Consider the following 72089-nt stretch of genomic DNA (forward strand, 5'->3'; position numbering starts at 1 on the left):
GATAACAATTATCATATCTGTGCATTGGTCAATGCTGTGGTAAGAACAAGTGGAGACACTCACAGAAAACTTCTTGTACTGCTGGTAATTCAGGAGAGGATTGGGCAGATTTTGGAAGTAGAATTTACAGTGGGCACAAAAACAGTGACTCTCCTGGATATAGACTTCTATAGTTAGATTTTAAATCCCCTCCTCAAATATCAAACCCCAGAAATAACAACCCTCACACTAACGGGACTACACTGTACCTGGTAGTGCACTGTACAGAGGGCTTCTATTGGTTTTTATACAGCCAGCTGTCACTGCCAGCATGCAGAGCTGCACTGTCTGCTCCTCTAGGTATCAGCAACATCGGCTATTTCCGAGGCAGCAGTGTGAGACTGACAGGTGATCACAGGGAGTTGGGACTCTGCTGTCCACTGTACTCCACCGTGCATTTGATTGCTCACAAAGCTCGGGGGGCTGTATGCACATAGTAAAAAGTGGTCTGAGGCATTTGGTCGAATACGATTACCTTGCGGGATGTATTTTGCCCACATCTGCTGCAGACAGACACACACGCAGGTTATGGGGGGGAGAGAGGTGATGATTAATAGATTGCGCTCTATGCAGACAAGAGGAGTAGTTCCTAATATTGCCAGGGCCACATTATACTTACATTACATATAGTATATTCAGTCTGATTTCACAAAATACACTTTAGTACCACGTTTCTGCACAGGTTGAAAGTAATTGCAATAACTGTAAATAGGAGCTTTCACATTCGGCTACAAAAAAAGAAATCCACACAAAAAAATGATGTTTTTTTATTACCAAAAAAAATGTTTATTAGATGGAGATGCAAGTATGGTCTCTGCTATATAAATATGGTTTTCTGGGTATTTATTATGGTCTTACTCTATGTATGTGGGTGATCATGAAAGTGCACACAAATGTAATGCTAATGACCAAACATTGCCAACGATTATAGTATATGTGTCAGCCCCATTCATGAGACTTATGGGAAATTAACAGTCTTATGTAGTAATGCATGGCTACATTATGTGTGGGGGCAACATGGGAGGGAGCATGACCAGCTGTACATATGACCCCTGGCTTGCTTGGTCTTTTCTAGCCCTTTTCATAGTGTTGTGACAATGACTATTACATACACACATCAAACTACCAAAAAAAAAATATATATATATATATATATATATATATATATAATCACCAGTATAGCATTACTCATGGATCCTTCTAATTTGTGCAAATCACATGGTTTTTAATGCATTTCCCAGTATTGTTAGATCAAAAGCATCCACGTGGTTTATTTAATCCACAGTACTTGTCAGGGCAAGGTTTTTGGCATTGTGTTTCTTCTAGTCCACCTAAGAGTGGCATTGGCGAGGATAAACCTTAGCAGTGTTGGGGCACTGTGCACAAACCATAACCTGGGGTCTTTCCTAATAGTCTGCTACAGCAAGTGGCTATTACCTACCGGTCTCCCTCATCCTGAACAAATACATGACTGACACCTTATAGGCCTTGTGTAACGGCCAAGGTTGCTCATCCAAAAGCCCCGCGAGTATGCACATTATTCCATTTAGGTAATGTAGGTTATTGTGCTCTAGTAACATAATCCAGTTACGTTAATCAGAAAAGTGGATCTAACGAGAAAAGACGATTAGTGAGATGATCTCCGAGACCAGGTTTCCGTTTACCCCAAAGTCAAGTAGCTTTACCTCTTTGTTTGTGCAGCAACATGTATGTCTATTAGTGCTAACTTGCTGCATGCACTACCAGTGTAGCCTCATGCCATAACGCATGCATATGCAGAAAATATAGATAAATAGGTTTTTCCAACAAATTCCCACCAGCATCATATGCTGCAGTGTTTCCTCTCATGACCGTTTCTATACATTATAACTTTGTCATCTTAAAGTAATGGATGAAACTGAAATCAGAGTATGGAAAAAAAACTGAATTAATCAGTGATCTAAAAATGCTTTGAAAAAAGAAAGAATATAAACAATCCTTCATTTCTAACAAATAAAAAATGTGGCACAGACTCAGGTAATGATCTAATATAGAAAACTAAATCGCTTTAGATTTGTAGTGACAGAAACACAAGTCACAAGCTCAGTTCACTAATCAACTGCACAAATTCACTGCCATAAATGTACTGTTGTGTAATATGGAACGTACCAAATCACAGCTTAATTAAAAAAATGTAAACAAATTATTTCCTTGTGTTACAAAGCAAGTGTCAAACCCTTATTGTTGTGCTTCTCTGCAAGTATAACATATGGCTCACCCTATTCTGGCAACCTGGCAAAACCTTATACATCCTGTACGAGCAGTGCAGGGTAAGCTATTTATACATGATCTGTACACTTAACTACATGCTTACAGGGTGCCTAAGACTGGGAAGCAACAAACCGTTGTTGCCAGACTCCTCTACAATCATTATACTCAACATATACTGTAAGCCAAAATATTTCACAAAAATCAAAGTACGCCTCTACAATCCATAGAATGGTCAGGGGCAGCGGGCATGATGAGAGTCGTCTCCTTAGTCAGGTCCCGGGCACATAAGTCCAGTTCATGTCCTGCCATTAGACAGAAGGGCTGCACTAGGCAACCTCAAACATCTTTTAGGTTCAGTTTACACAGGAAAGGGGACCGGAAGGATCCCAAGTACAAGTAGCCATCATGTTCATGTGCCTCGCTGATGTAAGTTGCCACCTCTCCATTAGGATCATGAAAGCTTCTCTTGTAAGAGCCTTTCTCGCCAAGTTCCATGACCATGCTGTACCTTGGGACAAACTTCATAACAGTATCTTGGCTAAGCATCTACAAAAAAAAAAAAAAAAACACAACTAAAATAAACAACCTAGGATTAAGAGTAATGAAAAGACCATGGAAGATGTTACAAAGTTTTGGGACAATCACAGTGTCAGCTTCTTGTGACAATATGGAGAAAGGTCTGCGTCCTGTATCTTAGATTGCACAATCTAGATACCAGAGTACAGCAATACGTGGATTATTGAACAAAGCTAACAGGGGTGGCTCAAAGATGATTACATAATTAAAAAAAGTTATTACAAAAGCACAGAGATCTCTGTTGGGAAATCACAATGTGACAGTCATTCCTATTACAGGGTGTCACCTATTATGTAACATGCAAGTGGATTCATCTCATGATAAACCCTGGGCAGGGTTATTGGTTTCTTGGCTGTTTTACTTGTAGCTTTATGTGAAGTGCTTTATATTTTTTGTACTTAAATATCAGTTGAACGTGTTCTTTATTGAGTCTAAAATGTTCAATTATTTTCAGTAAACTAAGAATTATTAACATACCTTGAAAATAATTTTTTTAATCCACGGTTTGTCTGCTAGGAAATCCATCATGGAAAACCCAGGGTTCAGTCTCACGGCAGACATGGCCACCCAGTATCCACCTGAGCTACTACCACGAATGTTATCGGGAAATCCTGGCATGTTATCCACAAACATGTCTACACCTCCTTTAGTGAGACCGGACACATAGTATCTAAAGACATAATAAAAATAAAAAGATTACAAAAGATTATATCAATTGGAAGCACAGCTACCTCTAATGGCATAGATTACTAATTTAGTTACACAAGTACACAACTTTCAACATGCCAAGTCTTAAGTAAAGTTTTGCAACAGAATGATGGTAAAGCATTCTAGTTATGTAATAAATATGGGGTATTTCACTAGGTATCACCTTCTGTAAATTAGAATAACACATTCTTCTATAAGAACATGTAGAATCATTGCATGAATTTTAACGTTGATATTAAGCATAATCAATATAATTATTGTCATTTTCAAATTCTCTCCTTGGAGCCATTGTTGGGACTTCTTGCTCCCACAACTTCCCATTTAGCGATCTTTGCGTTTTAGGGAGCAATTATTACAAACTATGTGAAATGCAAGTATAAGCTATTGATAAAATGGGACAAAAATCCTAATTAGTGTAAAGTTTAATGCGAATCCCACAATTTGCTGTTGGAAACAATTGTAATGGCGACACACTGAAGGCACAACATTGCACCTTTTACCTTGCATCCCCATAAAAGGTTTCCTCCACAAACCAAAAAAAACATACCGGTAGGTTAATTGGCTTGACAAAAATATAAAAGTGTGTCTGCGTCCGTCCGTCCATGTAGTAGGGATTATAGATTGTAAATACAACAATATGTCGTTTCCAGGCAAATTGGAACAATATTTGTGCATATCGCGCAGTGTGTATGCACAAATGCGCACTCCCGTGGCTTCTATACAATATCTTTTGGTTGGCCATGCCACACAGCCAACCAGAAAATTTTGTGTACGAGGTGGTGCAGTTTAAAGAGACACTGTCCTACACTGTGCATTTTAATGGACAACGGAACAAACACGGATGGTCTGGGAGGAAGGGAATTAGGCCCTGATTCAGACCCACTCGCGAGCGGCTGTCCGCTCGCAAGTGGGTCGATGTTCTGCACTGAGCATGCGCACGACGGCGGGAGCTCCGTCGTGCGCATGCGCCAGACGCGACGAGCGAAGGAAAGTCCTTCGCTCGTTGTGTCTGATCAAAGGGGGCGTGCTGTCGATGTTGATGGACAGCACACCCCCTTTGGTGGGCGTGCCTCCCTGACGGGGGCGTTCCCACGGGAACGCCTCCCATCAGAAGCCGGCCCACTGACATCACTAGTGATGTCAGTGGGAGTGATTTTGGCTCTGATAGAGCCAAAATCACTCCGGAGCTTGCGGTTGAAAACCTCAACCGCAGGCTCCGGCTCGCAGTTTCGATGGTCGCGATGGTCAAGACCATCGCGGCCATCAAACTGCACGCTCGTATAGGCTGTGGGTGGTGACCCACAGCTATACGAGCGTCCAGGAGGATGCTCCATTTTTATGGAGGGCGGCCCTCATTCAGAGCGTGCGCTCTGCTCAGAGCGTACGGCTCTGAATGAGGGCCTTAGTCCCGTATGCCCGTCGTTGTAGTGCGTATCCGGACTTAGGTTAGGTACACATCAGACCAACGTACAAAAGACGCAATAGTTGACCCAATTTCCCAGGTCGTACCTTTCATCCCAGAACAAACGATTTGGAGCATACACACTATGCGATCCTCCAAACGAGGGCTCGATATATAATGTCAGAGCATTGTATCCAATTATTCTATTCTCCTGTACAAATTATGCAATCATCGTGTAGATCGCTGGCAGTTCAAGTGATGTCTTCAGAGGAAGATTAGACCAATATATCTTGTGGTCTTCCTGCTGAGCATACACACTGCACAATGTGCTCCACATCGTTACTGACATCTCCCCATGTGATCGGGAGATGTCATGAACGACAGGTGATCAGAAGTGAAGATGAGAGGAAAGACGCACGTGAACACGCGATTGTGTGTACACACTATGTGTTGTGGACGATATATCGACATATGCTCTGTGCAGTGTAATACATATTTGATTTCTAACAATACTCTGAAACATGATAGGCCCCCTGTAGGGCCTCAACCATTGTGTTTTTTCCATCTGCCGGATAGAACTGCTGTGCCCCTAATCAAACTGTAATGTGCAATTTTTAAATGGTCAAAAAAAGCTTTCATAGAAAAATGAACAATCAGGAAATTAGAGGCCAGTGACGTACTGTAGACCAGTGTTTCCCAAACTCATTCCTCAGGGAGCACTAGCAGTGCATGTGTTCCAGGTCTCCTCATAGAATCACAAGTGAAATAATTATCTCCACCTGTGGATCTTTTAAAATGTGACAGCCAGTAATTAATACACCTGTGCACCAACTAGGAAAAATGGAAACCTGGTACTGGTAGTGCTCCCTTTAAATTGCCTGCCCAGTTGAACTGCCAATCACCGCCGGGTCCCTGCAGCATTTGTACGGGCGATCGGCGGGTCGCCCGTACACACCAGCAGATGGCCATCTGCTGTGCTGCACAGCAGATCAGATATGTCTGAACAACGTCATACACAGACAAATCTATTGCACGTTCATTGGAACAGGCGATATAGCTATCAGTGTGTACCCAGCTTTACAGGAATCTCCAGCAATCTGTGCAAGACTACCCATAAAAGGGCAGATCACTGGATGGCCAAGTAATACAGTCAGCCAATGCCCGCACACACACTGGCAGATTACTACCAATGATTTTCAGACAGTCATTTGGGCTTGATTGTTCTAAAACAAATGATCTGTTCTAAAATGCTGTATGTGGGCAGCATCACTGTGCTATGACAGTAAGAAGGTAAATACACACACACAGAATCTTACACAATTTACTCTTAACATAAGGGTCAATAAATGATGGGCCTGTAACAATAACCTGTAACAGGGCTTTTCATACAGAGGTGTTAATTGGAAGACAAAAGAGGCTTTGTGCCCACATAGGCTGCATGCCAGCTACATAAATAAATAAAGCTCTAGGTTTCATTGTGTGAATGCTTTGGCACAGGACAAGTCATGTAAGAGTACGCGTAGCAAGCACCACGCAGTCCGCACTCACCTCCTTACACGTGCCATTGTGGTTTCTGCAACAAGCAGGAAGTCTTCGGCAGGTGAAAGCTGAACGCCATTGGGAAAGCGCAGTCCTCCCATTAACACCTTCACTTCCTTCGTCAGAGTGTCATACTCCAGCAAGCTACAAAGTAACACACAATTACAGAATTAGTCTAATCCCTTCACTGTCACGTAGCTAAATAGACAAGGCTTCATTATGCAGGCTTCATCAGTGTCAGAAAGACACCTTTCATTTTACCAAACACAATCCTGCATAATCTGTGCTGTAGCTACGGACATGACTTAAACAATTTATTATGTAGCTTCTAAAAGGTTACTATACATCAGCCAGTGCTATGCAGGTTGTCATACGTTGCACTCCATGACTAGCATACACGTCCGTCTAAAACTGGTGTACCTATGGCAACTAGGGATAAACTGTTTTGACATCTGTAGCATGTTATCTATCTCTATAAAATATAGGGTGTGCTGTGTGTAGAGTGGAGAAGTGGACATGTTGCCCATAGCAACCGATCAGCTTCGAGGTAGCATTTATCAAGAACATTCTGTGAAATGATAGGTAGAAGCTGATTGGTTGCAATGTGTAACTTCCCCACTCTTTAACCACTTATACCCCTTTCAGACAGAAATCCAAATTACCAGGTTAAACATTTCAACCTGATAATTTGGTGATTTACACGGGACCTTTTTCTGTCTGAAAGGGTCTTCCCGGGTCTAAATTCCCAGGACTTCGACCCAGAAATTTACCAGGATCCTCGGAGACATGGCAATTTAGTCCCGGGTTGACCCTTTCAGACAGAAGAAATACCCGTGTAAATCAGCAAATTACCGGGTTGAATTTTTTGACCCGGTAATTTGCTCTTCTGTCTGAAGAGGGGTACAGACAGAGAATGGCAAAACATCCCGGTACGCAAAAGTCGGGAAAAATCCGGGTTTTTTGGTATTAGACAATTTTTTTTAATTTATTTTTTTCGGCAAAACCGAACAGAAATTGCCCTATAGTTTAAAAAGTGTTTTATGTAAAAAAAATATATAATATACACACACACACACACACACACACACACACACACACACACACATATATACAATAATAGTCCCCCGTTTCAGTTTCTCTCTGCAATGCAGTGATCAGCATATTTCTTTAGGCACATGTGCCCCAGAGTACCATTTGCACTACATTCTGGGGCGCTATTCCGGCAGTGATGTCGGGGGGCACAGACCATCACAACACTTATGAGTGGCCAGGGAGTCAGAGGGGATCCATTCTGCACTGGTGATCTCCTCTACAGAAGCCACGGACAGAGCGGGATAGCATGGTCGTATGTGATGCGACCTTGTCAGATGAAGCACTTCTGGCTCCGGTCGCATCAGATGCAACCACACCAGTTAAGTGGCTCAATTCATCTCCCACATAATTCAAATCCTACCTGCAGATAGTGATCTAGATACCTGCTAGTGTTGGAGGGGAGTAGTTATATATTATTAATTACATCATTATTCTTATTAATTATTTTCATCTATTTATGCTGTCCTACAATCACTGTGGTACATTGTTTATTCCGGTCACTAACGTGTCTGTATATTCTTTCAGTATGTAACCTTGAAGCAAGTGGTTTTCATATGATCTGTGGTCAGTAAAACTTCTAATATACCATCTGCATTAAAGACCTGTTACTAGAAGCACTACTTGCCGGCCATCGTCTGTGCCCTCCATTACAAGATAGGCATAATCCCGTCTCTGCCATTTACTGCTGGAGTCTGTAAAGTAGATCTTTCGCCCATCGCTGGTCACTGCAAGATCATTGACAAAAGACATCGTCCTCCCCTGAACTGGTGTCTGGGAAGACACTAGCAACTCCGCCGCACCTGTATGGACAAGCAGACTGTTAATATAGTATACAACACATTTATAATATCACCACAGTTTTTACACACCACACACTGTAGTATCACATATACAGTACCTGTCACAGGATTCACTTCAAATATTCCTTGGTAGGCATCTGCAACGAAGAGTGTACCATTAGGGCCTACTCTGAGACCCAGCGGTCTCCCACAGTTTGGTTCATTTTCCCTTGTTCCTGTTAAAAAGAGAATGAGATGAGGGGTGAAAAATCTATGAAAGAACTGAACATAAATTAAGAAACAAAACTGAAACTGCTTTTAAGATTTTCATTGCATATTGTAATAAACAAAACATCACACATATCAAAATAACACAAAAAATATTACGTGAGTAAAGGGGCCTATGTATTAGACGACTCTTTGAACGATCAGACCAAACCTAGGAGGTTTTGGTCGGAACGTTCAGAAAGTCTTCTAATGGATAGCCGGCAAGGACCAGCAATGCGCGTGCCAACGCCAACTATCTGTGTAACATGATCGTCAATCTGACAACGATCGTCAGGTTACACATGTTCACAGATAGGAGGACGGTCTCCGGCACTGAATGACGTTCAGTGAACGCTGTTCAGTGCGGGCACAGCACCCAGCGACCTGAAGGACTGAACGCTAGACGTTCAGTTTTTCAGGTCGCCTAATGTAGCGTTACCACTAGGCTGTTTTAGCGGGGCGCAGTGCCCTGCCCTCCTTCTGGAGGGCAAAAAGCGCCCTGCCCTCACCGCGCACCGCTAAGACAGCCTGCAGGTGTCGTCTTCAGCCACGGGTCGCAGTGTCCCGCGGGTGGGGAAATGTGCGGTGACCCGGTCACCGCCGGTGAATAGACGCTGGGCGCATGCGCCCGGCATCTATTCTACCTGCCAGCAGCGCTTGGGGGCTGCCCGGCGTGTCCGTAAGTGCCGGGCACACCCCCCAAGAGTAACAGAAAGGTGATGCGTCTTATAGACACGCCCCCTTTTCAATGGTCACGCCTCTTTTTGGGAGCGCACACGGAAGTGCCCTCTCTAGCTCCGGCGCCCTGCCTGCCGCCGGAGCTAGAGTGAACAATACTAATGGATAGGCCCCTTTAGGCATTTGCATGCTTCACGCCCCATAAAGAAGGCAAACCTAAGCATGAGGGAGGAACCATAGATTAGTGATTTCGCATACTGCTGAGGTGCCATAAGGGGTTGGGTACAGGATGCAGGCGCTCAGGATCCCGACTCTAGCATTCCAACTAGGTCATAATGCCGACAGATGAAGGTAATATACTTATATCTTACCCCGACCTTCCCTGCAGCCTAAACCCCCCCTCCCCGCAGCCTAAACCTAACCCTCCCTAGTGCCTAACCCTAACCCCACCTCCCCTAGTGCCTAAACATAACCCTCCCTAGTGCCTAAACCTAACCCCACCTAGTGCCTAACCCTCCATTTAATGATTAACCCGAACTCCTAACCCTAATACTGTCCGGATGCTGGCGCTGGCATTGAGAGCACCATCATCCTGACAGCTGGTATAAGGACTACATCCGGATCTAAGGTACTCTAGCACTGAGGAGCAGGAGAAAATTAAAAAATTATTTGGGGCTGGTGTAAATGAAATTCATTAGAATGATAAATTGGCTTAGGATGTACCACACTAATGGGAACCAAGGAATGGTCTCTAAAGCTGGCCACACACTAGACCAACTTTCATCCAACCATCCAACTAATTGATTGGTTGGAATGAAAATCTGGTAACATATGGGAGCAACTGATGATCAGCAATTTGCTCCTAAATGCCAGAAAACAGATGAAAATGGTCGTCAGACAAGTTTGTTAAATGTTTGATCTAAACAATTTGTTCAAACAACAGTTTTTGTCCATTTTCCAGCGTTTGGGAGCAAATTGCTGATTGTTATTTGCTTTCATACCTTACCAGATTTTTATTCCAACCAATCAACTAGTTGGCTGGTTGGATGTAAGTTGGTCTAGTGTGTGGCCAGCTTAAGTGTGGGAGACAGTATCCAAACTGTCTGGAAAAGATGCACCAAAGTCAACCTATAAAAATTGTTATGGCCGTTTATAAAGGTACTAGGTGTTTTATTTTTTTACTAACCATGATCCAAAAAATAATATTACTTGAGAAAGAGAATATTTACAGGCCTTCACAATGGTCAGTTAAGCCACTTAAAAATAATAAAATATTATAATTTTTTTGTATACAGGTATTTGGTCACTTCCATGAGTTGCTTTTTTTTTTTCTTTTAAACAAATTTTTTTTATTGAAGCATCAAGTGTCATATATACAAACATTGTAATGATCATAAGAGCAAGTGGTCATGGCAGACATAGGATGGCAATTACCATGCCATTACCCTGTAACATCTGTACACCATAACTTTTACACCTCATAGTCTGACGACACTAATCCCATTTAGGAACTAGATTTGGTTAATTCCAGGATTATGAGAACATGACAGTAACAGCAGACAGAAACTGTACTGGAGCCTTTAAATGCCTATTATGTTGTTGGGATCATTTAACAAATGATAGCAATTTACCACACTAAAGTATTTTTTGCTAAATGTTTTCCTGACTTCAATCATCTATCAAAACAACTGCTTCACCCTCAGAGCAGCCGATATTACAAGATAACCTCAGGCGATATCTTGTCTAAACATGCCTGGCATGCACAATGGGGATACATTGCAGAAACCAATCCTGTCCTTTACGCCTTGTGCTGCACACTGAAACCTACACCTAAACTAATTCACTTAATATATAGATTTTCCTCTCAGATTATCTGTTATGTGCACAACCAAAGCTAGAGAGATCAGTTATATGAACTGTATCCAATACCTGACAAGCAATATCCCAATAGATGCTAAATGACATGAACTAGTCCCATTTTCTTGGAACACTGCAGAGTTTACCAGGAGCTTTAATCATACCTGCTAACATTGGGGAGAAGGGAAGCAGGACACAAAAATGGGCACTGCCTCGCTGTACAGGGTGTGGCTGTGCGCCATGCTCCTTTTTTTGGTCAAGTTGGAAGCATGCCAAGGGCTTTGGATGCAGCACTCAAGTGCATGCCATCCAGCTACCACTGCTCTGCTATGCCCACGGGTTGGATGGCGGATCAATGCCTGAAAAGAGGGACTGTCCTGCCAAAATCAGGACGGTTGGCACGTCTGCATTAACTAATGTAAGTCTTATTACAACATCAGAAAAGTGCAAATGTTAATTGTATAAGAATGAAGGCAGAAGACATTTTATATCTATAACATTTTGGTTGCCTGTTTTCGATAAACAAAAAGTTACTGACAAAATTTGTCATTTATCTTAATAGTTTCCACTGCATATACAGAATGCAATCTTTTGCAAATACATAATAGCACCTATTATATTTCTATATTTTGACAAATATATTAGATAAACAGCTTAATGCCGTCTAGCGCAGACTCAGTAGAAAGCTGCAGGGAACCCCAGTCACCCACAACTCTCTCTGGCTTTGTGACTGCCCACAACCCCCTGCCATACCCCCTCACAGCTGGATGGTCACACATCTGATCCAGATTCCCACTTTCACCTGCTCCACAAGGCACACCCAGCAGGCTGGCAGGTCGGACATAAGTCTCCATGCACTGGGCGGAGTCTCTCTGCGCTGTCAGTGCCCAAGGGCTGATTTAGGGACAGATGCTCGGCACCCGATATTGCTATACTGGTACAGAAGATTGTTCTTTACCCAATATATGGGGCCAACATCGTGCTTTTTGCATTCAATAGAAAAATGTTGAGTGTAGAGAGAAGTGGGAAGAGACAATTGGGGGATGGGGGGGAGGGGGGGAGTGACAGAGGAAAGAGAGGGGGGGCGAGACATGGGGGAACATGAGTGAAGAAAGACAGGGAAAGAGGGAGAATGGGGAGAGTCCGTGATGGGATAAGACAGGCGGCTTGAGAGAGATGGGGGGATTGGCAACTCTGGCCACCACATCTAGCCCACCGATAACGATAGGTCTGTATTACTGGCTCTACATATACACACATCCTGCATCTACAAGGAACCCTCAGGGCTAATCTGTCTCGACCAGGAACTCTCAGGTTAATTTGCTTTATTGGTCATATGTTATGTAAAACTATGTAATATGCTGCTGCATTATGCATAATGTAATAATTTGCTACTTGGTTTCTCCCAGAAATCAGAAATTGATTAGACATCTCATTTATTTTGATAAGTCACCAATATTAGAGACACTTCCTTACCACAGGGTGGCTTCCCAAGTCTTGCTATGGTGTGAATGTTGCCATCTTCTATTTTCACAATCTGTCCATCAGCAGTACCAGTAAACAGGACATCTAAAAGAGAGTGACATCATTACAACCATGGGGAATGCATAAAGCAGAGGTTCCCAAACGCGGTCCTCAATGCTCCCCAACAGTTCAGGTTTTAGAGATATCCATGGTTGAGCACAGGTGATTAAATCAAATTGACTGAGGTACCAATTAAGTCACCTGTGGTCAACCATGGATCTCTCTAAAACCTGAACTGATGGGGAGCGCGTTTGGGAACCTCTGTCATAAAGCAAGAGTTACATGCAGTGTCCTGGTCCTGTACAGACAAACAGTGGCTTGCAAAAGTATTCACATCCCTTTGCATTTTTCAGGTTTTGTTGCCTCACAACCTGGAAGTAAAATGGATTGTTTGAAGGTGTGCATCATTTCATTCACAGAACATGCCAACAACTGTGAAGTTGTGTTTTTTTTAATATTGTGAATCAAACAGCATTTAGGACAACATAACAGAAAACTTCAGTGTGCATAACTATTCACCCCCCTAAAGTCAGTACTTTGTCGAGCCACCTTTTGCGGCAATTACAGCAACAAGTCGCTTTGGATAAGTCTCTATGAGCTTGCCACATCTTGCCACTGGGATTTTTGCCCATTCGTCAAGGAGGAACTGCTCCAGCTCCTTCATGTTGGACGGTTTCCGCTTGTGAACAGCAATCTTCAAGTCTGACCACAGATTCTCAATTGGATTGAGATCTGGGCTTTGACTAGGCCATTCCAACACATTTAAATGTTTCCCCTTAAACCACTCGAGTGTTGCTTTAGCAGTATGCTTCGGGTCATTGTCCTGCTGGAAGGTGAACCTCCATCCCAGTCTCAAATCACAGGTAGACTGAAACAGGATTTGCTCAAAAATATCCCTGTATTTAGCACCATCCATCTTTCCCTCGACTCGAATCAGTTTCCCAGTCCCTGCTGCTGAAAAACATCCCCACAGCATGATGCTGCCACCACCATGTTTCACTGTGGGGATGGTGTTCTTGGGGTGTTGGGTTTGCACCAGACAAAGCGTTTTCCTTGGTGGCCGAAAAGTTCAATTGTAGTCTCATCTGACCAGAGCACCTTCCTCCATACATTTGGGGAGTCGCCCACATGCCTTTTGGCAAACTCAAATCGTGTCTTCTTATTTTTATCACTAAGTAATGGCTTTTTTTCTGGCCACTCTTCCATAAAGCCCAGCTCTATGGAGTATACGGTTTATTGTGGTCACATGCACATATACACCAGTCTCTGCTGTGGAACTCTGCAGCTCCTTCAGGGTTACCTTTGGTCTCTGTGCTGCCCCCCTGATTAATGCCCTCCTTCCCCAGTGTGAGTTTTGGTGGGCGGCCCTCTCTTGGCAGGTTTGTTGTGGTACCATGTTCTTTCCATTTGATGATGATGGATTTGATGGTGCTTCGGGGGATCATCAAAGATTTGGATATTTTTTTTTTATATATCCCAACCCAGAATTGTACTTAACAACTTTGTCCCTGACTTGTTTGGAGAGCTCTTTGGTCTTCATGGTGTGATGCCTCTTACATAGTGGTGTTGCAGCCTCTGGGACCTTTTAGAAAAGGTTTGTTTATACTAACAGTTCATGTGACACTTAGATATCACAAAGGTGGACTTCATGTCACTAATTATGTGACTTCTGAAGGTAATTGCACCAGAACTTTTGAGGGGCTTCATAACAAAAGAGGGTGATTCCGTGTGCACATGCCAATTTTTTTAATTTTATTTATATTCTTTTTTATATATATTTTTCTCATTTCACTTCAGCAAATTAGACTATTTTATGCAGATCCATCACAAAAAATTCAGATAAACAATAAAATAAATTACAGGTTGTAATGTAACAAAAAGGTAAAAAGCCAAGGGGGGTGAATACTTTTACAAAGCACTGTAAATATATTGCAAACGCTGTATGGTCACGAGAAGAACAGCAATTAAGGCAAGATTAAAAAGGCTGTTAATCTGTTCTAATTTATATTAAAATAAAGTTTGGAAATCAAGCAACTAAATCACTAATTGATTAGAAAACACTGATTTATTTTTAAAAAAACATTTCTCTGTCATTTCCCATTATCATGTGTTAGAAATGATCCAAAAATAATCCTTTTATCAAAATTCTCAGTGCTTAATGTGTACCAGTCACATTCACGCTGTGGAGGCAGTTATATTACAGGCTGAAGCACTATTCATGAGAACATTAATTCATTATACGCTAGTGAAATCACTGAGACATGAGGAATTTAGAACGGCCTATGTAATAATTTGTAGAACATAAATTATATCGCTTTAGGCTTTGCGACAGCAGTTACTTCCTATGGATGAATGAACCACGTTACAGGCAGGTGCACAACCCGTCGCCACTTTGTACTTGCCCATGTGGCATAGTCTTTAATTAATTTGTAGAGGAAACCCAAAATTAGAACTGTGCCATAAAAGACAATGTTACAGGTCAATGAGTGCAATTTCTCTGCTCACTGACTGCCATACAAATCTCTTAAACAGTTGCATTTACTATAGGCAGGGGAGATAGATTACACTGCGGAGGAGGCATAAGAAAATGGCTGAGAAATGTCTTTACTATTCCAATTTCCTTTTGTTTTGTTGGATATTATCAACCAGCAACATAGTCAATATTCCCTCACAGCCCGTAGATGTGTGCAGGTAACGTGGTGTTACCATACTCCACCGCCATGTGCGCAGTTACACATCGCAGAGAACTGAATATGGGTCAAAGAGCGCACACAAAAATTAAGCCATGCATCCATTGTATATAGGAAGAAATTAATGATAAATTCACGGTTGTCTATGAAAAGACAAATATTTGGTGCAGTTTATATTTTATATCTTGGAAAAAATATGAGATATGGTAAGAACTTACCCTTGTTATCTCTATTTCTACGAAGTCCATAGGGTTCCACAGGATACCTTGGGGTATAGGTGTGACGTCAGTCGCAGGGCACCAAAGAGTTAAGCTTTCAGCCTCCCAGGATGCACTAGGTCCCCCTCCTATACCCCGCCCCCGGGCCAAGGCACCTCAGTTAGTTACCAAGCCATAGGCCGGAGGAGGAGAAGGAAGAGAGAGAACAAAGATCTGGACACATACAAGAATCACATTCTCACCAGAGGGAGACGGAAAACCGGTGACCAGAGCAAAGCCCATCTGCAGCACAGGTGCGACAGGGCGGGAGTCCTGTGGAACCCTATGGACTTCGTAGAAATAGAGATAACAAGGGTAAGTTCTTACCATATCTCATATTTTCTACTTCAGGGTCCATAGGGTATCCACAGGATACCTTGGGGATGTCCCAAAGCAGTATCCTTTAAGGGTGGGGACGCTCCTGTGCAGAAAGGAGAATCCGCCGCCCGAAGGAAGCATCCTGAGAGGCGAAGGTGTCAAACCTGTAATACCTCACGAAGGTATGGACAGAAGACCACGTAGCAGCCTTGCAGATCTGAACTGCCGAGGCACCACGTCGAGCTGCCCACGAAGGACCCACAGACCTAGTGGAATGAGCCTTCAGAGAAGGAGGGACCGGTAGGCCTTCATGAAGATAAGCTTCAGAAATAGCCATACGGATCCAGGCTGCCAAAGTTTGCTTGAAGCAGGCCAACCCTTTTTACAGAAGCCATAGAGGACAACAAAGCGTCCGACTTCCTAAACGAAGAAGTGCGGTCAACATAAGTCCTTAAGGCCCGCACAACATCCAAAGAGGCCTCACCCACGGAAAGACCCGGTGAGTTAAAGGCCGGAACAACTATTTCCTCGTTAACATGAAACTGGGAAACAACTTTGGGAAGAAACTCGGGCCGAGTGCGGAGCACTGCCCTGTTCCCATGAAAAACCAAGAAAGGGGGTCTACAAGAAAGAGCCCCTAACTCAGAAACACGTCTGGCTGAAGCAACGGCCAGAAGGAAAACAGTCTTAGCTGTTAGCCATTTAATATCCACTGAGCCCAGTGGTTCAAACGGCGGTCCTTGGAGAGCCCTCAGGACCACAGCCAAATCCCAAGGCGCCACAGGTGGAACAAAGGGCGGCTGAATACGGAGAACACCTTGCATAAAGGTGCGCACATCCGGGATTGTAGCAATCCTACTGTGAAACCAGACAGATAGGGCCGAAACCTGTACCTTCAAAGAAGCAAGGCGAAGCCCATGATCTAGTCCCGCTTGCAGGAAGGCGAGAATCCGAGACAGACGAAACTCCCGCGGTGCATAACCTCTCGGTCGACACCACTGGAAGAACGTATGCCACACGCGATGGTATATCCTCGCGGAAGACGGTTTCCGAGCTCGTAACATGGTACGCACCACAGAGCTGGAAAACCCCCGGGACCTCAGCATGGCCGTCTCAACAGCCACGCCGCCAAAGACAGCCGAGTCAGGTCCGGGTGAAGACAAGGACCCTGAGACAGAAGGTCCGGTCGTAGCGGCAACCGCAGAGGACTGTCCACGGACAGACCCTGAAGGTCTGAGAACCAGTGCCGTCTGGGCCACGCGGGAGCTATCAACAGGAGCGTCCCTCCTTCCTGTTTGAATTTCCGGATTACCCGTGGAAGAAGGGAGACCGGAGGGAACAGGTATGCGAACCTGAACGTCCACCGGACGGACAGAGCATCCACCAGAGACGCCCCTTCGTCTCTTGTGCGAGACCCGTACACCGGCAACTTGTTGTTGTGCCGGGACGCCATGAGGTCGATTTCTGGAAGACCCCACCTGTCCACCAGTAGTTGAAAAACGTCCGGGTGCAGGGACCATTCCCCTGGATGAACGTCCTGGCGACTTAGAAAGTCCGCCTCCCAATTTAGCACTCCCGGGATGAAGACTGCTGATATGGCCGGAAGATTGCGCTCCGCCCAAACCAGGATCCGAGAGACCTCTACGAGAGCCGCCCGACTGCGAGTTCCTCCTTGCCTGTTTATGTAGGCCACGGTGGTAGCATTGTCCGACTGGACCTGCACCGGGTGACCCCGGAGAAACCGCTCTGCCTGCAGGAGAGCATTGAAGACCGCACGGAGTTCCAAGATATTTATTGGAAGCTCCGCTTCTGTCGGCGTCCACCTGCCCTGGAACAAGTGTGGACCCGAAACTGCTCCCCAGCCCCGAAGACTGGCGTCCGTTGTCAACAGGACCCAATTTGGAACCCAGAACGGACGTCCCTTGTTGAGGTGGGTCGTCTTTAACCACCACGCAAGGGACAGGCGAACCTCCGGGGTGAGCACAATCGTCTGGAACTTCAGAGACTGAGGCAGCCCGTTCCACTTGGACAGGATCAGGTGCTGCAGAGGTCTGGAGTGAAACTGGGCGTATTCCACCATGTCGAACACCGACACCAAGGAGCCCAGTAACCTCATCGCCGAGTGTAAGGACACCCGGCGGCTGTGCAGACAACTGCGCACCCTTGACTGTAAAGCAGAGATCTTGTCCTCCGTCACGAAGATCCTTTGCTGTCCCGAGTCCAATAAGGCTCCAAGATGCAGAATCCTCCGAGACGGGATTAGAGTGGACTTCTGCCAGTTGATTAGCCAGCCGTGCCGTTGCAGCAGTGCAATGGTCAGGTCCAAGTGGTGTAACAGGAGCTCTGGAGATCCTGCCACCAATAACAGGTCGTCCAAGTACGGCAACATGCGGACTCCTTGCAGCCGCAGAGAAGCCGCCATGACCGCCATCACCTTGGTGAAAACACGTGGTGCTGTCGCCAGGCCAAAAGGTAACGCCCGAAACTGGAAGTGGTCGCTGCGGATTGCAAACCGAAGGAACTCTGGATGGCGCAAAAGAATAGGGACATGCAGGTAAGCGTCCTGTATGTCCAATGACACCATGTAGTCCCCAGGTTCCAGCGCCAGAATGATGGACCGTAGGGTCTCCATCCGAAACTTCGGGACCCGCAAAGACTTGTTGAGTGCTTTGAGGTTGAGAATCGGACGATATGACCCATTGGGTTTCTGTACCAAAAATAGATTTGAATAGAAACCCTGGCCCCTCTGGGAGAATGGAACAGGCACTATAACTCCAGCCTGGAGCATAGTGTGCAATACCTTCCGCAGCTCCGTAGCCTTGTTCCGGTCTGATGGTAGACCCGTGGTGAAGAATCGAGCCGGGGGTCTGTGCCGGAAAGAGAGGGCGTACCCGTGGGAGACCACCTCCAGAACCCAAGTGTCTGTCGTAGTGAACGACCAACACCGGGAGAACTGCAGCAGGCGGCCTCCCACCCTGGGATCCCCCAAGGGGAGACCCGGACCGTCAGGCCGCAGGCTTGTCATCTGGCTTGGGGGCCGGACGTCTGGTACTCCATGCCTGTTTCCGGGGCTTGACCGATTTCTTAGGGCCAGCCTGTCGAGGAAACGACTGTGGTTTGGGCCTGCCCTGGGCCCTAGATGACCGAAAGGACGATGGTCCAGAACCAGAAGGAGCAGCGGCCGACGGGAGACAAGCAGATTTGGCTGCCGCCAGCGTGGCCACAATCTTATCCAGATCCGGACCGAAGAGAACTTCTCCGGTAAACGGCAACGCTTCCAGACCTTTCTTGGAATCTGCGTCCGCCTTCCAGGATCGCAGCCACAAGGTGCGACGAGCAGCTACCGCTGCTGAAGAAATTCTAGACACCAGAGTACTAATGTCTAGAGCCGCCTCGTTGATGTAGGTGGCCGAATCACGGAGATTGCCAATCAACTCCGCCTGTTCGGCCGGACAGTCGGATTCAAAAGAAGCCTCTAATGAATCCGCCCAGCGCTCCATCGCTCTGGCAACCCAGCAAATGGCCATAGCCGGCCGTGCTGCCCCCCCTGCAAGGGAATAAGCGGACTTCAGGCAGATTTCTACCTTGCGGTCCGTAGCATCCTTAAGGGAGGACATGGATGGCATCGGCAATGTGGCACTACGGACAAGATGGGTCACGTGAGAATCCACCTGTGGAGGGGATTCCCACTTAGCAAAATAATTATCCGCGAACGGATAAGCCACCGCCAGGCGTCTCTGCGGCTGGTATCTTTTGCCAGGTTGTTTCCACGCCTCCTCTAAATGGTCCACCAACTGACCCGACAGAGGAAAGACTGTGGCATCGCCCTTCACATCTTTGAAAAAGGCATACTTAGATTTAGCCGCTGGGGGAACTTCGTCCTCAATCACCAAGGCTGTGCGGACCGCCCGAATAAGTCCAGGAATATATACTTTGGACTTAGCATCAGCGTCCTTAGTATGGAGAGGTTCCTGATCGTAAGGATCCAGAATCTCCCCATCATCAGACGTCCCTTCGTCATCCTCATAAGGAGCGGACAGAGACGCCACCGGCCTTTTATGAGGCCGCATCACAGACTCCCCTTGCAACACATCCGACAAGTGCTGTACAGAACTCGTCAGGGAGTTAACCCACGCTGGCTCCTGAGAACCCGGGAGCGGGGAAATAGGGAGACTGTGGGGTACCACCAATTGTCGTGGGAACCCCTGCATGGGTGACGACACCACAGACTGCTGGGACAAACCCATCGGAGTAAACGCGGGCTGCGGAGCTAACTGGCCCACTAAAGCTGTTAACGCCTGAGCGAAACAAGCCCAGGGCGGCTCCTGTACCGGTGCTGTAACCGTAATAGGCCGCGCCATGGACAAACACTGCCGGCAAAGGCCCTCCGCGCTACCCTCCCCCTCCGCTAACGGTACTTTGCACGTGGTACACTGTAGCCGGAGGGGAAAATCACTTTCAGACATGATGGCACCACGTATGTGACCTCTCTCACCAATTAAGTATTAAATAGGCGAGAGACCACCCTGCAGCACCGCACCGCAAGGGCTTTCGCAGAAAGAACAGGGACAGTAATAAAACTGACAGTTTAGAGAAGAAAAGTTACAGGCAGCGCTAGCACAGTCACATACAATGCAGAGAAATAACAATTCCTGCACTAACAGCGTTGATCACTCAACTACACAGACACAGGGCCTGGTAGGACACAGCGCTGCATACACAGACCTGAGCCACAGCGGAGGAGAGGTATGCGGGGGGACCCAGACCACGATGCTTCCTTCCAGACTTCCAGCAGCGTTCACCATGCGTTGCAGAGAAGATGGCCGCCGAGGAGCAGAGAGAAGCTGGCCTGGGGGAGGAGCGCTGACACAGGACCAGTCAGCACAGTGCAGAGAGGGCTGTGTGCAGCGGGGGAGGCGCCGGCTGTGAGACAGGGAAGGCGCGCTCCCCTGGCATGCATTTAACCCCTGGGACGCCGCAGCGCTACCGCTCTGCTGCGGTCCGCTGTCCCAGGGGGTAGTGGAAGCGCAGGTTGGTCGCCTGGCTCCACGCTGCAGCCAGTCCCCAGGGAGCCCCCTGCCTGGGGACTTAGGACCATGTGATCAGCGGGGACCCACCGCGGGACCCCGCTGCTTACCTCTGTCCCCCTTGAATCCGGCCATGGTCCGGAGCATCTGGGGTCACCGCTAGCTGTGACCCCAGACGCCCACCAGCATCCCCGGATCAGTACCGGCGTTCTGGTACCGGCGGGGTGTAGGGAAGACAGCATGGACGTCAGGACTGACTGTCCATGCTGTTCATCCAGATGTGCAGCCACAGCTGCATGAAGAAAAAGCTTCAGGGGCTCTTCTAGCCCCCACTCCAACAGGTGCACCCGACTCCGGCCGGGCACCAAACTAAACTGGGGTGCCTTGGCCCGGGGGCGGGGTATAGGAGGGGGACCTAGTGCATCCTGGGAGGCTGAAAGCTTAACTCTTTGGTGCCCTGCGACTGACGTCACACCTATACCCCAAGGTATCCTGTGGATACCCTATGGACCCTGAAGTAGAAAAAAACATTAAATGCATCATTCAAACATATCCAACAACATGACAGCTTCCCTTATTTACAAACACAAGCAGACAGAAGGGGTTGTCTCCCTCACGTGTTGTCTTGTAATTGTAATGGGTGTCCATTCAACTGTACAACAAATGTAAGAGCCCCAAATTATTATCCTTTGTAAAGGCGTTGTGGAACCCTCGTGGCGCCATAGAAATAACGTACATAAACAATTGAGCAGAACAAGCGAACAGTGACTTAAAATACAAGACAATGCAGGACAAGTACATGGTATATAAACACTGCTACAACATCGGTAACCTCCCTCAAATAAGTAGTACGGTAGCAGGTCAAAGGTTAGGCGCTGAAGGTAATCGTAAGGGAAGTAAAAGCACATGGGGGAAGAGGGCCCTGCTCGTGAGAACTTACATTCTAAAGGGTAGGGGTAAACAGATAGGGGTGACACAGATAGGGAAGATAGTTAGCATGGGACAGAGGGTTAGGATGAGAGTTGGAAGGCTTTGATGAAGTGGGTCTTGAGAGCCCATTTGAAGTTTTACAGAGAGGTAGAGAGTATAGAATGTAACTCATTTGCAATCTACCTAAAACTAGTACAATAGATTACTAGATTCAAAAACAAAATGCAGAATAATAACCCACCTCCAATGTTTGCAATGGATTCTGGTCCCACTAGTTGCCCTTCATACAATCGTTCAGCTTTCCTCAACTTCAAGTTTGCCTCCAGGACACCTGTCATAAGAGGTGGTGTTTGGAAACTATAAAAATACAGAACAGATTAGGGCAATGTTATTTTGTGAAGCACATACATTAACATAGAAAATCCAATCTTGTAAAGTTTGATGCTCAAACATAAAAACGTATTGTCAGACTTTTTCAGGTAAGTTAGGTCCATAAACAGCATAGAAAACAGGCCACACAGGACAAACTATGTTGAAATGCAAAGGATGCAAATAAAAAAAAAAATTCAGGAAGTTAAATACTGGCAGTTTTTGTATGTAGCCCACAAATGCAACATTATTTTTACACTGCAATTCAGATTTGAGTTTGTACACACCCCTCCCAAATCTAAATCTCTGGACATTTTATATATGCCCCTCCTGCAGTAAAACATGTTTTTCCCAAGGTGTAAAGTGTCTTGCTCTTTTTGTTTTACTCCCAACTGTAAATCAACCCCATTATCTCATTAGCTCCTTTGACCTCCAATATCATCTCTATGCAGATGATAATCAAATTTACCTTTCCACCCCTGAGCTCTCCCCCTCGCTCCTTACCCGTATATCCAACTGTCTCTCCGCTGTCTCTTCGTGGATGTCCCAGCGCTTTCTTAGACTTAACATGTCTAAGACTTAGCTGATCATCTTCCCACCCTCTTCCACTACATCACTTCCCACAATTTCATTATCTATTGATGGCACAACTATCTCCTCTAGCCCCAAAGTGCACTGTCTTGGAGTTATCCTAGACTCCTCCCTCTCCTTTAAACCACACATTCAGCACCTCTCGCAGTCCTGCCGTTTCACCTAAAAAATATCTCCAGGATTAGACCCTTCCTCACCCAGGATGCCACTAAAACCATCATCCACTCACTGGTCATCTCCAGATTGGACTACTGTAACCTTCTCCTAGCTGGCCTCCCAGTCTCTCACCTCTCTCCACTACAATCGGTTCTCAATGCTGCTGCTCGGATCATCTTCCTCTCCAGACGTTCTACATCTGCTTCCCCTCTCCTTCAAGCCCTACACTGGCTCCCCTTCCCCTTCAGATGCCAATTCAAGGTTCTTACGCTCGCCTACAAAGCCCTCACCAAATCCTCTCCCACATACATTTCTGACCTTCTCTCCCTTCACACTCCCGCCCATCCACTTTGCTCAACAAATGCATGCCGCCTCTCTTGCCAACTGATTACTTCCTCCCACTCCCGCATCCGAGATTTTGCCCGTGCTGCTCCCTACCTTTGGAATGCTCTCCCTCTCCCTATCAGACTTTCCACCTCTCGACAAATCTTCAAACGGGCTCTCAAGACCCACTACTTCATCAAGGCCTTCCAGCTCTCATCCTAACCCACCTCATGCTCTTTCCTTCCTATCTTCCCCTTCTGTGTCACGCCTGTCTTTCTGCCCCTCCCCTTAGAATGTAAGCTCTCATTAGCAGGGACATCTTCCCTCATGTGCTTCTCTTTACATTTTCTTCTACTCTCTACTCCCCATTAGGGCACCTAACACGTGACTGCCAACTCCCGGCAGCTTATTGTGAGTGCTTTAATCACTATTTCTGCAATGTATAGAAGTCGTGTCCTTGTCCTGCACTGTAAGTTACTTGTTTCTTGTTCACCTATTAGTTCTATGTACTATGTAAGGCGCTGCGGAACACTTGTGGCGCAATATAAATAAAGCATAATAATAATAATTGCTGTACGGAATCTTCGCACCTCTAATGGTGGTGAGGAAAAGATACTGTAGCTGCATAGTGCTTCACAGCTGTTTCCAGAGACACATTACATATAATTTAATCACTACCTACATGCTAAAGGTGCCAGAAGCCATTTGTATTTTTCTATACAGTACTCACACAAATTAGACCTTGCTATTTTCTGAATATGCAATGTCTTCTCTAATCAAAATTAGACCTTTTGCTACATCAAACACATCATATAAAATGTAACCACAATAGCAAAAAAAAAAAGGGGTTTTCTGAAATTCAAAATAATTTTTTTTTAAACATTCCACAAATAAATACTTTGTGGTACCTGCTTCAGTATTAGGTCACCTTTAGCGGTAAATTGACTAAAGTCAGAGTTTTTAGAAGTGGAGATGTTGCCCATAGCAACCAATCAGATTATAGCTATAATCTTCTAGAAGCTGCTAGTTACATGTAGAATCTGACTGGTTGCTATGGGCAACATCTCCATTTCTGAAAACTCTCACTTTAGTAAATTTGCCCCTTAGAATCAGCAGGATTCTAAGGGGATGTTTTCACAACCAAATTTGCACTTGAAAATGGATATTAATTTTTTTTTTACCCATTTTTCATGTTCTCTACTAAAACGCTCATAGTGTCTCAGAAAAACACGGTAGCACAAAATTTTTTAACTAGAAAACCTACTGCATTAAATGAGTAGACCATAGCAATCAATTAGCTCCTACCCATCATTTTATAGTATACACTTGATAAATGCTAGCTAGAAGCTGATTGGTTTGCGATGGGAAACTTCTCCACACTTTAGAGCAGTGGTTCCCAAACTGTGTGCCGTGGCAACCTGGGGTGCCTCGGGACTCTTGCAGGGGTGCCTCAGGTTGGTGTTCCAGCACCAAATCAAATTATTTATGGTCAATATAATGTAAATATGCGGACAAACAGAAGCGCAAACCTGTCCACCACCACATAACTGACCCTAAGGATGACAGGCAAGCACAATTTTTTTTCACTTTACTACATTTTTTACTGAACTTCTCAAGATCAAACTTTTGGCTTAGGGGTGCCGTGAAAACAATGCGGATATTCTAGGGATACAAAAAAGTTTGGGAACCACTGCTTTAGAGGCTTGATACATTTCCCCCATACTCTCCTTGGCTGGATTAGTAATTATACTACCTGCTCAGACAGAAATCTTCAAAACATGACCAGCTAGGGGTGTGCGAGGACTAGAGTTGAGCAACACAGACTTTTATAAGTTTCTTACATTGTGACCTTGAACAATCCTAGACTACCACTCCTTCCTGTAGTGTTACAAAACACATTTTACACAAATTGTTCATAGAGCCAATATATGGCTCAATACTGTGTGCATTGTGAGAGATATGCTATCCTCCCTTACCAGGAATGCTATGGATGCTGAGTTAGGAGACTTTCGCTTTAATCAGCAATCTTTGCAATGTCTTATGTATGCCCCTTGTGTGTATGCAGGCAATTACCAATAAGTACACCGCTCCCCTTGTAAACATTACGCAACAGCAAGCCCTTTGTGGCAGGCACATGTAATTTTGGTGAAATAATATGACATATGGTAAAAACTTACCTTTGTTATCTCTATTTCTACGAAGTCCATAGGGTTCCACAGGATACCTTGGGGGTATAGGTGATGACATAAGGCATCGGGCACCATAGAGTTAAGTTTTCAGCCTCCCAGGATGCACTAGGGTCCCCTTCCTATACCTCGCCCCCGAGCCAAGGCATCTCAGTTACGTACCAAGCCATAGGCCGGAGGAGGATAAGGAAGAGAGAAAAAAAAAGATCTGGACACACATAAGAATCACATTCTCACCAGAGGGAGACGGAAAAACCGGTGACCAGAGCAAAGCCCATCAACAGCACAGGTGCGACAGGGCGGGAGTCCTGTGGAACCCTATGGACTTCGTAGAAATAGAGATAACAAAGGTAAGTTCTTACCATATCTCATATTTTCTACATCAGGGTCCATAGGGTATCCACAGGAAACCCTGGGGATGTCCCAAAGCAGTATCCTTTAAGGGTGGGGACGCTCCTGTGCTGAAAGGAGAATCCGCCGCCCGAAGGAAGCATCCTGAGAGGCAAAGGTGTCAAACGTGTAATACCTCACAAAGGTATGGACAGAGGACCACGTGGCAGCCTTGCAGATCTGGACTGCAGAGGCACCACATCGAGCTGCCCACGAAGGACCCACAGACCTAGTGGAATGAGCCCTCACAGAGGAAGGAACCGGAAGGCCTTCATGAAGATAAGCTTCTGAAATGGCCATACGAATCCAGCCTGCCAAAGTCTGCTTTGAAGCAGGCCAACCCTTTTTACGGAAGCCATAGAGGACAAACAAGGCGTCCGACTTCCTAAACGAAGAAGTGCGGTCAACATATATCCTTAAGGCCCGCACAACGTCCAAAGTGGCCTCACCCACTGAAAGATCAGGTGAGTTAAAAGCCAGCACAACGATTTCCTCATTGATGTGAAAACTGGAAACAACTTTAGGAAGGAAACCAGGACGAGTGCGTAGCACCGCCCTGTTCCTATGAAAAATCAGAAAAGGGGGTCTACAGGAGAGAGCCCCCAAGTCAGAAACACGTCTGGCCGAAGCAATGGCCAGAAGGTAAAATTGTTTTAGCTGTCAGCCATTTGAGGTCCACTGAGCCCAGTGGTTCAAACGGCGGTCCCTGGAGAGCCCTCAGGACCACAGCTAAATCCCAAAGCGCCACCGGTGGAACAAAAGGTGGCTGAATTCTGAGAACACCTTGCATAAAGGTGCGCACATCAGGGATTGTAGCAATCCTACGATGGAACCAGACAGACAGGGCAGACACCTGCACCTTCAGAGACGCAAGGCGAAGCCCATGTTCCAGTCCCGCCTGTAGGAAAGCTAACACTCTAGACAGACGGAACTCCCGAGGAGCATAACCTCTCGGCCGACACCACTGGAAGAACGTATGCCACACACGATGGTATATCCTTGCAGAGGATGGTTTCCGAGCCCTTAGCATTGTTTGCACTACAGAGCTGGAAAACCCCCTGGACCTTAACATGGCCGTCTCAACAGCCACGCCGTCAAAGACAGCCGAGTCAGGTCCGGGTGAAGACAATCGCAGAGGAATGTCCACGGACAGTCCCTGGAGGTCTGAGAACCAGTGCCTCCGGAGCCATGCGGGAGCTATCAACAGGAGCGTCCCTCCTTCCTGTTTGAATATCCGGATTACCCGTGGAAGAAGGGAAAACGGAGGAAACAGATAAGCAAACCGGAACGTCCACCGGACGGACAGAGCATCCACCAGAGACGCCTTTTCGTCTCTTGTACGAGACCCGTACACCGGCAACTTGTTGTTGTGCCGTGACGCCATCTGGAAGACCCCACCTGTCCACCAGAAGTTGGAAGACGTCCTGGTGCAGAGACCATTCCCCCGGATGAACGTCCTGGAGACTGAGAAAGTCCGCCTCCCAGTTTAGGACTCCCGGGATGAATACTGCTGATATGGCCGGGAGATTGCGCTCCGCCCAAACCAGGATTCGGGACACCTCTACGAGAGCCGCCCGACTTTGGGTTCCTCCCTGCCGATTTATGTAGGCCACGGTGGTGGCGTTGTCTGACTGGACCTGCACGGGATGACCTTGGAGAACCCGATGTGCCTGCTGGAGAGCATTGAAAACTGCACGGAGCTCCAAGATGTTTATTGGAAGCTCTGCTTCCGCCCGAGTCCACCTGCCATGGAACAAGTGTGGACCAGTGACTGCTCCCCAGCCCCGAAGACTGCCGTCCGTTGTCAACAGGACCCAAGTCGCCACCCAGAATGGACGACCCTTGTTGAGATGGGTCGTCTGCAACCACCAGGCTAGGGACAGGCGAACCTCCGGAGTGAGCACTATCGTCTGGGATTTTAGACTCTGAGGCAGTCCATTCCATTTGGACAGTATCAATTGCTGCAGAGGTCTGGAGTGAAACTGGGCATATTCCACCATGTCGAATACTGACACCATGGAGCCCAGTAACCTCATCGCCGAGTGCAGAGACACACGGCGATTCTGCAGACAATTGTGCACCCTCAACTGCAAGGCAGAGATCTTTTCCCCCCGTCACAAAGATCCATTGCTGTCCGGAATCCAATAAGGCTCCGAGGTGCAGAATCCTCTGAGACGGGATCAGGGTGGACTTCTGCCAGTTTATCAACCAGCCGTGCCGTTGCAGTACCGCAATGGTCAGATCTAAGTGGCGTAGAAAGAGATCTGGAGATCCTGCCACCAACAGAAGGTCGTCCAAGTACGGGAACATGCGGACTCCCTGCAGCCGCAGGGAAGCCGCCATGACCGCCATCACCTTGGTGAATACACGTGGTGCTGTCGCCAGCCCAAAAGGTAACGCCCGGAACTGAAAGTGATCGTTGCGGATTGCAAACCTGAGGAACTGTTGATGGCGTAAAAGAATAGGGACATGCAGGTAAGCGTCCTGTATGTCCAACGACACCATGTAATCCCCAGGTTCCAGCACCAGAATGATGGACCGTAGGGTCTCCATCCGAAACCTCGGCACCCGCAAAGACCTGTTGAGTGCTTTGAGGTTGAGGATCGGACGATACGACCCATTGGGTTTCTGCACCAAAAACAGATTGGAATAGAAACCCTGGCCCCTCTGAGAGAATGGAACAGGCACTATAACTCCAGCCTGGAGCATAGTGTGCAAAACCTTCCGCAGTTCCATGGCTTTGTTCCGGTCTGATGGAAGACCCGTGGTGAAGAATCGGGACGGGAGCCTGTGCCGAAAGGAGAGGGCGTACCCGTGAGAAACCACCACGTGAACCCAAGTGTCTGTCGTGGTAACCGACCAACACTGGGCTAACTGCAGCAGACGGCCTCCCACTTTGGGATCCCCCAAAGGGAAGCCCGGACCGTGAGGCCGCAGGCTTGTCATCTGGCTTAGGGGCCGGACGTCTGGTACTCCAGGCCTGCTTACGGGGCTTGGACGATTTTTTGGGGCCAGCCTGTCTGGGAAAAGACTGTGTCTTAGGCCTACCCTGGGCCCTGTAAGGCCGAAAGGACGACGTACCTGAACTGGAAGAAACCGCAGCAGACGGAAGACAAGCAGATTTGGCTGCCGCCAGCGTGGCTACGATTTTGTCCAGATCCGGACCAAATAGGACTTCTCCATTAAAAGGCAACGCTTCCAAGCCCTTCTTGGAATCAGCGTCCGCCTTCCAAGATCGCAACCATAAGGTGCGACGAGCAGCTACAGCTGCCGAAGAAATCCGAGACGCCAGGGTACTAATATCCAAGGCCGCTTCATTGATATAAGTGGCCGAATCCCGGAGATTGCCTATCAACTCGGTCTGTTCAGCCGAACAGTCGGAATCAAAAGACGCCTCCAAACTATCAGCCCAGCGCTCCATAGCCCTGGCTACCCAACAAATGGCCATAGCCGGCCTAGCTGCCCTCACCCCCGCAAGGGAATAAACAGACTTTAGGCAGATCTCCACCTTGCGGTCCGTAGCATCCTTCAAGGAAGACATGGAGGGCATGGGCAATGTGGCACTTCGGTCTAGGCGTGTCACATGAGAATCCACCTGTGGAGGGGATTCCCACTTAGAAAAATAATTATCCGCAAACGGATAAGCCACCGCCAAGCGTCTCTGAGGCTGATACCATTTGCCAGGATGTTTCCACGTCTCCTCTAAATGGTCTACTAACTGACCCGAAAGAGGAAACACTGTGGCGTCACCCTTAATATCCTTAAAAAAGGCATATTTAGATTTGGACACCGGAGGAACTTCATCCTCAATCACTAAAGCTGTGCGGACTGCCCGAATAAGTCCAGGAATATAAACCTTGGACCTAGCGTCCGACTCTTTAGTACGGGGAGGTTCCTGGCCTCTTATGTGGCCTCAACACAGACTCCCCTTGTAACATGTCCGACAAGTGCTGTACAGAACTTGTCAGTAAATTAACCCACGCAGGCTCCTGAGAGACCTGGGGAGGGGAAATAGGGAGACTGTGTGGTACCATCAATTGTCTCGGGAAACCCTGCATGGGTGACGAACCACTGACTGCACAGACAATCCCATCTGTGAGAACGCAGGCTGCAGAGCTAACTGGCCCACGAGGGTTGTAAGCACTTTGGCGAAACAAGCCCAGGACGGCTCCTGTACGTGACAGTAATTGGCCGCGCCAATAAATAACACTGCCGACATAGCCCCTCCGCGTTACCCTCCCCCTCCGCTATTGGTACCTTACACGTAGTACACATAAGCTGGAGAGGAATGTCCCTCTCAGACATGATGGTAAGTATGTGACCCCTCTCACTGATACTTGTTAGTATAGTGTGAGACCACGATGCAATCACCGCAGCGTAAGGGCTTTAGCAGAAAAAGATCAGGGACAGTGAAATGGCTGGCAGTAGAAAGTCAAAGTACAGGCAGCAGACGCTAGCAGAAGTCACATACAATGCAAAGAAATCAATTCCCTGCACTATCAGCGCTGATTATCAACCACACAGACACAAAGCCTGGTAGCACACAGCGCTGCATACACAGACCTGAACCAACGGAGGAGAGGTATGCCGGGGGACCCAGACCGCAATGCCACCGATCTTCAGCGTCCAGCAGCGCTCACCATGCTTCCAGCAAAAGATGGCCACCGAGGAGCAGAGAGGAGGCTGGCCTGGGGGAGGAGCGCTGCCACAGGACCAGTCAGCTAGAGCAGAGAGGGCTGTGTGCAGCGGGGGAGGCGCCGGCTGTGTTACAGGGAAGGCGTGCTCCCCTGGCATGCAATTAACCCCTGGGATGCCGCAGCGCTACCGCTCAGCCGCGGTCCGCTGTCCCAGGGGGGTAGTGGAAGCGCAGGTTAGTTACCTGGCTCCACGCTGCAGCCAGTCCCCAGGGAGCCCCCTGCCTGGGGACTCTGGACCGTGTTTCAGCAGGGTCCCACCGCGGGACCCCGCTGCTTACCTGCTGCCCCCTTGAATCCGGCCATGGTCTCAAACATCTGGGGTCACCGCTAGCTGTGACCCCAGATGCTTACCAGCATCCCCGGATCAGTACCGGCGTTCTGGTACCGGCGGGGGTGTAGGGAAGACAGCATGGACGTCAGCACTGACTGTCCATGCTGTACTTCCAGATGTGCAGCCACAGCTGCTTTGAAGAAAACTTCAGGGGCTATCCTTAGCCCCCCTCTAAACAGGTGCATCCGACTCCGGCCGGGCACCAAACGAAACTGAGATGCTTTGGCTCGGGGGCGGGGTATAGGAGGGGGACCCTAGTGCATCCTGGGAGGCTGAAAACTTAAACTCTATGGTGCCCGATGCCTGACGTCATCACCTATACCCCCAAGGTATCCTGTGGATACCCTATGGACCCTGATGTAGAAAATGAAATTGCTGACATGCCTCCGATAATGTCACCACCCACTGTGACTTTATCTGCTTACTCCTACTGTACCAAGCTCTCCTGGCAGCTTCTGAGGAGAGAGAACTAAAAACCACAGATAAGGTGGTTAGCGTTCAGCGAGAGAGAGCGTGTGTGTGTAAATAACAGGGAGAATGTTCAGGTGAGCAAAGGTCTTCAAACCTAACATTGTGCAATAATATCCATAATACCTCGTGCCAAGGATAACTCTTACTGCATATAGCTGGAACAGCTGGCTGTTACATAGCTTGTCCTGTTTCCCAGCAAACTGTCTACTTTAGCAAGGCAGTAGAGCAGAGGTTCCCAAACGCGGTCCTCAAGGCACCCCAGCAGTTCAGGGTATAGATATATCCATGGTTGAGCACAGGAGGTTAAATAACATTGACTAAGGTACTAATTAAGTCACCTGTGGTCAAGCATGAATATCCTTAAAACTTGGACTGTTAGGATGCCTTGAGGACAAAGTTTGGGAACCTCTGCAGTATAGGAAAGAAAAAAAAAAGAAAAAAAAACTCCTCCTTTGGTTCCTCAAATCGTCACCATAAACATGTTTCAAAGCCCAGCACAAGATGAATTCATTAATTTTCAGTGTTCAATGGCTACAGACGTGTCCACTTTACACCTTTGGTCAAATCTCACCAAATAGCCCCATTTGGCGCCACGGACTTCCAACTTAGCCGCGCCAAGTATCTTTCCTTTAAATATGCTCCTATATAATGCAACAATAGTACAATGCAAGGGAATGCTGACTACTGGGGCTGGCATTACTTGTACATCTGTGTGCGACTAAATCGCAATCTGGGTGAAGAAAACAAAAGACAGTGTTGTGATAGGAGTGCCCACACCGTGCCTTACACCATGTATCATTATGCTTAATATGCGATTCACATTGCATACCTAGTGTTCCCTCTAGCTCCGGCGGCAGGCAGGGCAGGGTAGACAGGGCAATTTTGTGCATGCGCCGAAGGCGCGCGCGCGTCTGAAAAGGGGGCGTGGTTATGAAAAGGGGCGTGTCTATAAGACGCATCCCCTTTTCGTCATACTTGGGGGCGTGCCCGGCGCTTACTGACATGCCGGGCAGCCCCCAAGCGCTGCAGAAAGGGAGAATAGACGCCGGGCGCATGCGCCCGGCGTCTATTCTCCGGCGGTGACAGGGTCACCGCATGTTTGTCCACCCGCGGGACACTGCGTCCCGCGGGTGAGAACGGCTCCCGCAGGCTGTTAGGGCAGGGCGCTTTTTGCCCTCCTCCTGTAGGGTAGGGTGCTTTTTGCCCTCCAGAAGGAGGGCAGGGCGCCGCGCCCCGCTAAAACAACCTAGCGGGAACACTACATACCAATTCCTTGGTGACAAAAGTACTAAGCTAGTGTCCCGGGTACACTCTGAGCGGCTTTGTTTGTGGCTGTGATGCAAATTAGAGGCAAATTCAGGAAAAAGTACCCGATGAGGAGCGTTTAAATAGCATTAAGAATCTTGCACTACATGGTGCGAAAATGCTAGATGAATGAGGACAGACCTGTATTAAAGTGAAAATGTACTTAAAGTTCAAGATATATATATATTTTTTTTTTGTAATAATCAAGTGTTTTCCCTCTCCCTAAACAGACATCTTAATTAATGTTAGAACCCAGCCCCCGCGCACACATTTTATTGAGGGGGGAAAGCTTATAACACTTATGGGGGATGTATCGAACCTTCTGAACAGACAAACAAAAAATGGAGAAGTTGCCCATAGCAACCAATCAGCTTCTGTCATTTTATAGCCTGTGCTAGACAAATGATTGGTAGAAGCTCAGTAGTTGCTATGGGTAACTTCTCCACTTTTTATCTTTACGCCGGGTACACACTAGGATCAAGCCGACATATCGGGCACATCGTCTAGTGTGTACCCAGTATGCGCGCTCCAGCTGCCCGACGTCGGGGTCATTCTGTCGTCCGGGTATGCATGGACAACGGAGCGACCCAGCTGCTGACTTGGCAAGTGAACGACATATAGGGCAGGCGGTCACCGGATCGTGCAGTGTGTACCGTCCGCCCAAATAGTCATTCATCTGCACCATTGGGCGTCGCATCGGGGGGTTGCCTAATGTGTACCCACCCCAGAAGGTTTTATACATCTCCCCTTAAAACAGATAAAAAAAAACCTTTGCCATTAGAACTATAGATCATTATATAATACACTCTTGCACGTTCCCATCTTATGTTTGAACATTAATTGTGTCTACTTTAAAAAAGGGACCAGATGTGAAGCAAGAAAGCATGTTATAGGGATCAATGACCCTCGATAGCCACAAGTTGTTAATAGCACATCCTCTGTGGGGAGCAGCACTTGGGGTCAAATGTAAAGCCTTGTGCGATTCCGATTACAGTCATTAGATTTAAATCAGCAATTAGTTTAATGGCAAAACGAGGTTGGTATTACCTTTAATCTAATTGGCACTTTAAATCTAATGACTATCTGGCCAGCTCCTGCAAATTGCAGACTATTACATTTGGCCTTTAAGTGGACAACGATGTGGCCGATGCCCCTTCCACTTGCTTGGAGACTTCACAGGGGAGGTGCATCTACAAATTTGCTGCTCGTTCAAAATAGGCCAACAGGATCAGCATCGCTTAGAGCCGGACCATTGGGAGCATCTGGGGACCTATCAGATAAGAGCAGCACAGAAGAGTCATAGACCATATTTTAGCCAAAGCTAACGTTTATGCCTTGGGTGGAATTTTTCTTTATAAATATGACTGTAAAAACATGAAGATGAAATGTACAAAGAAATCACAATTCTGAGTTACTGAATATCAAAAAGAGGATATATTCAGACATACCTTAGGTATTGTGGCTCTATCGGACTCTCCAGGAGACAAACTGCTGCCAGAGTGGGTAGAAGCAGTAACAAGGCTAGGATTGTAAACGTAGCACGGAACACCTTCCCACTGTATGTGCTGCAGAACACAGAACATATAACAGGACTCATCAACACAACGCTTTCAATTGAAACAAAACTCAGAATATATTTGATATTTATTATAGGAGAGTGAACCATACTTGCCAACTCTCCCTGATTGTCAGGGAGACTCCCTGAAATTGTAGCAATCTCCCCGACTCCCTGAACAGTCTAGCAATCTCCCTGATTGCACCTTACCCCCATTATAAAGCGGTTTTATAAAAATAACTTCAGAAATATATACATTCAAATGGGATAATTAGTATAATTTCCCTGTATTGGATATAAGGCACAATGATCCCTATGGCTACATAAAAAAGTATCTGTGTAATTTCATCAACAAGTAGATCTTACTAAAGGTGCCTACACACTTGGCGATGTGCTCACGATCCAACATTGTGTCTGATTTCCCCTTGAACTCCCCCAAGCAGCTCCCCGGCAGTCGTGGGCACGATTTGGTGTTAAAAACTGGCCAATGTGACAAACGATCCATCGTGCCCCCTGACTATTCCAGTGCATCGTGACTAAGATTGTCAGATCTGCCCTACAGCACGGCAGATCTGAAGAGGCGATGTACGACCTGCGGGGATGTGCATTGTGATCGTGAGTGGGGACTCGTGATGTGAGTGTACACTCAAGATTTGGACATATTTTACATAATTTGTTGTCACGATGCATCGGAATCGGGCAAATCGTGTAAAATATCGCTAAGTGTGTAGGCACCTTAACTGCTTTGGGGCTAATTTACATTTGGATGTAAAGGCCCCCATACATCTGCGACGGAACGTCACGATGTAGCGATCCTGCAACCCTGGACCACAGGATCGCTGAAATCCAACATGTTGGATTTCACAGATATGCCGATCACGATAAAAATATATCTCTGGGGCTTGCGGCAACGAGACCCTACCACAAGGGTCTCGTCGCAAGCCCGATGGTCTTGACCATCGCGACCATCTTCCTGGTCGCTCGCTATAGCTGTGGGTGGTCACCCACAGCTATGCGAGCGGCCAGGAGGCTGCTCTAAAAAACAAGAAGGCCGGCCCTGATTCAGAGCGAGCACTCTGTTAGAGCGTCCGGCTCTGAATCAGGGCCTGTGTCCCAACAGTTTTATCCAGCGGTGCACACAAAAAATATGAGATATGGTAAGAACTTACCCTTGTTATCTCTATTTCTACGAAGTCCATAGGGTTCCACAGGATACCTTGGGGTATAGGTGTGACGTCAGTCGCAGGGCACCAAAGAGTTAAGCTTTCAGCCTCCCAGGATGCACTAGGTCCCCCTCCTATACCCCGCCCCCGAGCCAAGGCACCTCAGTTAGTTACCAAGCCATAGGCCGGAGGAGGAGAAGGAAGAGAGAGAACAAAGATCTGGACACATACAAGAATCACATTCTCACCAGAGGGAGACGGAAAACCGGTGACCAGAGCAAAGCCCATCTGCAGCACAGGTGCGACAGGGCGGGAGTCCTGTGGAACCCTATGAACTTCGTAGAAATAGAGATAACAAGGGTAAGTTCTTACCATATCTCATATTTTCTACTTCAGGGTCCATAGGGTATCCACAGGATACCTTGGGGATGTCCCAAAGCAGTATCCTTTAAGGGTGGGGACGCTCCTGTGCAGAAAGGAGAATCCGCCGCCCGAAGGAAGCATCCTGAGAGGCGAAGGTGTCAAACCTGTAATACCTCACGAAGGTATGGACAGAAGACCACGTAGCAGCCTTGCAGATCTGAACTGCCGAGGCACCACGTCGAGCTGCCCACGAAGGACCCACAGACCTAGTGGAATGAGCCTTCAGAGAAGGAGGGACCGGTAGGCCTTCATGAAGATAAGCTTCAGAAATAGCCATACGGATCCAGGCTGCCAAAGTTTGCTTTGAAGCAGGCCAACCCTTTTTACGGAAGCCAAAGAGGACAAACAAAGCGTCCGACTTCCTAAACGAAGAAGTGCGGTCAACATAAGTCCTTAAGGCCCGCACAACATCCAAAGAGGCCTCACCCACGGAAAGACCCGGTGAGTTAAAGGCCGGAACAACTATTTCCTCGTTAATATGAAACTGGGAAACAACTTTGGGAAGAAACTCGGGCCGAGTGCGGAGCACTGCCCTGTTCCCATAAAAAACCAAGAAAGGGGGTCTACAAGAAAGAGCCCCTAACTCAGAAACACGTCTGGCCGAAGCAATGGCCAGAAGGAAAACAGTCTTAGCTGTTAGCCATTTAAGATCCACTGAGCCCAGTGGTTCAAACGGCGGTCCTTGGAGAGCCCTCAGGACCACAGCCAAATCCCAAGGCGCCACAGGTGGAACAAAGGGCGGCTGAATGCGGAGAACACCCTGCATAAAGGTGCGCACATCCGGGATTGTAGCAATCCTACGGTGAAACCAGACAGATAGGGCCGAAACCTGTACCTTCAAAGAAGCAAGGCGAAGCCCATGATCTAGTCCCGCTTGCAGGAAGGCGAGAATCCGAGACAGACGAAACTCCCGCGGTGCATAACCTCTCGGTCGACACCACTGGAAGAACGTATGCCACACGCGATGGTATATCCTCGCGGAAGACGGTTTCCGAGCTCGTAACATGGTCCGCACCACCGAGCTGGAAAACCCCCGGGACCTCAGCATGGCCGTCTCAACAGCCACGCCGTCAAAGACAGCCGAGTCAGGTCCGGGTGAAGGCAAGGACCCTGAGAGAGAAGGTCCGGTCGTAGCGGCAACCGCAGAGGAATGTCCACGGACAGACCCTGAAGGTCTGAGAACCAGTGCCGTCTGGGCCACGCGGGAGCTATCAACAGGAGCGTCCCTCCTTCCTGTTTGAATTTCCGGATTACCCGTGGAAGAAGGGAGACCGGAGGGAACAGGTATGCGAACCGGAACGTCCACCGGACGGACAGAGCATCCACCAGAGACGCCCCTTCGTCTCTTGTGCGAGACCCGTACACCGGCAACTTGTTGTTGTGCCGGGACGCCATGAGGTCGATTTCTGGAAGACCCCACCTGTCCACCAGTAGTTGAAAAACGTCCGGGTGCAGGGACCATTCCCCCGGATGAACGTCCTGGCGACTTAGAAAGTCCGCCTCCCAATTGAGCACTCCCGGGATGAAGACCGCTGATATGGCCGGAAGATTGCGCTCCGCCCAAACCAGGATCCGAGAGACCTCTACGAGAGCCGCCCGACTGCGAGTTCCTCCTTGCCTGTTTATGTAGGCCACGGTGGTAGCGTTGTCCGACTGGACCTGCACCGGGCGACCCTGGAGAAACCGCTGTGCCTGCTGGAGAGCATTGAAGACCGCACGGAGTTCCAAGATATTTATTGGAAGCTCCGCTTCTGTCGGCGTCCACCTGCCCTGGAACAAGTGTGGACCCGAAACTGCTCCCCAGCCCCGAAGACTGGCGTCCGTTGTCAACAGGACCCAATTTGGAACCCAGAACGGACGTCCCTTGTTGAGGTGGGTCGTCTGTAACCACCACGTAAGGGACAGGCGAACCTCCTGGGTGAGCACAATCGTCTGGGACTTCAGAGACTGAGTCAGCCCGTTCCACTTGGACAGGATCAGGTGCTGCAGAGGTCTGGAGTGAAACTGGGCGTATTCCACCATGTCGAACACCGACACCATGGAGCCCAGTAACCTCATCGCCGAGTGTAAGGACACCCGGCGGCTGTGCAGACAACTGCGCACCCTTGACTGTAAAGCAGAGATCTTGTCCTCCGTCACGAAGATCCTTTGCTGTCCCGAGTCCAATAAGGCTCCAAGATGCAGAATCCTCCGAGACGGGATTAGAGTGGACTTCTGCCAGTTGATTAGCCAGCCGTGCCGTTGCAGCAGTGCAATGGTCAGGTCCAAGTGGCGTAACAGGAGCTCTGGAGATCCTGCCACCAATAACAGGTCGTCCAAATACGGCAACATGCGGACTCCCTGCAGCCGCAGAGAAGCCGCCATGACCGCCATCACCTTGGTGAAAACACGTGGTGCTGTTGCCAGGCCAAAAGGTAACGCCCGAAACTGGAAGTGGTCGCTGCTGATTGCAAACCTGAGGAACTGTTGATGGCGCCAAAGAATAGGGACATGCAGGTAAGCGTCCTGTATGTCCAATGACACCAAGTAGTCCCCAGGTTCCAGCGCCAGAATGATGGACCGTAGGGTCTCCATCCGAAACTTCGGGACCCGCAAAGACTTGTTGAGTGCTTTGAGGTTGAGAATCGGACGATATGACCCATTGGGTTTCTGTACCAAAAATAGATTTGAATAGAAACCCTGGCCCCTCTGGGAGAATGGAACCGCCACTATAACTCCAGCCTGGAGCATAGTGTGCAATACCTTCCGCAGCTCCGTAGCCTTGTTCCGGTCTGATGGGAGACCCGTGGTGAAGAAGCGAGCCGGGGGTCTGTGCCGGAAGGAGAGGGCGTATCCGTGGGAAACCACCTCCAGAACCCAAGTGTCTGTCGTAGTGGTCGACCAACACTGGGCGAACTGTAGCAGGCGGCCTCCCACCCTGGGATCCCCCAAAGGGAGGCCCGGACCGTCAGGCCGCAGGCTTGTCATCTGGCTTGGGGGCCGGACGTCTGGTACTCCATGCCTGCTTCCGGGGCTTGACCGATTTCTTAGGGCCAGCCTGTCGAGGAAACGACTGTGGTTTGGGCCTGCCCTGGGCCCTAGATGACCGAAAGGACGATGGTCCCGAACCAGAAGGAGCAGCGGCCGACGGGAGACAGGCAGATTTGGCTGCCGCCAGCGTGGCCACAATCTTATCCAGATCCGGACCGAAGAGAACTTCTCCGGTAAACGGCAACGCTTCCAGACCTTTCTTGGAATCTGCGTCCGCCTTCCAGGATCGCAGCCACAAGGTGCGACGAGCAGCTACCGCTGCTGAAGAAATTCTAGACACAAGAGTACTAATGTCTAGAGCCGCCTCGTTGATGTAGGTGGCCGAATCACGGAGATTGCCAATCAACTCCGCCTGATCGGCCGGACAGTCGGATTCAAAAGAAGCCTCTAATGAATCCGCCCAGCGCTCCATCGCTCTGGCAACCCAGCAAATGGCCATAGCCGGCCGTGCTGCCCCCCCTGCAAGGGAATAAGCGGACTTCAGGCAGATTTCTACCTTGCGGTCCGTAGCATCCTTAAGGGAGGACATGGATGGCATCGGCAATGTGGCACTACGGACAAGACGGGTCACGTGAGAATCCACCTGTGGAGGGGATTCCCACTTCGCAAAATAATTATCCGCGAACGGATAAGCCACCGCCAGGCGTCTCTGCGGCTGGTATCTTTTGCCAGGTTGTTTCCACGCCTCCTCTAAATGGTCCACCAACTGACCCGAAAGAGGAAAGACTGTGGCATCGCCCTTCACATCTTTGAAAAAGGCATACTTAGATTTAGCCGCTGGGGGAACTTCGTCCTCAATCACCAAGGCTGTGCGGACCGCCCGAATAAGTCCAGGAATATATACTTTGGACTTAGCATCAGCGTCCTTAGTATGGAGAGGTTCCTGATCGTAAGGATCTAGAATCTCCCCATCATCAGACGTCCCTTCGTCATCCTCATAAGGAGCGGACAGAGACGCCACCGGCCTTTTATGAGACCGCATCACAGACTCCCCTTGCAACACATCCGACAAGTGCTGTACAGAACTCGTCAGGGAGTTAACCCACGCTGGCTCCTGAGAACCCGGGAGCGGGGAAATAGGGAGACTGTGGGGTACCACCAATTGTCGTGGGAACCCCTGCATGGGTGACGACACCACAGACTGCTGGGACAAACCCATCGGAGTAAACGCGGGCTGCGGAGCTAACTGGCCCACTAAAGCTGTTAACGCCTGAGCGAAACAAGCCCAGGGCGGCTCCTGTACCGGTGCTGTAACCGTAATAGGCCGCGCCATGGACAAACACTGCTGGCAAAGGCCCTCCGCGCTACCCTCCCCCTCTGCTAACGGTACTTTGCACGTGGTACACTGTAGCCGGAGGGGAAAATCACTTTCAGACATGATGGCACCACGTATGTGACCTCTCTCACCAATTAAGTATTAAATAGGCGAGAGACCACCCTGCAGCACCGCACCGCAAGGGCTTTAGCAGAAAGAACAGGGACAGTAATAAAGCTGACAGTTTAGAGAAGAAAAGATTACAGGCAGCAGCGCTAGCACAGTCACATACAATGCAGAAAAATAACAATTCCTGCACTAACAGCGCTGATCACTCAACTACACAGACACAGGGCCTGGTAGGACACAGCGCTGCATACACAGACCTGACCACAGCGGAGGAGAGGTATGCGGGGGGACCCAGACCACGATGCTTCCTTCCAGCGCTTCCAGCAGCGTTCACCATGCGTTCTGGAGAAGATGGCCGCCGAGGAGCAGAGAGGAGGCTGGCCTGGGGGAGGAGCGCTGCCACAGGACCAGTCGGCAGCATGCAGAGAGGGCTGTGTGCAGCGGGGGAGGCGCCGGCTGTGAGACAGGGAAGGCGCGCTCCCCTGGCATGCATTTAACCCCTGGGACGCCGCAGCGCTACCGCTCTGCTGCGGTCCGCTGTCCCAGGGGGCAGTGGAAGCGCAGGTTGGTCGCCTGGCTCCACGCTGCAGCCAGTCCCCAGGGAGCCCCCTGCCTGGGGACTTAGGACCATGTGATCAGCGGGGACCCACCGCGGGACCCCGCTGCTTACCTCTGTCCCCCTTGAATCCGGCCATGGTCCGGAGCATCTGGGGTCACCGCTAGCTGTGACCCCAGACGCCCACCAGCATCCCCGGATCAGTACCGGCGTTCTGGTACCGGCGGGGTGTAGGGAAGACAGCATGGACGTCAGGACTGACTGTCCATGCTGTTCATCCAGTTGTGCAGCCACAGCTGCATGAAGAATAAGCTTCAGGGGCTCTTCTAGCCCCCACTCCAACAGGTGCACCCGACTCCGGCCGGGCACCAAACTAAACTGAGGTGCCTTGGCTCGGGGGCGGGGTATAGGAGGGGGACCTAGTGCATCCTGGGAGGCTGAAAGCTTAACTCTTTGGTGCCCTGCGACTGACGTCACACCTATACCCCAAGGTATCCTGTGGATACCCTATGGACCCTGAAGTAGAAACACATGAATTTCCTGGGAAAATCCAATGAGAGTTTGACATTGAAATGCAAATGGAATTCGCTGTACAAATTTGCGTTGAAAGTGGCTCACAGGACCCAGCTCGAACTTAATTGAATTGATCCCTATGCTCGTGTCTCCCGTAGAATGTGGGAATTGCAAACTACTTTGTATACCTGGACACATACCTGATGGTATGAGGAATTAAAAAATATGCTGAAACCTAACAGACCCCTTTTTCCCAGTGCATTGGCCAGGAAGCATTAGAATCAGTTCCTGCCAATTATATATTCCCATGGATTGTTTTTTCTTATGGGCTATTAAAGACGGACAACCATGGTAAACAGAATAATAGTTTACCCAGGCTTGATCCATTTCCTTGGCAATCAGGGATCTGGGGAGGAATGTACAGGAGGTGCCGTCACCCAGGGGACAGGGCCCTGGGGCGGCACCATTGCTGCCCCACTGCCTCTGCAAAGACACCCGGCAGCACTGCTTTAGCACCCTGCAGTGTGTAGAGCCGCCCGGAATGATCGGGCAGCTCTACATTTTCACCTACAGGCGGCCCGGCACCCTTGCGTGATGTCATTTGGTCGGGGGCGGGGCTGGCACAGGGTGACTGAGAGTCCTGCTCCGACACTGCTGGCAATAAACAGTAAAGGCATTGGGTACAAAGATTCATGGAAAGACTTAAGGCAAAATTAACTGAAAGTGCGGATTTCCTAATGTGGAGGGGTTGCCCACAGCAACCAATCAAAGCCCAGCTATCATTTTTTAGAATGTACAAGATAAATGTTAGCCAGAATCTAATTCATATGGACAGCACCTCTACTTTTGTAAACCTGCACTTAAATGAACCCTTTAGTGTTCCATGTGAAAGAGCAATGATAACTAAATGAAGGACTAAAGTGGGCAACAGTATAAATAGCACAAGAAGAGAGGTGGAAAGGTTGCAGGTAATGTTTTCTAGGGACAGCATAATAAATAGAGATGGTACACAAAGCCATTAATAAAAATATTGTGACCCTTTTACACTATACATTAATTCCTCTTTTTCATTCCAGTTATCTTATTATATTTCAGCATCTGCATTAATAAGTGTCCAATATTCAGTTTCAAATGCAAAATCCCTGCATAGAAAAATGCAGTAAAACTATTTTGGATGTGGTAATTTAGGTGTAGCAAAGTACATATGGATCATGGTGACTCTTCCCTACTTGTTGCAAAATTCTTTGTCATAAACTGTTATTGCCAGCATGACGTCTACTATTGCACTGCTAAAACACAGAACATACTATTTCCACACATAATAGATTACAACACACGTCTGCTAGAAGATTTGTACATGACAGCCATATAAACACAAACTGCAGACCCTTCAATGTGTCCCCCTTCTGCCTGGTCCACCATACGCTGTACCAGAACTTCCCACTTCATTTACTATTAGTTACCTGAGCCTTTTATCCACAATTTAAACACCCCTGTCCCTCAATTAATTCTTTCAGGGATGCGGTCAATATCCCGACCGCCGGAATTCCGAAGCCAAGTAGCGGGGTTAAGGGGAGGGTTAGCATTAGGGTTTACGCACTAAGGGGGAGGGTTAGGTTTAGGCACTAGGGGGTTATGTTAGGGTCAGACACAGGAGAGGGAAGGTTAGGAGAGGGGCAGGGCTAGAATACTAACCTACAAGTTTTAGTATTTTATCCCTATCGGGATGTCGGCGTCAGTATTCTGACCGCCGAGATGCCGGTCAACAATAAGTTACGTTTTGGCTGTACAGCACACTGTAATGTGAGGTTTGGAACCCAAGCAATGCAGCTTATGTCATCATTAGTAATCAGTTTATGCATTCTCATGTTGTATTAGGACATAAAAAACATATAAATGGTACCTTAATGTACACCCTTTATGTGTCAGCCTGTAACTGCAGGAGTCTGGTAACAACCCAGGGAGGAGTCATCACAGTAAACACACATTTCAAAGATGTATATATATATATATATATATATATATATATATATATATATATATATATATATATTTCATAAAATCACTGATCACCCAGAGCCGTGCAGGGCCTGTCCTGTGAATAACCAGCATCCATTCATTGTGACCAGAAACAACATACTGCTCTGTATAGTGTTACCAATAGCCATGTGCAGTGAAGAGCTCTGCTGGCGCTGGTACACCCAGACACTGGCACACTGCTGCCTGCTCGTGTGTCCCCTCACCTGGTGCTCTCCGTTTCCTGCACTAAGGTCTCATCGGTGATGACCTGGGGACGGATAGGCCTCCGCTGCCGCAGCCCGTCTCCCTCTTCCATGGTCATTAGCAGCAGCCGCGCACACTCACACCAAGGGCATCAGCACAAGCAGCCACAGCCGCAGCAAGCGGAAGGAGGAGGGCAGCGTCAGCGCCGCGGCCAATAGCAAAGGAGCTGTCACCGCCTCCAGCCAATGGAAATCGCTCTGTATTGTCATTGCAGCCTGGCCAATGGAAACACAGCCACAATAGAGCTGCGTGCTTGTTGTGACCTCCGTGCTCACCTCGGCCCGGGCCCCGGGGCGGTCAGTCGTATAGACTGTATGCTAGTGGTGGGGCGTTATTTGCTTACAGGTTCCTGTACACATAGTATAAAAAATGTGTACAGCGCAAAGTTAGATGGGGCATGTTCATTATCATTTAATTTTCACAAAAGCAGGTGGAAATGAACATTTTTACCTGCAATTGTAAAAATTAGGAGATATCACAGATATCTCCTGCTTACCTTCCTTTTGCGGAATGGCCTGCTATCCCCATACACTAGTATGGGGACAGACTTCATCAAACTCCGAAAATACTATATTTTCGGTGCTTGAGTGCGGTAGCATTCGCCATCTCCCGCTTGTGGATCCATCCGCTCCTGTCTGGCTCCTTCCACCGTACGTCGGGGCTCTTGTGCGTATGCGTGACCTGTAGGTCATGCATGCGCATTCCCTTCACGAATGGAGCAGTGAAAAGATTCACTGCACCGAAAAGGAGCAGTGAAGCTGCACGCGGGGACAGCTGATTTTGCATCAGCTGTCACCGCGCTGGAGCAATGATGAATTGCTCCGGATTCCGCGGCGAGTTTGAATGTTAATTATCGGGGTCCGTTTGGACCCTGATAATGTAGCATCATGAATAGGCCCCTCAGCCTCTTCAAAAAAATTATATATATATATATATAAATTTCTTCAGGGTCCATAGGCTCCACAGGGAGACCTTGGGGTGTAGGTGATGGGAACCAATCTGGGCACCACGCAGTTAAAGCTTTAGCTCCTAGGATGCACGGGTCCACTCTCCCTATACCCCAAGCCAGAGGCACCTCAGTTTCGTTGGTGCCCGGCCGGAGTCGGGTCACTATATCGCAGGGGGGCTGATTAACAGCCCCTAAAGCTTCTTTTGTTTTATTTTACTTTATTTAACTTCAAGACAGAGTGCGCAGTAGCAGACTGTTCGTGGGATGTCTGTGCTGCTGCTCCGCCATCCCTCCGGGCCGCAACCCCAGTACCGATCTTGGGATCTCGGTGGGCACTCTGGGGGTCAGCGCTAGCCATGGCCCCCGTAGAGGACCCAGACTGCAACCGGATATCAGGACAGGTAAGGTGCGTTTGGCAGTCAATACCTCCGGTCTCAGGAGACAGACCGGAGGTGGCTGGGTGTGGACGCAGGCCCCAGCCATCGCGATCCACTGGACCACCAGGGACATTTGGAAGCGGGAAAACCAGCGTCCCAGGGGTTAATAACTGGCCAGGGGAGACAGCTTCCCCGTTTATGCGGCTCCTCCCCTCAGTTCAGCGCACCATTCCACTGAGGTCTGGCTTCCCTGAACTGTCTCCTCCTACGGACACACCCCCTCTGAGATCTTCGGCGGCCATTTTCTCATGGTACAGTCGCAATCTCCCAGGATAACGCGTGGTCCGGTCCCCCTGCATACCTCTCCTCAAAGGTCAGCGTATGTCGAGCTATTTCCTCCCAGACACTGAATCTGGGTAGTTGAATAATAGTGCCATTTTGCAGATATTCCTGCATTGTATGTGACTTGTGCTAGCGCTGCCTGTCTGTGTTTCTTTTCTCTACTGTCAGCATATGGCTATACCCTATCTCTAATTCTCATCCTAATACAGGTGTTAGGGTGTTTCACATATAAACTAGGGGTGTGCACCGGCCACTTTTCGTGTTTTGGTTTTGGATCTGGATCTTTCTTCGTGTTTTGGATCTGGTTTTGCCAAAACCACCCTTCGGTGTTTTGGGTTCTGGGTTTTGTGTTTTGGATCTGTATTTTTTTTTTAAAAAGCATAAAAACAGTTAAAATCACAGAATGTGTTGATTTTTCTGCTCCTATGCTATTATTAACCTCAAAAACCTTAATTTCCACTCATTTCCAGTTTATTCTGAACACCTCACACCTCAAAATAGTGTTTTTATGTCCAAAAGGTTGCACCGAGGTAGATGGATGACTATGCTAAGCGACACGAGTGGGCAGCACAAACACGTGGCCCATCTAGAAGTGACACTGCAGTGGCAGACAGGATGGCAGTTTGAAAAACTAGGCCCCAAACAGTACATAATGCAAAGAAAAAAAAGAGGTGCAAGATGGAATTGTCCTTGGGCCCTCCCACCCACCCTTATGTTGTATAAACAGGACATGCACACTGTAACAAACCAATCATTTCAGCGCCAGGGTCTTCCACACGACTGTGGCTGAAATTATTGGTTCGTTTGGGCCACCACAAAAAAAGCTGGCAATTAATCTGGCCCTGCACAAACTGGCTCTACGGAGGCAAGATGTCGTCCTCATCCTCCTCATTCACCGATTCCTCACCCTCTTCAGTGTTGTGTACATCCTCATCCTCACAGAGTATTAATTCGTCCCCGCTGGAATCCACCACCACAGGTCCCTCTGTACGTTCTGGAGGCTGGTCTCCCTGGAAAAGTTGATAATTCATTTTTATGAACATCATCTTTTCCACATTTTGTGGAAGCAACCTCCTACGCCTTTTGCTGACAAGGTTCCCGGCTGCACTAAACACTCTTTCGAAGTGCACACTGGAGGGGGGGCAACTCAGGTAAAATAGAGCCAGTTTGTACAGGGGCCTCCAAATTGCCTCTTTTTCCTGCCAGTACATATACGGACTGTCTGATATGCCTACTTGGATGCTGTCACCGATGTAATCCTTTAACAGACAGACGCACGCTTGTCGCTGCTGCTTTGAGGATGCAGGTGCGGCTACAGCCCACACAATTCACAAAGACAGGAAAAAAAAGAAGAATTCTTTAATTGTTTGTGGAGCGCATTTTGAGGGTTACACCACCCTTTAACAGACAGATGCACGCTTGTCGCTGCTGCTTTGAGGACAGTATCATATGCAGTGACAGTAGACTTGTCAGAAATTGTTGGCACGTCCTTCAGTCCGGACCAGATGTCCAAACCGGCCCTTGACTTATGACACAGGCGCACGCTTGGCGCTGCTACTGTGTTGGTGCACGTGCGGCTACATCGCACACAAGTCACAAACATAAAAAAAATTGTTTTTTATTTTTTGGAGCACTTTGAGGGTTACAACACCCTTTAACAGACAGACGCACGCTTGTCGCTGCTGCTTTGAGGATGCAAGTGCGGCTACAGCCCACACAATTCACAAAGAAAAAAAAAAGAATTTTTTTATTGTTTGTGGAGCGCACTTTGAGGGTTACATCACCCTTTAACAGACAGACGCACGCTTGTCGCTGCTGCTTTGAGGATGCAGGTGCGGCTACAGCCCACACATTTCACAAAGAAAAAAAAAAGAATTTTTTTATTGTTTGTGGAGCGCACTTTGAGGGTTACATCACCCTTTAACAGACAGACGCACGCTTGTCGCTGCTGCTCTGAGGATGCAGGTGGAATCTAGATGGGATTTGGAACCGGGGACACACTACCTCCATCAATTGTCTAAATCCCACTGCACTAATGGCGGATACCGGACGCACGTCTAACACCAACATAGCAGTCAAGGCCTCAGTTATACGTTTTGCTTCAGGATGACTGCTGTCGTACTTCATCCTCCTCGCTAAGGACTGTTGGAGGGTCAATTGTTTAGTAAAAGTAGTGGTGTTCCTACTTCCTCTCTGGGATGATGAACAACTCCCAGCAGCACCAACAGCACTAGGAGGAAGTGGTTCTTGATCTTTCCCTATATTATTTTTATCGGAGAAAGTGTGGTCCTCCATTTATGTTATATTGATATATACGTGCGGCTAAGGCGGACACAAACACAGAAAATATTTTTTTATTTTTGCTGGAGAGTAGTGCACTTTGTGGGTTACACCACCCTTTAAGAAATGAGCCAGCCGGCTCTTTACTTAAGGGACACAGGCGCACGCTTGGCGCTGCTCCTTTGTTGATTCACGTGCAGCCACAGTGCACACAATTCACAAACAGAAAAAATATTATTTTTTTTAGCACTTGGGGGGAGCACCCCTGACGTACAGAGCACCCCCTAGACAACACTACAGCACCCCTTTAGGACTGGGACACTGCACAGGACTTTGGAGTGGACACAGCCCCTATGGACAACTGACTGCACAACACAGTCCAGCCAGCCCCTATGGACTTTGAAGTAGTGGACACAGCCCCTATGGACAACAGCAGCACAACACAGCCAGCCCCTATGGACTTTGAAGTAGTGGACAACAGCAGCACTACACTACACAGCCCAGCCAGCCCTAACTCCCACCCTCCCTCTTCACTGTCACCAGCCGAGTGAGAAAATGGCGCCGACGCGGGTACCTTATATAGGATCCAAAACCCGCGAGACCTGGAAGGCGGGATGATGACGTTTTGCCTCGATTTCAGGTCCGAGTCAGCCGGGAAAAGTCGAGCCTGACTCGGATCGGGGGGTTCGGATTTCAGAAATCCGAACCCGCTCACCCCTAATATAAACCTCATTCATATATGCATTTGAGAGGTTGGTTACATACTGTTGCTTGCCGCCCTGTGCCATATTTAGGCAACACGTCCCTGCAGCTGACCCAAGCATAAGACAGGACCAGTATATTGCTTCCTACTTGTATTATACATACCCGTGGTTGCTTTGTACCCAGTGCCAAATTGTGTGTTGCTTTACCCTGCAGATATGTCAGACAAAGGTAATGAACACATTTCTGCACCCATTCTGCAATGCAAATTATGTAATGCAATTTGCAGCAAGGTGGATTTGGTTCAGGATGGGTTATGTGTGAGATGTTATAACCCACTGGGTTGCGTTAACCTCCCGACAATTGTACAGGAGCCTCCTTGGACGGTCTTTTCACACATGCTGCCCTCCATTGCAGACCACCTAGTGGTCCCGTCTGCCTTTCCCCAAAATATGGGATTAACACAGCAGCCAGTAATTCCCTCACACGGACTACCGCTCATTGTGTAGACCACTCCTTTGTCTCAGCAGGCTGTCATTCCCACTACGGGATTAACACAGGGTATACCTCCACAATGGATGGATGTTTTCTCAAATTCTGTACAAAGTTTGGTAGCGTCTCCTACGGCCATTCAGACCATGTTGCAGAATTAGAGACCTGTATGGCCATCGCAAACCACCCAGCTATCAGGGTCTGAGATGTCATCTGATGATGGAGAGGTAGCGGACACCTCTAACCCAGACTCTCCTTTGCTAGAGGAGGAGTATAGGTCTAGGATTATTATCCCTGCCTTGGTGTGTGCGGTCAGATCTGTATTAGTTATAGAGGATGACGAGCTAGCACCTAAGTCCAAGCACGCCCTATCTAAACAAATAAAGGTGACTTTGGCAGTGTTCCCCCTATCAAATCAGCTGGTGAACCACATGGCTGCTGCCTGGCAGTCGCCTGGTAAGAGGTTTCAACCTCAAAGACGTTTGACCTCATGTTACCCATTTCCTGAGGCTCATTGTAAAAAGTGGGAATCACCCTTTGCTGTGGATTCCCACATTACAAGATTGCTTAGAAGTGCAACATTACCTATGCCTTCCCTTTCTTCCTTCAAAGATCCTATGGATAGGAAAGTGGAATCATGCCTGAATCAAATATACTCTCTTTCAGGAGCTGTTGTCCGTCCTTCCATGGCTATCTCCTGGGTAGCTAAGGCTATTGAATGTTGGTCCGATGCACTTGAGGAACCCTTTGGAAGCTCTATAGTATCAGGTGTCGCTGGTGGGCCACATCCGGGATGCGGTCGCATATATCGGTGAGGCAGCTCTGGATACCAGTCTACTGACCTCCGCGGTCTCAGCCGCAGCCGTGTCTGCTTGCTGTTCCCTGTGGTTGCGCTCTTGGAATGCGGATGCCGGTTCCAAGGAAGGCCTGGAGGCCTTACCCTATAATGAGGAGATTTTGTTTGGTCCAGACCTGGACAAGATTGTTGCTACTTTGGAAAAATCAAAATCTGCTTTTTTGCCGTCAGCATCTGCTACTTCAAAGTCACTGGCCTCCTCCTTTAGGTCCTTTCGTCACCAAGGTAAATTCAAAGGGCAGTCTTTTCCTAGACAGTCCACTGCCAAGAAGACAGTCAAACCTAAGAAACAGGCCTGGAATACAAGACGTCCGGCCTCCAAGCCTGATGAAAAACATTCAGCCTTACGGGGCGGGCCTCCCTCTGGGGGACCCCAGAGTGGGAGGCCGACTTCTTCAGTTCACCCAATGCTGGTGTCAAACCACCAAGGACGCTTGGGTAAGAGAAGTGGTCTCTCACAGATACGCCCTCTCATTCCTTCGAAAACCTCCTCACCAATTCTTCTGCACAGGCCCTTCTTCAGACAAGAACAAGGCCTTACACATCCAGAAAGCCATACAGTCCTTGCTACAGGCAGGAGTAATTGTGCCAGTTCCACTATCCCAGCAGGGAACTGGTTACTATTCTACTCTCTTTCTGGTGCAGAAGCCGAATGGATCCCATCGGTCTATCCACAACCTCAAGTCCCCGAACAAATTCCTCAGGGTGCCCAGGTTCAGGATGGAAACCTTATGCTCCATCATACTGGCTACGGAACCTGGGGATTTCATGGTATCACTGGATATTCAAGATGCATACCTTCATGTCCCTATAACGCCTCCTCATCAGCATTATCTCTGGTTTCCTATACTACAGCAACACTACCAGTTCAGGGCCCTACCCTTTGGGCTGTCCACAGCTCCAAGTGTGTTTACCAAAGTGATGGCCATCATGGCGGACCATTTGCGGAGCCAGGGTATGCAGCTGCTGCCATACCTGGACAACATCCTTCTGTTGGCAGGGTCTCCAGAAGTCCTTCGCCAACACCTGCAACTGACAGTTGCCTTCCCACAGGCACACGGGTGGTTAATCAATTGGAAGAAGTCCTCCCTGAGTCCCTTGAAGAGGATGATTCATCTGGGGGCCCGCCTGGATTCTCAACAGCAGAGAATTTCTCTAACTGCGGACAAGATTTCAACATTACAAATGCGGATACGCAGATGCCTCCACAGTCGCTGTGTGTCAATACACTCGGCAATGCAGGTCCTGGGTTCCATGGTGCCCACCTTCGACATGGTGGAGTATGCTCAGTTTCATCCCAGGCCTCTACAGGGGCTGATCCTCTCCAGATGGAATGGATTGCCCCACCAGATCAAAACTCGGACAATAGTGATCTCCCTGGAGGTGCGTCTATCTCTGTCTTGGTAGCTACTGATGTCTCATCTAACCAAGGGTCGCCCCTTTTGGATCCCAGACCAGGTTCTCCTGACAACGGACACCAGTCTCCGGGGCTGGGGCACAGTGTCCGGTCCACACTTTTTTCCGGGTCGTTGGACAGCAGTCGAAGCAGCCCTTCCAATTACACATACGTCACGGAAAACCCGTGCAAGTTCAGTCTGACAACGCCACAACAATGGCCTACATCAACCATCAAGGAGGTACTCGACGTCGGGCAGCAATGACAGAAGTATCACACATTCTGACATGGGCAGAGCATCACCTCCCGGCCATTTCGGCAGTGTTCATTCCGGGAGTTCTCAATTGGGAAGCGGACTTCCTCAGCTGTCATGATGTGTATCCAGGGGAATGGTTTCTTCACCAAGAGGTGTTTCAACTCCTAGTGAACAAATGGGTCCTCCCAGAGGAGGACCTCATGGTCTCCCGACACAATCACAAGTTACCGGTGTACTGGTCCAGAACAAGAGATGCCAAGGCAGTCTTGGTGGATGCTCTGTCAGTAAAGTGGACCTTCCAGTTAGCGTACCTGTTTCCTTCAATCTCTCTTCTTCCTCGAGTTCTTCGGAAGTTCAAACAAGATGGAGGCACTGTCCTACTGGTGGCACCAGCTTGGCCCAGATGTCATTAGTACTCAGATCTTCGGAGTCTCTCCATAGACACTCTGTTCCTACTGCCTCAACGTCCAGACCTGTTGTCGCAGGGTCCTTGCCTTTGTCCGGACCTGGATCGTCTGTCTTTGATGGCGTGGCTTCTGAGAGATCCCTCCTAAGGTCAAAAGGGTTCTCCTCCTCTGTCATCCACACAATGCTTAGAGCACGCAAGTCAGCTTCTGCTAGGATCTACCACAAAGTATGGCATACCTATTTCCAGTGGTGTCATCCCCGGGATTACGACCCTCAGGTGTTTCGGGTCTCCAGAGTCCTGGCCTTCATTCAAGTGGGATTGGACTTCAGACTTGCCTGGCCTCGCTGAAAGTACATGTTTCTGCACTGTCAGTATGGTTGCAGTGTAGGATTGCAACTCTTCCGGATATCCAAATATTCCTCCAGGGTGTCCTCCGGATTCAGCCTCCCTCTGTCCCTCCAGTGGCTCCTTGGGATTTAGCAGTAGTTCTTCAGGCCTTCCAGGGTCCTCCATTTGAACCACTAGCTTAGACAGAACTTAAGTGGTTAACAGCTAAGACTTTCTTTCTTCTGGCAATTTCATATGCCAGGAGGGAGTAGGAATTGGGGGTGTTTTCCTGATGCTCCCCCTTCCTCATATTTCACCTGGACAGGCCTGTGCTTCATTCTCGCCCTGAGTTCCTTCCTAAAGTTGTTTCTAGTTTCCACATTAATGCGGAAATTATAGTGCTGGCTTTTCAATCACCGAACCTCTTGGTAGTTGAGGCCTCTTTGGATGTGGTCCGCGCCCTCAAAATTTATGCGGACCGTACCAGTTCCTTCCAGAAATCGGACTCCTTATTTGTGCTTTATGGATTTCACAAGAAAAGAAGGCCAGCCAATAAACAAACATTGGCTAGATGGCTTCGTATGACTATCTCAGAGGCCTACACGCAGGAAGGCCTTCCTGTTCCGGCTGCTGTTAATGCTCATTCCACTGGTCTGGGTCCCTCATGGGCAGCTCGTCGTGGCGCCTCGGCTGTTCAGCTCTGTAAGGTGGCCACGTGGTCTTCTGTCCAGACCTTTCTAAGGTATTATGCATTTGATACCTTCGCCTATCAGGATGCTTCCTTTGGGTGCCAGTTTCTCCTCTCAGCACAGGAGTGTCCCCACCCTTAAAAGGACTGCTTTGTAACATCCCCAAGTTCTCCCTGTGTAGCCTATGGACCCTGAAGAAGAAAATTAGAGTTATGGTAAGAACTTACCTTTATTAATTCTCTTTCTTCGAAGTTCATAGGGTCCACAGGGCACCTGACACACCTTGCTTCATATGGGCAATATTGCTGGTCATCGGTTTTCCGTCTCCTTTTCTGTGAGAGTGTTTCTTGAGTGTACCAGTCTTCCTTCTCTCTTATCCTTCTCCGGCCTTTGGCTTATTACCAACTGAGGTGCCTCTGGCTCGGGGGCAGGATATAGGGAGAGTGGGCCCAGTGCATCCTGGAAGCTAAAGCTTTAACTGTGGTACCCGGATTGGTTCCCATCACCTACATCCCAAGGTCTCCCTGTGGACCCTATGGACTTCGAAGAAAGAGAGTTAACAAAGGTAAGTTCTTACCATAACTCTCATTATTTTACATCGGGGCACATGAATTACACAGATTCTGTGGCTGACTGACTATAGGTCTCCATTCATTTTAATCAGCCACAGAACCTGTATAATTAAAGGGGTTGTACTAAAAGGATGATCAAGAAGAGGGATGATCAGGATGATTGCCTGCAGCTCACCTCCAAGACACTAGATGGCAGTATTTATTACCTTAATTTCAAGTTTTACAAACTATAACACACACATGACATCAAATTTTATGTAAGTGAGACCCCCTAAGTGAATTATAATATCCTTATCATTTGCAATAAAAAGTGCATTATCCCATATATATTTATTATATTTTAAAAATATATGTACCTATACCATAGATGCCTACTCTTCCGGGATGGTCGGGAGTCTCCCAAAAATCAGGTGGCGCTTCCGCCCCCTCGGAAAAGTAGGCAAATCTCCCGGCCACCGTCACCCCCCTCCCACTTGAAACTCCCTGCATCGCCCCGGGCCCCCCCGCATTCTAATACATACACCCCCGCAGCAGGGAGGGCGGTGACGCAATTAGCACTGAATCGAGTCATTGTGGCCCCGCCCCCTGCTTCACAAAGCCATTAGTTGCGGCATTGTGAAGAGGGGGCGGGACCACAATGACGTGATCACACGGTCACGCCCCCAAATACTACATCATCGCCACACCCCCTTATGCCATGCCCTTTGCAGTAGAAACCCAGAAACAGACATTAAGCTCCCTCCCGGAAGGAGGGAGCTGAATGTCAGTAAGTATGACATACCATTGCATAGGGTCAAATAGTATACTTTAGTAAATTATATATTCTGTTTTTGTAAATTGTATAATAATTTATTTAAAATTACATGGGGTGATCATGTTTTCAGTGCATATATGTATACCTGGGACTGTTTTCTAAATGTTTCCTTTATGTGTGCCGGAACGCTCCGGAACGGAAGTTCATGTGGAAAATGCCATCATCCAGAACTGAGTTCCGGAACCGCATAATACATTTTATTTTTAATATAATCTATGCTGTATGCAGCATAGAATAGCGCAGCTTGCGCTGGGAAGAACTAGTTCTATTTGGCTGCTGCCTGTCCCGGATACTGACTCGGATGGCAGCCATCTGACTGGCTGCTCAGGCTCCTGACAGGCAGGGCTGGTGCAAGGTATCTAAGTGCCGTAGGAAAAATTATATAATACTGCCCTTGCTCCCCTGTGGGTATGGGTATAGCACATACATATAAAAATCTTAAAAAATAAATAAAATTATATATATATATATATATACACACACACACACACACATATTATATATATATATACATTAGGGGTGAGAGGGTTCGGATTTCTGAAATCCGAACCCCCCCGAGCCCCCCCGATCCGAGTCCGATCCGAGTCAGGCTCGACTTTTCCCGCCTGACTCGGATCTGAAATCGAGGCAAAACGTCATCATCCCGCCTTCCGAGTCTCGCGGGTTTTGGATCCTATATAAGGTACCCGCGTCGGCGCCATTTTCTCACTCGGCTGTGGACAGTGAAGAGGGAGGGTGGGAGTTAGGGCTGTGTAGTGTAGTGTAGTGCTGCTGTTGTCCACTACTTCAAAGTCCATAGGGGCTGGCTGTGTTGTGCTGTGCTGCTGTTGTTAATAGGGGCTGTGTCCACTACTTCAAAGTCCATAGGGGCTGGCTGGACTGAGTTGTGCAGTCAGTTCTCCATAGGGGCTGTGTCCACTCCAAAGTCCTGTGCAGTGTCCCAGTCCTAAAGGAGTGCTGTAGTGTTGTCCAGGGGGTGCTCTGTCCATCAGGGGTGCTCCCCCCAAGTGCTAAAAAAATAATATATTTTCTGTGTTTGTGAATTGTGTGCACAGTACCCGCACGTGCATCAACAAAGTAGTGCCAAGCGTGCGCCTGTGTCATAAGTAAAGGGCCGGCTGGCTTGACCGTTAAAGGGTGCTGTAACCCCCGAAAGTACACTCCAGTCCAAACCAAAAAAAAATTATTTTCTGTGTTTGTGAATTGTGTGCGCAGTAGCCGCACGTGCATCAACAAAGTAGTGCCAAGCGTGCGCCTGTGTCATAAGTAAAGGGCCGGCTGGCTTGACCGTTAAGGGTGCTGTAACCCCCGAAAGTACACTCCAGTCCAAACCAAAAAAAAAATTATTTTCTGTGTTTGTGAATTGTGTGCGCAGTAGCCGCACGTGCATCAACAAAGTAGTGCCAAGCGTGCGCCTGTGTCATAAGTAAAGGGCCGGCTGGCTTGACCGTTAAAGGGTGCTGTAACCCCCGAAAGTACACTCCAGTCCAAACCAAAAAAAAAATTATTTTCTGTGTTTGTGAATTGTGTGCGCAGTAGCCGCACGTGCATCAACAAAGTAGTGCCAAGCGTGCGCCTGTGTCATAAGTAAAGGGCCGGCTGGCTTGACCGTTAAGGGTGCTGTAACCCCCGAAAGTACACTCCAGTCCAAACCAAAAAAAAAATTATTTTCTGTGTTTGTGAATTGTGTGCGCAGTAGCCGCACGTGCATCAACAAAGTAGTGCCAAGCGTGCACCTGTGTCATAAGTAAAGGGCCGGCTGGCTTGACCGTTAAGGGTGCTGTAACCCCCGAAAGTACACTCCAGTCCAAACCAAAAAAAAAATTATTTTCTGTGTTTGTGAATTGTGTGCGCAGTAGCCGCACGTGCATCAACAAAGTAGTGCCAAGCGTGCGCCTGTGTCATAAGTAAAGGGCCGGCTGGCTTGACCGTTAAAGGGTGCTGTAACCCCCGAAAGTACACTCCAGTCCAAACCAAAAAAAAATTATTTTCTGTGTTTGTGAATTGTGTGCGCAGTAGCCGCACGTGCATCAACAAAGTAGTGCCAAGCGTGCGCCTGTGTCATAAGTAAAGGGCCGGCTGGCTTGACCGTTAAGGGTGCTGTAACCCCCGAAAGTACACTCCAGTCCAAACCAAAAAAAAAATTATTTTCTGTGTTTGTGAATTGTGTGCGCAGTAGCCGCACGTGCATCAACAAAGTAGTGCCAAGCGTGCGCCTGTGTCATAAGTAAAGGGCCGGCTGGCTTGACAATTAAAGGGTGCTGTAACCCCCAAAGTACACTCCAGTCCAAACCAAAAAAAAAATTATTTTCTGTGTTTGTGAATTGTGTGCGCAGTAGCCGCACGTGCATCAACAAAGTAGTGCCAAGCGTGCGCCTGTGTCATAAGTAAAGGGCCGGCTGGCTTGACCGTTAAGGGTGCTGTAACCCCCGAAAGTACACTCCAGTCCAAACCAAAAAAAAAATTATTTTCTGTGTTTGTGAATTGTGTGCGCAGTAGCCGCACGTGCATCAACAAAGTAGTGCCAAGCGTGCACCTGTGTCATAAGTAAAGGGCCGGCTGGCTTGACCGTTAAGGGTGCTGTAACCCCCAAAAGTACACTCCAGTCCAAACCCAAAAAAAAATTATTTTCTGTGTTTGTGAATTGTGTGCGCAGTAGCCGCACGTGCATCAACAAAGTAGTGCCAAGCGTGCGCCTGTGTCATAAGTAAAGGGCCGGCTGGCTTGACCGTTAAAGGGTGCTGTAACCCCCAAAGTACACTCCAGTCCAAACCAAAAAAAAAATTATTTTCTGTTTGTGAATTGTGTGCGCAGTAGCCGCACGTGCATCAACAAAGTAGTGCCAAGCGTGCGCCTGTGTCATAAGTAAAGGGCCAGCTGGCTTGACCGTTAAAGGGTGCTGTAACCCCCGAAAGTACACTCCAGTCCAAACCAAAAAAAAATTATTTTCTGTGTTTGTGAATTGTGTGCGCAGTAGCCGCACGTGCATCAACAAAGTAGTGCCAAGCGTGCGCCTGTGTCATAAGTAAAGGGCCGGCTGGCTTGACCGTTAAGGGTGCTGTAACCCCCGAGAGTACACTCCAGTCCAAACCAAAAAAAAAATTATTTTCTGTGTTTGTGAATTGTGTGCGCAGTAGCCGCACGTGCATCAACAAAGTAGTGCCAAGAGTGCGCCTGTGTCATAAGGGCCGGCTGGCTTGACCGTTAAAGGGTGCTGTAACCCCCAAAGTACACTCCAGTCCAAACCGAAAAAAAAATTATTTTCTGTGTTTAGCCGCACGTATATATCAAATCGATATAACAAAAATGGAGGACCAAACTTTCTCCGATAAAAATAAAATAGAGAAAGATCAAGAACCACTTCCTCCTAGTGCTGAAGCTGCTGCCACTAGTCATGACATAGACGATAACATGCCATCAACGTCGTCTGCCAAGGCCGATGCCCAATGTCATAGTAGAGGGCACATACAATCCCAAATGGCAAAGTTCAGGAAAATGACCTTGAAAAAGACATTTAAATCAGCTGAAGAGAAACGTAAACTTGCCAATATGCCATTTACGACACGGAGTGGCAAGGAACGGCTAAGGTCGATCCCTAGTATGTTCATGACTAGTGGTTCAGCTTCACATGACGATGGAAGCCCTCCTCCCACTAAAAAAATCAAAAGAGTTAAGCTGGCAAAAGCACAGCGAAGAACTGTGCTTTCTAAGAAGATATCACAAATCCCCAAGGAGAGTCCAAGTGTGGTGGTGGTTGCGATGCCTGACCTTCCCAGCACTGGACGGGAAGAGGTGGCTCTTTCCACCATTTGCACGCCCCCTGCAAGTGCTGAAAGGAGCACCCACAGTCCACTTGCTGATATGCAAATTGAAGATGTCACTGTTGAAGTACAACAGGATGAGGATACTGGTGTAGCTGGCGCTGAGGAGGAAGTTGGCGAGGAGGATTCTGATGGTGATGTGGTTTGTTTAAATCAGGCTCCGGGGGAGACAGTTGTTGTCCGTGGGATGAAAAAGCCCATCACGGTCATGCCTGGGCAGAAGACCAAACATTCCGCCTCTTTGGTCTGGCAATATTTCTATCCAAATCCGGACAACAACTGTCTTGCCATATGTACCATATGTAAAGGTGAAATAAGTAGGGGTAGGGACGTCAACCACCTAGGAACATCCTCCCTTATACGGCACCTGCAGCGCGTTCATAAAAAGTTACTGTCAAGTTCAGAAACTTTGGCTAAGACCGTAAGCAGTCCAGGGACACCTAAATCCCGTTGTCCTGTTGTATCCAAGCGCCTGCAAACCACACCGTCAACTCCCTCCTCGTCAATTTCCTCCTTAGTCAGGATCGGAAGTAGTCCTGCAGGCCATGTCACTGGCATGACTGACTCTCCTATCCGGGATTCCTCTGGAGGATCCTGCATTGCTACGCCTACTGCTGCCGCTGCTGCTGTTGCTGCTGCTGGGAGTCGTTCATCATCCCAGAGAGGAAGTAGGAACACCACTACTTTTACTAAACAATTGACCCTCCAACAGTCCTTAGCGAGGAGGATGAAGTACGACAGCAGTCATCCTGAAGCAAAACGTATAACTGAGGCCTTGACTGCTATGTTGGTGTTAGACGTGCGTCCGGTATCCGCCATTAGTGCAGTGGGATTTAGACAATTGATGGAGGTAGTGTGTCCCCGGTTCCAAATCCCGTCTAGATTCCACTTCACTAGGCAGGCGATACCGAGACTGTACAGAAACGTCAGAAAAAGTGTCCTCAGTGTCCTGAAAAATGCCGTTGTACACAATGTCCACTTAACCACGGACATGTGGACAAGTGGAACAGGGCAGACTAAGGACTATATGACTGTGACAGCCCACTGGGTAGATGTATCACCTTACGCAGCAACAGCAGCAGCGTCACCAGTAGCAGCATCTCAGAAACGCCAGCTCGTTACAAGGCAGGCTACGCTGTGTATCACCGGTTTCAGTAAGAAGCACACCGCCGACAACCTCTTAGAGAAACTGAGGGAAATCATCGCCCAGTGGCTTACCCCACTTAGACTCTCCTGGGGATTTGTGATATCTGACAACGCCACCAATATTGTGCGGGCATTACATCTGGGCAAATTCCAGCACGTCCCATGTTTTGCTCACACAATAAACTTGGTGGTGCAGAATTTTCTGAAAAGCGACAGGGGCGTGCAGGAGACGCTTTGGGTGGCCCGAAAAATTTCTGGCCACTTTCGCCATTCAGCGACTGCGTGCCGAAGACTGGAGCGCCAGCAAACACTCTTGAACCTGCCCCGCCATCACCTGAAGCAAGAGGTTGTGACGCGGTGGAACTCAACCCTCTATATGCTTCAGAGGATGGAGGAGCAGCAAAAGGCCATACAAGCCTATACATCCACCTATGACATAGGCAAAGGAGGGGGTATGCACCTGACTCAAGCGCAGCGGAGAATGATTTCCGTGTTGTGCAAGGTTCTCCAGCCCTTCGAACTTGCCACACGTGAAGTCAGTTCAGACACAGCCAGCTTGAGTCAGGTCATTCCCCTCATCAGGCTTTTGCAGAAGCAGCTGGAGAAAGTGAAGGAGGAGCTAAGACGGAGCGATTCCGCTCGGCATGTGGGACTTGTGGATGAAGCCCTTCATTCGCTTTGCCAGGATTCCAGGGTGGTCAATCTGTTGAAATCAGACCACTACATTTTGGCCACCGTGCTTGATCCTAGGTTTAAAGCCTATGTGGTGTCTCTCTTTCCAGCCGACACAAGCCTGCAGAGGTGCAAAGACCTGCTGGTGAACACACTGTCAGCTGAAGCGGAACGTGACACGTCAACGGCTCCTTCTTCATTTTCTCCCGCAACTGGGGCTGCCAGGAAAAAACTTAGGTATCCTAAGCAACCCGCTGGCGGTGATGCAGGGCAGGCAGGACCAAGTTTGGACATCTGGTCCGGACTGAAGGACCTGGCAACAATTTCTGACATGTCTACTGTAACTGCATATGATACTGTCACCATTGACAGAATGGTGGAGGATTACATCGGTGACAGCATCCAAGTAGGCATGTCAGACAGTCCATACCTGTACTGGCAGGAAAAAGAGGCAATTTGGAGGCCCCTGTACAAGCTGGCTCTATTTTACCTGAGTTGCCCCCCCTCCAGTGTGTACTCCGAAAGAGTGTTTAGTGCAGCCGGGAACCTTGTCAGCGAAAGGCGTAGGAGGTTGCTTCCACAGAATGTGGAGAAGATGATGTTCATCAAAATGAATTATCAGCTCTTCCAGGGAGACCAGCCTCCAGAAGGTACAGAGGGACCTGTGGTGGTGGATTCAAGTGGGGACGAGTTAATACTTTGTGAGGATGAGGATGTACACACTGAAGAGGGTGAGGAATCGGTGGATGAGGAGGATGAGGATGACATCTTGCCTCCGTAGAGCCAGTTTGTGCAGGGACACATTAATTGCCAGCTTGTTTTGTGGGGGCCCAAACGAACCAATCATTTCAGCCACAGTTGTGTGGCAGACCCTGGCGCTGAAATGATTGATTTGTTAAAGTGTGCATGTCCTGTTTATACAACATAAGGGTGGGTGGGAGGGCCCAAGGACAATTCCATCTTGCACTTCTTTTTTTTCTTTGCATTATGTACAGTTTGGGGCCTAGTTTTTCTAACTGCCATCCTGTCTGCCACTGCAGTGTCACTCCTAGATGGGTCACGTGTTTGTGCCGCCCACTCGTGTCGCTTAGCATAGTCATCCAGCTACCTCGGTGCAACCTTTTGGACATGAAAACACTATTGTGAGGTGTGAGGTGTTCAGAATAGACTGGAAATGAGTGGAAATTAAGGTTATTGAGGTAAATAATAGCATAGGAGCAGAAAAATGAGGGGGGCGCCAATGCTCTTTCTGGCACAGGGCACCAAAAAGTCTAGTTACGGCTCTGTGGCCAAGCATGGTCACATCAATTAAGTTTTATTCCTACAGCTACAGCAGGGCTCACATAACTCCTGGGAGCAGTGGCCGTACTGGCCAAATGTGACATGTACCTTGCATTGCACACTGTACTTGTAACATTCTGTCTGTCAACTGGGGTGGAGACGGGAACCAGGGCCAGTGCAATATTCTCATTACCGACGCCCAGCCAGCTCAGCTGCAGTTTGTTCACTTGAATCACTTTGTTCTCTCAAAGGAATGGGAGGAGGGGAGAGGAGGAGGAGAGAGCTGGGGGGTGGGCGCTCATGTGTTACACAGCACTCGTCAGCGCTGAGGCTGGCAGAACGAGCAGCTACTGTACTTGGCCTGCTGCTGTGTGTGTGAGGAGTAGGACAGGTCATGATGAGGCGAAGGTGAAGGGTCATAGTGGGGTCGGGCCGGTGAGTGGTGACTACTGCTGATTAGACCAGAGGACGACAGTCTTAATATTTAGTGGACTTAGTAGCGCCCTCTGGTGGCAGGCGTCAATTGGCATTTGCCTAAAGCTGCCTAATGGTACTGTAGCTCCGGCCCTGCTGACAGGCTCCTCTCAGCCAGCCACTGACATCAGAGGTGCAGCTGTGTGTGTTGTACTGAGAATGCCGGACCCGAGGCCACTCCAATCCACTCTTGTGTCTCGGGGTCCGAAGTGCAGGCCCAACAAGTGAGATGTTGCTGCTAACACCCGCCAGGTTTATGTGGAAGGCTGTGCTGGGATCAAGTGTCTGATCCTAGCATCGGTAGAGCTGCAGGGACAGGCAGAGGGGATGTGTCCTCCGCGGGACACATCCTTTGCCGGCGCTGGGACAGTGATGTCCCCAGCGTTGGTACAGATGCCGCGGGCACCTGGTGATGGGACCGCCTGGTCCCTTCCACCAGTGCTGGCGGTACAGTGGCGTCGGGAGAAGCTTGGCTCCGGGCTCAAGCTCAGCAAAGAAGCGGCGGCAGGTGTATGACTCTGGCCGCGAGCCGAACACGGCTCGCGGGCCAGCAGCCAATAGGAGGCAGACGCGATGAGCCAATCGCGGCTCGCCGCGTCATAGCCCCGCCCACTCACGGCATCTTTTATTAGACGCCGCTGAGTGGGAAAAGGGAGTTCGGCGGCGGAGAGAGAGGAGAGAAGACCTCCCGAAGAGAGCATCGCGGCAACAGGTCCAGCGGCCGTGGAAGAGGCCAGAAGACGCCGCTGTCTAGAAAGAAGACAGGCGGCACCGGCTGGAAGAAGAGAAGAAGAGGCGGCGCCGCTGGCCAGGACAGGCCAGTGGCCGAAGAATGCGGCTGAGGACCGGAGAGGACTGTGGGGGAGGGAAGTAAAAGAGCTCCACAAAGTTCCCCCCCCCGCAGCCTCTTCCAACGGAGCAAGTAGGCCTTCCGTGAGGCCTACCATATACCCCCCCTCCCTAGACCACCAGGGTTATTGGGCACTAGGCTTGTGGGGCACTGTCGGGCACTAGGCCCGTGGGTAAATAGGCGGGCACAAGGCCCGGGCTCAGTGGCGGGCATTAGGCCCAAATAAAGGATTTACCCTTAATTAGATGTGTGTGGCCTGGGTACTAGGCCCAGGTCACTATTTGGAAAAGTAGGCGGTCAGCTTGCCCGAGCCACCCAAACAATAAGGTGGCCTGGGTATTAGGCCCAGGCCACTAAGTGAGCCCCACAGTTAGGCAGGCCCATAGGCCTGAACCCATATAAAGTGGCGCTGGGCATTAGGCCCAGGCCATTACCAGAGCCCATCATTAGGCAGGCCCCTAGGCCTGAGCTGCAATATAGAAAGGGGACTCTGGGCAGTAGGCTCAAGTCCCTCCTATGCCCTGTATTAGGCAGGCTTAAATGCCTGAGCCGCTGGTAAGACCTTGGGCATTAGGCCCAGGGCCCTGAGCCCATTAAGAGTGTACCACTGATATAGAAAGGCAGCCCCTGTGTAAATGATTAGAGGTGTGAGCAGTTGTGGAGAGCTGTCAGGCTCCCACCAATAAGGTAGTGTTTCCCCAGTCATTGAGAAGAGGAGCTGGCCAGCTCTGGATAGGTAGGAAGCAGGCATTTAAAGGGACAGCACCGTGTTTTGCTCTTGTGTACTTATAGTTTGTGAATGGTGTTCCGTGCAGGGTAAAAGTTTAGTTACTGTTATACATGTCGCACTTCACACACTGTAGGTTGAGGGCGATGTTGCCTTAGTATGTGTAGTTGCGTGGCATAGGTTTAGGCCCTGCACGGCTGTGGTGTATATCTCCTTACAGCGACCTGTAGGCAAGTGAGTGGACGAAGAGCAAGAGTGGACACGGTGAGAAATATATGTGTGTATTGTCTCTCCCTGTTTGTTTGTCACTACCTATCCTTCCTTCCTTCTGGGCGGACGGTGAATCTTGCAACCCGGTGCAAGGACGGGTCTTCACCTGGTGCGTGAGTACGATAGGTGAAAATTTGGGATCTGAGGCCAAAAGTGCCAATGATGATCTTCACTTAAAACCTGAATTTATCCCTTGGATCGGTAGGGCGTGTCGGTCGAGGAGGGACGGTACTCACATAGTCTCCTTCCTCCTAGGTCATCGTGTTCGTGTTCAATTCGGGAGTTCCAGGACCGTCCGTTCAACAGACGGCCTGAAGGTGAGAGGTAAGGAACGGAAGTACACCTGCACGGCAGCAGGCACTGCACCGCACCCATCTTACATTTACGCTGATAGGCCGGATTAGGAAGGGACACTAGATATTTGTGTTATATCAGTACGGGCCTCCACTAACATTGCCCCGGTAGTCTGTAAACTGGGATTCGGGAATGGACATACAGATGGGGGAGGGGGGTAATGTGGAGGATCTGATGGGCCTTTTAAGGAGCATGTGGCCCAGTGGGAAATACCAGGGCCTGAGGACTTCTATGGCAGCTGAGGAGCCTGAAGTAGGGGTAGGTTGGTGCACAGGTCTTTCCCGAGAGAAATTGATATAATATTACCTATATAATTGTTATGAAATACAATAAGGTAAAAATATATATACATAGAGAGAGGGGTCAGGATGGATTCCCTATTTGAGTATATGTTTGGTAGCCAATGAGAGTGCAATGAAGAAAGGAAAGTAGTGCCTGGGTGAAAATCTGCTGCAGCTAGAGACCCAGGGGGGCCCCAGTGTTTTGCGGCGATTGGCTTGTACACAGAGTCAGTTGAGCCTGCGTGACTAATAAGATTTGCTGAGACATAGTCATAGTTGCCAAGTCCGCTTATAACAAGCGGAATTGGGATTGTTTTTTTTGTTGGAGTTGCTTGCATTTTTTTGATAGTTGCTTGTTTTTGGGATTATTATTTTTTTTTAAGGTAGCTTGTTTTTGGGCTTGAGTAGCCAGGTACCACTAATATGGTTAGCACATGGGGGCGTGGCCATGGAGAGCATGGAGTAGCACGCGTTCTGGTGCGCTCTACAGACCCAGCTATCCGCCACAGACATCCTGCCTGCTCCCCTGGGAATACACTCCGGCGATATAGTGGTGGAAGGTGCGCAGGCTGTGGTGCTCGGTCCTGTCACAGCTGCGGGGGCTGTAATAACCGGCGGCGGGGAGATCGTGGTGAAGGGACCTGCCCACGTGGGCCGCCGGCGCCATCTTCTTTGTAGCTACAGCGTCTCGGCAGCGGCTACAGCACAGCAAGATCTGCCATTTCTTGGTGATTAGAGGAAGTACTGTAGTGCTGTCTGTAGTCTCCAACACGTGGCTGTCGGTGAGTCTATGCCTGCTGGCCTTTGTGGTGGGCACAGTCTTATCTTTTATGCCGTAGTGCTGCACTCTTATACTCCTGTGTTGTGAAGCCAGTGTCTACTATACCCTACCTGCAGGCAGCTGCTGCTACCAGTGCAATCTGTGTTTGTGCTGCATACAATAAAGGGACTTTATATATCCACCCCTCTCTACTATTGTGATCTGCTTTATACAGTAATATACAGTCAGAAGCTCATATATATATTATATATATATATATTGTGATAGGATCACTGGTAAGGTGGTCTGTGGCAGCGACATTTATCCCAGATTCCTGTCCTATCTGTTTAAAATCCCCAGGAGAAAGTCTGCAGTGTAGCAGGCTTGAGTTTCGGCTTTTTGAAAAGCCGGTTTGGGACCTGGGGGTTGTGGGTGAGAGGAGGGGGAGGGCTCCACCCACGGCCACTCCAGGTTTTGGTTCTCGCAGCCTGGTATCAGGCTTGTTAGTTTTCCACCTGAGAGTGGCCAATATAAGCCTAGTGTGTTGAGGGCTGATTGTCTCACCTGGAAGAGCAGACAGGGAGTTTGCTCAGAGACACTTGAAAACCTAACTGTAAGTGTTGTGCTGTGCTTTTGTTGCTGGTGAGGGCATTAGGCCCTGCCAGGTTCTGGTAGTGAGGGAACTACCTGTGAAGTTAGTGCCCCGACAGGGCTAGGATTTACGTTTATGTTTTCTTTGTGTTATTTCTGACATTGCACAATAAAGACTGGCGCCGACCAGCTTGTACTTGCATCCAGTCTGGCGAACTGTTTCCCAGCTGCTGTGTGTGAAAGGAAGGAGTCCTCTACCCAGGAGAGGGACCCCCTAACCTAACTGTGTCACAATATGGTGGAGAATACGGGCACCCAGACACACTGAAGTTGCAGCGAGAGGAAAACTTTCCGTTTAAAAATTAAAGGGACAGACACCCAATTTGTGAGTGTGGAAATAACACTGTGTCCTTGAAGTCCCATAGAGGAGGCGTCAGCCAATGCTCAGAGAGGCAAGGTTCAGCTTCCAACCTACACCCCAGAACAAAATGGAGGAAATTATTAAGGCCTTGCTCCAAGCTACAGGAGCTCAGCAGGAGACGAACAAACTTCAGCAGGAGACGAACCAACTTCAGCAGGAATCTACCAGGGCTCAGCAGGAAGCTACAGCAGCTCAGCAGGAATCTACCAGGGCTCAGCAGGAATCCACCAGGGTGCAACTGTTGGCCTTGGAGACAGCCCAGAGGCAACAACAGGTCGCCATCGCGGAAAACAGCCAGGCCATAAGAAAGGTGGTACAGCACCTGGTCGCCCGGCCCAGAGATGTTAATACTGGTCCTCCCACCACCACTCACTCCGTACGAGCCAGTCACTTCCTCCAAAAGATGACTTTGGGCGATGATGTGGAGGCCTATCTCGCCACATTTGAAAGAACGGCCGAAAGGGAGAGTTGGCCCCAGGAGCAGTGGGAAAGTCTGGTGGCACCTTTTTTGTCTGGGGAGCCACAAAAAGCATATTTCGACTTATGCCTGGCTGATGCCAAGGACTATAAAAAACTAAAACAGGAGATCCTAACTCGCTTGGGAGTCACCACCTTTGTTCGTGCCCAACGGGTCCACCGCTGGGAGTCCCATATGGACAAGCCTCCACGTTCACAGATGCATGACCTCGTCCATCTGTCCTCAAAATGGCTACAGCCCGAGACGCTGACGGGACCACAGATCGTGGAAAGGATCGTGATGGACCAGTATCTGCGATCATTACCTGTGACTCTGCGCAAGTGGGTGAGCCATGCAGACCCTAAGACCGCGGACCAGTTGGTCGAGCTAGTGGAGAGGTATGTGGCGGCTGAGGAGCTGAGGAGTATGCCCCAACAAGCCCCGATGGCGCACCGGCGAACTCCCACAGACACTGGTAAGACTGTTCCAGGGGAGAAGGGTGCTGGGCGGTGGGATGTACCTAAGACTGAGGGTGTAGAACCTGGAGACAGGCCTGCCAGGCCAGGAAGGTTCTTGCCCCGTAAACGACTAGACATTAATAGGATTCAGTGTTTCAGGTGTGGTGACTTCGGCCATATTTCCGCTAATTGTTCACTTACAACTGAACCTATGCAATGTGATACTGCTCATGTCTACCGCAGGGGGTCTTTCTTTGCACAGACAGCCTGTACGGCTGACCGGCAGGCTGAGACTGATAAGCACATGTGTGTACTCACTGTAGATGGCAACCGAGTAGAGGCACTGTTAGACTCTGGTAGCTTGGTGACACTTATAAAAACTGAGCTGGTGAACCCCTTGAGGCATAAGGGGAAAACTGTTGGTGTGACCTGCATACATGGGGATAATCGATATTATGTTCCTGCCGAGGTGAACATCGAGACACCATGTGGCTCTGCTATAGTTTCTGTGGGTTTGGTGCCTGGTCTGATGTACGATGCAATATTGGGGAGAGACTTTGCTCACTTCTGGAAATTGTGGGAAAGCCGTTTTGTTCCAGAAGTGAACAACCCCGGTCCACTTGAGAAGGTTGTCGATATAGTGGAGGAGGGAGTTTCTTCTGAGTCAGAGTTATTCCCTTTTCCTACTATGGTTGGCGAACTAGAGAATGCGGAGCGTGACGGTGGCCCGCCAACTGATGTGCCTCCCATTGAGGTGGGAAGTGTTGTTGGGCCAGTGGATCATCTGCCTGATTTAGAGGTCAGAAGAGAGGTCTTTGCCGTGGAGCAGTTGAATGACCCTACTTTGGTAAAAGCCAGGGAGAATGTAAAAGTAGTTGATGGTAAACCCATAGACCCTGATAGTCCTTTGTCCTATCCCCACATGGCAATGTGTCAGGATTGGTTATATCAGGTGACTAAGAAGGGGGGAGATGTGGTGGAACAACTAATAGTTCCCAAAGCCTACAGCAGAACAGTGTTGGATCTGGCCCATGGTCATATAACGGCAGGCCATCTAGGGGTAGAGAAAACCACTGATCGAATAATGCAGAGGTTTTTCTGGCCCGGGCTTCATAAAGAGGTATCTGACTTTTGCGCATCCTGCCCTGAGTGTCAGTATCATGCTCCCAGACCACGTTTTAAGGGACCACTAGTTCCATTGCCTATTATAGAGGTGCCGATAGTGAGAGAGCACCTGAAACAGGCTCAACAGGCACAGCAGAGGTATACACCCGCAAGGCTCAGTTACGCAGCTTTGCTCCTGGGGACAGAATGTTAGTGTTGGTTCCCACGGTGGAAAGTAAACTTTTGGCTAAATGGCAAGGGCCCTTTGAAATCTTAGAAAGAGTGGGACAGGTCAATTACAAAGTTTACCAGCCGGAGAAAAGAAAGCCGGAACAGGTATACCATATAAATCTGTTAAAGCCCTGGAAAGATAGAACGGTACCGTCGGCCGTCCGAGCCCCTCCAGTAAATCCAGGGCCCTTAGTTCCCGAAGTGACAGTGGCAAAAACCCTGTTGGCAATTCAACAACGAGAGGTCAAGGAGTTTCTGGTTAGAAATAGGGTGCTGTTCTCTGACGTACCTGGGAAAACCTCGGTCGTTAAACATGACATCATCACTGACCCAGGGGTTAAAGTTAATCTAAAGCCCTATAGGTTACCAGAAGCACCAAGAGCATTGGTGTCGAAAGAAATTAAAAATATGCTAGAGTTAGGGGTTATTGAAGTATAACATAGTGAATTGTCAAGTCCCATTGTGTTGATTCCAAAGCCCGACGGGAGTGTGCGTTTCTGCAATGACTTCCGAAAGTTGAACAGTGTTTCAAAATTCGATGCCTACCCGGTGCCACAGTGGAGAAGGAGGCGTTGGCCATAAAGTGGGCGTTACAAATTTTTAAATTTTCGGTGGAACACAGGCCAGGGGGCCTGTTGTTTAAAGCAGATGCATTGTCACGCATTAATTGTTTGGGGGCTTCAGTTGTTCCGCCCCATAGGTCGAAAACAAAGGGGGGGATATGTGATAGGATCACTGGTAAGGTGGTCTGTGGCAGGGACATTTATCCCAGATTCCTGTCCTATGTGTTTAAAATCCCCAGGAGAAAGTCTGCAGTGTAGCAGGCTTGAGTTTCGGCTTTTTGAAAAGCCGGTTTGGGACCTGGGGGTTGTGGGTGAGAGGAGAGGGAGGGCTCCACCCACGGCCACTCCAGATTTTGGTTCTCGCAGCCTGGTATCAGGCTTGTTAGTTTTCCACCTGAGAGTGGCCAATATAAGCCTAGTGTGTTGAGGGCTGATTGTCTCACCTGGGAGAGCAGACAGGGAGTTTGCTCAGAGACACTTGAAAACCTAACTGTAAGTGTTGTGCTGTGCTTTTGTTGCTGGTGAGGGCATTAGGCCCTGCCAGGTTCTGGTAGTGAGGGAACTACCTGTGAAGTTAGTGCCCCGACAGGGCTAGGATTTACGTTTATGTTTTCTTTGTGCTATTTCTGACATTGCACAATAAAGACTGGCGCCGACCAGCTTGTACTTGCATCCAGTCTGGCGTACTGTTTCCCAGCTGCTGTGTGTGAAAGGAAGGAGTCCTCTACCCAGGAGAGGGACCCCCTAACCTAACTGTGTCACAATATATATATATATATATATATATATATATATAAATCATGATGGGGAAAAACCACAACTCTGCTGCTGCAGCTAAGCTGGAGAAGTTCTCCAGAGTACCACATGCTCAATCCACTTCTACTGAACAGAGAAGTAACACTCCTCCTGCATCTCCTGCAGAATCTGTGGCTTCAACTGAGCCCTCTGATGCTGCGCTGCAGTGTGTTCTTGAGGTGGTGATAGCGTGTGAGACTAGGCTGTCAGATAAGATTGGCAAAGTGCAGTCAGATCTATCCATTATACATCATGACCTGTAATGTGTGTGTGAGAGAGTCAGTGAGGTGGAGACCCGTATATCCACTCTGGAGGATAAGATAACACCGCTGGGTGTTCGTGTTAACTCTATTGATTCACAGCTTACAACCATACAGAGGAAAATGTCTGGGCGGCTCAGGACAAATAATGTGCGATTCGTGGGGTTACCAGAGAAGGAGGAAGGTACCGAACCTGAAAAATTCTTGGAAAAATGGCTGTCGGACACATTTGGTTCTACTTCCTTTTCACCGTATTTCACAATTGAGAGAGCCCACCATGTGCCTTCTAGACCCTTGCCGCCTGGAACGCCACCCCGCACTCTCACAGCGAAATTCCTTAATTTCCATGACCGGGACTCTGTTCTTAGATTGGCCCGCACTAATGGCCCTCTACAATGGAACGGGACTCGTATCTCTGTATTTCCTGACTTCGCTTTGGAGAAACAAAAGGACAGGGTCCAATTTCTTCCGATTAAAAGGCGACTCCGTGATCTTAATATCTCCTATGCCATGATATACCCATCTAAGCTCCCTGTGGTTCCTGATGGCGAAACCAAATTTTTCACAACTCCGAGGGAAGCGGCACTCTGGCTTGACCGCCGTAGACCAGCCAGGGCTGCATTGGCTAATGATTGATATCTTGCGCCATACTAATCTTATATTTTTATATGGCTATTGTCTACTTTGTCTCTGCTATAGTTTACATGTCTCATGTTTTATTGCTCCCGTTATCTATGTAGTCTGGACATATATATAAATAAGGGCCACTTTATGCTGATGTTATGTTCCTAGAGTATTGCAATGACTTTTTCAGCGGATTAAGATCTTGAATTCTCAATATCTGCTCTTCAATATTTATTGGCTAGTATATTCACATTATTATTTTTGCGTGGGGTTATACAGTCCCTTATGGATGGACTAGATTATTCCTATTTGCCAACCGTTTACCGGATAATTCTATATCATAATCACTAGGGTTTTGTACCTGTTCCCGGGGGATGACTCCGTGTTCAGAGGCCTCCTTTTGTTATGTTCTGTCGTCATTATATATTTTGCTCCATTTTTTCTATTAGAGGTAAGGTAATATATTTTATTCATATTGCCTAGTTTAGTTTAGTTGTAAGAGATAGGATTGTTTAGGTACGAGGTATGCCTCGGTTGGGTTTAGTATACAGGGTGGAGGGTGTTGTAGGGGATGGGTTCATACAAGTTTGTATGGGATATTTTTTTATTTTTTCAAATATATTGGTTCGTTTTTGCTACGTGTGGTATTGTATATGCATTTATTGTGTGCTCTCATCGTTATTTAAATATTTTCAGTATTGCATTAAATGATAGCGCCACATAATATTAACTTTCTCACTTGGAACGTGAGAGGGTTGAATGATAAAGTCAAGAGATCATTGGTGTTCAGGCAGGTAAAACAGTACGCTTCTGATATAACTGTCTTATGGAAACTCATTTGATTGGTGGGAAATTGATGTCCTTAAAAAAGCCACGGATTGGTTGGACATATCATTCTTCACATACTTCGGCGTCTAGAGGCGTGTCCATATTGGTGCGTAAATCTGTCCCATTTACCTTAGAACAGGTGCAATGCGATGCTTGGGGTAGATATGTATTCATGAAATGTAAGATTGACTCGATATCTTTATTATTATTGGCGGTATACATTCCACCACCATATTCACATGATGTTCTTAAAAAGGTGGCTGAATTTTTGGCCTTATTCCCAGGAACGCCTGCCTTATTAGACCCACTGCTAGATAGGCATCGAATTTCTGTTACTGATACACGAGCGAGGGGATCTGGATTTTCAAGTATGGTGGAGGGAATGGGATTGGTCGATGCCTGGAGGACGAGATATCCTTCTATAAGACAGTATTCCTGTTTTTCATACACTCATTTATCGTTCTCTAGGATTGACCTGGCATTAATTACACGAGAATTATTGCTGAGAGTTCACAAGGTACAATATGAGACTAGGGGTATATCCGATCACTCCCCATTAACAATTAGTCTGGATATGGAGGGTCAGCGGGGTCAATCCTTTTGGAAATTTAACCAGTTCTGGTTGACACATATGGGCTTTGGGGCAGAATTAGAGGCTGCTTGGAAATAATTTTTTTAGTTAAATAGTGGCACTACATCTACTTAAGTTCTCTGGGATGCTTTTAAATCATTTCTAAGAGGGTCTTTATTCAAAAAGTAGCTGGTTTAAAGTCTTTCTATTAAAAAAAAACTGAATTGGAGTTGGAGGATTCCTGTAGATCTTTAGAACTAGCTTATATTTCTGATGGATCAGAATCAACTAAAGAAGCATGGTGGGCTGCCCAAAAATTATGGAAAGATTGTTTGTTGGACAAGGCTCACTATAAACTCCTTTTTAATTCACATTTGCAATATGCATCTGGTGATAGGCCTGGGTCTATTTAGCTAACCTGGCAAGAAC

General features: G+C 48.4%; 1 protein-coding gene across 1 annotated transcript; it reads right to left on the minus strand.

Moving 5' to 3' along the window:
- Positions 1 to 790: 790 nt before the first annotated feature.
- APMAP (adipocyte plasma membrane associated protein) lies at positions 791 to 43806 on the minus strand. Its single transcript, XM_088477358.1, has 9 exons — positions 43621 to 43806; positions 34202 to 34318; positions 22175 to 22290; positions 12664 to 12756; positions 8505 to 8621; positions 8232 to 8406; positions 6524 to 6658; positions 3343 to 3535; positions 791 to 2835 (listed from the first exon to the last, which is right to left on the minus strand). The coding sequence occupies exons 1-9, from the start codon at positions 43716 to 43718 to the stop codon at positions 2626 to 2628; spliced, it is 1254 nt and encodes a 417-aa protein (XP_088333484.1). The 5' UTR covers positions 43719 to 43806; the 3' UTR covers positions 791 to 2625.
- Between the last annotated feature and the right edge of the window lie 28283 nt (positions 43807 to 72089).

Source organism: Taudactylus pleione, unplaced genomic scaffold, assembly GCF_031769625.1.
Source record: "Taudactylus pleione unplaced genomic scaffold, aTauple2 ptg000201l, whole genome shotgun sequence".
In the NCBI taxonomy this organism is placed as follows: domain Eukaryota; kingdom Metazoa; phylum Chordata; class Amphibia; order Anura; family Myobatrachidae; genus Taudactylus; species Taudactylus pleione.

What these genes read in the sequence shown, in the direction of transcription:
- APMAP (XM_088477358.1), bottom strand. Translation starts at nt 43,718, where the DNA reads ATGACCATGGAAGAGGGAGACGGGCTGCGGCAGCGGAGGCCTATCCGT. An exon ending in CAGGAAACGGAGAGCACCAG is followed by an intron (nt 34,319 to 43,620) that starts GTGAGGGGACAC and finishes TGTGTTCTGCAG; the next exon opens with CACATACAGTGGGAAGGTGT. An exon ending in TTAAAAAAATTATTTTCAAG is followed by an intron (nt 2,836 to 3,342) that starts GTATGTTAATAA and finishes TTTTTTTTGTAG; the next exon opens with ATGCTTAGCCAAGATACTGT.